The sequence below is a fragment of the Mesoplodon bidens genome, assembly GCF_964165515.1.
Source record: "Mesoplodon bidens genome assembly, chromosome: 3".
NCBI lineage: Eukaryota > Metazoa > Chordata > Mammalia > Artiodactyla > Ziphiidae > Mesoplodon > Mesoplodon bidens.
This window is the reverse complement of record NC_138178.1, coordinates 90,899,667-90,971,755: the sequence shown is the minus strand read 5'-3', so window position 1 is coordinate 90,971,755 and position 72,089 is coordinate 90,899,667. Positions and strand designations below refer to the sequence as shown.

Below are 72,089 nucleotides of genomic sequence, written 5' to 3'. Positions count from 1 at the left end.
GGCTTTTAGCATATTCGCAGTTGTACAACCATCACCACTATCTAACTTTAGAACATTTCATCACTCCAAAAGAAATTCCATATCATTAACAATCACTCCTCATTTTCCCCTTGCCCCAGGCCTAGCAACCACTTATCTACTTTTTAAAAAAATTTTTAATTTTATTGGCGTATAGTTGATTTACAATGTTGTGTTAGTTTCAGGTGTACAGCAAAGTGATTCAGTTATACATAAACATATGTTCATTCTTTTTTGGATTCTTTTCTCTTATACTTATCACAGAATATTGAGTAGAGTTCCCTGTGCTATACAGCATGTCCTTGTTGCTTGTCAATCTTATACATAGTAGTGTGTGTACATTCATCCCAAGCTCCTGATTTATCCCTCCCCCCACATTTCCCCTTTGGGAACCAAAAGTTTGTTTTCACCATCTGTAAGACTGTTTCTGTTTTGTAAATAAGTTCATTTGTATCCTTTTTAAAAAAATTAGATTCCACATATGAGTGATATAATATGATATTTGTCTTTGTCTGATTTACTTCACTTAGTATGATAATCTCTAGGTCCATCCATGTTGCTGCAAATGGCATTATTTCATCCTTTTTTATGGCTGAGTAACATTCCATTGTATATATGTACCACATCTTCTTTATCCAGTCCTCTGTTGATGGACATTTAGGTTGCTTCCATGTCTTGGCTATTGTAAATAGTGCTGCAATGAACATTGGGGTGCATGTATCTTTTTGGATTATGGTTTTCTCCAGATATATACCCAGGAGTGGGGTTGCTGGATCATGTGGTAGTTCTATTTTTAGTTTTTTAAGGAACCTCCATTCTGTTCTCCATAGTGGTTATACCAATTTATATTCCCACCAACAGTGTAGGAGGGTTCCCTTTTCTCCACACCCTCTCCAGCACTTATTGTTTGTGTTTATAAAACATATGAAATAAAATTCCTAAATGGCATCCACTTCCAAAAGATACTGCATTCACAAGGATTAAAAACCAGTTCTAGTAGGCAAGACTTTCTCTTAAGTCACCTTCAATTGGCCAGGTTCTTCTACAAGTTTTACCTTATACAGAGTGTATCTAATTTTAAAGTTTTCAAGATAGTCTGAGTGGCTTAAAATGCAATGTTTTTTGCCCTTTCATATTCTCTGATGGGCATAATTTTCTGAGTTTGATCTTTTGAGCACATACTGAGAGAGGGTGGAGAATAAACATATTTTTTCCTCTTTACTTCCACAGAATTTCCCATTCAGCCTAGTAAAAAAAAAAAAAGAATAATCTTTTAGAAAATCATTTGTTGGGCTTCCCTGGTGGCGCAGTGGTTGACAGTCCGCCTGCTGATGCAGGGGACATGGGTTCGTGCCCTGGTCCGGGAAGATCCCACATGCCGCGGAGAGGCTAGGCCCATGAGCCATGGCCGCTGAGCCTGAGCATCTGGAGCCTGTGCTCCGCAACCGGAGAGGCCACAACAGTGAGAGGCCCGCGTACCGCAAAAAAAAAAAAAAAAAAAAAAAATCATTTGTTATCTTTGGTTAATGGAATTAAATGAATCAATATGTAAAGGGATGGTAAATTTAAAATTCTCACTGTACAACAGAACCATAGGAAATAAGGCTAGAAATATGAGTTTGCAACATGTAGAGAATTCTGAACTCTGGGGCCCTTTTAAAAAAACTTATTTTGGTAGGTTATGGAGAACAACAGAAGATTTTTGAGGCAGAGGAGGGTTAGCAATTATTATTTCTATTAGCATTATTAACTAGACTCTGCAACTGATTAGACGATGGAGAATGAAGAAGAAAACAGCCAAAGATAATTCAGATTTCAAAACTGAGATACTGGTAGTGCGATAGAAACAGGGAAGTCAAGAGAAGGAACTGATTTACAAAGAAAGACACGTTCTGTTGAAGTCGTGTTGAGTTTCAAGGACCCAGCTGTGCGCTCGGAGATGTGGGCTCTCAGAGATTCACGTTTGGGAGTCACCTCTATAGCAGCTATACATGAAGTTACGGGCATGAATAGCTCACTTGGTAAGAAGAGAGTATAGAACTAGAAGAGAGCTGAAGACAGTCCTTGGTGATTATTTACTCAGGAAGAGAAGAAAAGGAAGAGAAACCAGCTGAGGCAGGGGAGTGGTCAGAGGCAAGAGAACTAGGACAGTACTGCACCACAAGAGCCAAAGGAGAGACTCAATAAATCGAGGAGAATGAAGAATAAGTCATTAAATGAGTGTTTAGCAAACTCCACGGCAAGCTTTAAGAAGACAGTTTCTATAGAGTGCTGGGGTAGAGGGTCTGTAACAAGAGCAGAGATTCAGACAGGTTACCTTAAGCAAAGAGGTAACCTCACTTATCCTGAGGATAAACATCCATCCCTCTAATGCATTTGTTGAGGCCCTACTATGGCAAGGTGTTGTGTTAGGTACAGGAATCCAGGAAAAGCCAAAGGACAGTGCTGTGGTTAACATAACAGAGCCACTCTCCACATTTCTTTCTATGTGTAATTCTTGTCTCTACCGACTAATTGACTCTTTCCACCCTACATCTCTGCATTTTTTTGCCTCCTGTTTAAAATTCATCCTTAGATTCTGTTTCCTTATGATTCTCCATGCCATGCTCTTTCTGTCCCAAACTCTACCTCATAGAAATCTTTAAGCTTTTGCTTTGACTGTCAATTTCCTGATTCTCTCTTTTGTTTCCAGAGCTAAATTTGCAAGAGGTTCTGGTTTGCCCAGATCAGCTTTTTTCACTGAGTTGTTGAACAGCCCATGGAATCAATCAGAAGCCCACCTGTATTTTAATCACCTGTGGCCTGGGAGAAGGACTGGAGGCCACAAGCTATGTGCAGGCTTGACCTTTAGCATGGACTATGGGAACGATAGAAACTGTGATTAATATATTGAGTAGGTATTGGGGGTGAATCTCAGTTGTGCGAAGAATAGTGCATAGCCTTTTCTATAACACTGTTTATATTGACTTTGAGTCCCCATACCTGTGGCTGGAAGGAAATTCAACTTGCAATCTTTGAAGAGAGGCATCCATATTGATTATTGCTGAAAGTTCATTTACTCAATCTGGTTAAGATGGTGTATGGAGGACATATTGAAATATCCTCCCCCTTCCCTCTCCCCAACCCTTCTCTAAATACATAAAAAGGTTGGATAAATTGTGAAAAACAGTTGAAGCTTTGGTTTTCAAGTGGCAGAATAAAAACAGTGATTTTTTTCCTCTTCTCAGAAATTCATCCTTCTTTAACTCAAAACTACAAGGAGAATGAAAAATAGACAAACTTTATTTGTGATGTAACTAGAAACACCTGTAAGCCTGGACTACAACCTATGAGTAAGAGCTGCCCAATATAGTGAAAGTCAAACAGGAATGTGATAATGGATGCCTAAGGATGCAGATTTTATACGAAGTGAGAGTGACATAGCTCTCCAAAGAAAGTGACCCAAGACCCACAAGTCCTTGTACTGAACAATAAGAACAGGCAAGCAGACTGAAGTAGGGGCTTTTTTTACACCCATTTGACACAAAGACTTGAGATATAGGGAAGGTGAAGTTGAAAAGGGACAAAGAGCTATATTTGTAGAAAGCAGCCTGTTGGTGAGAAATAGTGAAGGACATAGACTCTGCACTGTAAGCAACCCTGAAATGCTAATCATGGGAAAAAGCAAGGGCTATAAGAACTCATGCAAATACTATTTCCTAAAGAAAATGGCTTTAAATATGGTACTGCCTCCACCCTCTTGCAAGTCTCTTGCAAACAGCTGATTCAGGAAGAACTCACCTCATTCAATGTTTAAAGAAACAAAAATATAAGTAGCATCCATTAAACAAGAGTGGGGAGAAATGTCCACAGCAAAGCACAGAGAACTATGGAGTTAGAGAATATGAGAAGGAAATTAAGAGGAATGTGGGCTAGAGTGAGAGACTCTGACATTTGTCTGATAGGAGTTCCAGAAAGACTGCAGAGAATACACGAGAGGTAATATTCCAAGAGAAAATGGCTATATTCAGTTCAGGCAGGCGAGACCCCAGTTTGGGAAGATCAGGTATCAGGGGTAAGGAACACAGGCAGTGTGGGAAACTAGGGAGTAAAGGTCTAGGGACTCAAGCTAAAGAATTTGGATAGAAAGAGGTGAAGATATAGGTGTGGAAAGAGAGCAAAAGAGTCATCAATGAGTATGGAATTTGATGGATGGTGAGGCAAAGGATTTTTAGCCATGTTCCCTTGGCTAGAACAGATCTATGAGTGAAACTAAGCTCACAAACAGAGGCAAACACAAAGTTATGACTGGGAATGGAGGGTTAGAAATGAAGAATAAAGAGTTCTGGATACTCAGATTCTCAAGGGGATGTACAGAAGATGGAGACAGCTCTGGTCTTAGGGTTAGAATTCTTTGGATTCCCTCGATTCTACCACTGACTTGAGTGTCAAAGCAAGTTCTGAGTTCTAGTTTTCCTTTCAAGAGCATGAGACTAACCCACGGACCAATCCTCAGGGATTCTGCCTCAGAATAAATCTTGTCTATATTTAAGTTTTTCATCCTTCAGAGGCCACAATATGCAAATTGAAAAATAGTGTATGTACATTTAACATTTCTTTTCCCCCCATAATAATCTTCCTCACTTTTGTCTGCCCAAGATTTGATCTTCTAAGTCCCATCTTAGATATCCTATATATTTCCCTTGACCACACCCCCTAGTCATGCATCAGGGACCCATCTATTATGCTCTCCTAAAACGTACTTATCTCCATTATATTGATACAAAAGATCCTCCTACTTTGAGGAGGTTTCACCTCAGTCCCCATTTTTATACTCCTGGATCATAGCTTTTTTTTTTTTTTTTTCTGGTAAGCGGGCCTCTCACTGTTGTAGCCTCTCCCGCTGCGGAGCACAGGCTCCGGACGCCCAGGCTCAGCGGCCATGGCTCACGGGCCTAGCTGCTCCGTGGCATGTGGGATCTTCCCGGACCGGGACACGAACCCGTGTCCCCTGCATCGGCAGGCAGACTCTCAACCACTGCGCCACCAGTGAAGCCCAGGATCATAGCTTTTCATCTTTAGCATTTAGAAAAAGGTAAGAATACAGAGCTGGTAATGGAATATGCTGGGAGCAGTGGATCCTGGCATTGGAAAGTCTAAGGTGGGCAAGGTCACTTCAGGAATTCTGGCAGAAAACTCTGCAGGAAGTAGAGTCCAAAATCCTGGAATCTGGGAAGTCAATGGTGACAGCAAGGTTCCACCCAGCTAAGTCAGACAAACCCCACAGGGTCCCTGAGGCTCCAGAAATTCAGTTCTGGTAAAGGTGTGATCTGTGAGATGAAACACCAGACTTTCAGGCCAGCCTCTCCTTGCTGATTCCAGAGCAGAGACAGGCTCTATCCATGGCTGGTGCTCAGATGAGACAGAAAAGGGTGAGTGGAGTGGGTAGGGAAGTACCACCCCTAGACCTGGGCAATGAAGGGCTTTTCCTTTGGCTTATGCTTTAAGGCTCCCACTGTGACCCTCCTTCAGCTATGTTCCTCTTTACAAGATAAGGAGTCCATGAGACCACAGAGCCCATGCTCTCTCCTACTTTAAATTACATGACATGTATCCAAGACTCTAAAATTCTCTGTCCAAAAGATTCTGAGTCCACTGTTAGGACTTCCATAGCTCCCACAGGCAACTGTGTGCCTAAAGGGCAGCTGTGTGTAGGGGTGTGTGTGTACATGTATGGAGCTTGGTTGTGTGGGCTGTTTTCCACACACATGCTTATGAGGTATGGGACAGAGTGAGGGGGTAGGGAGGGGAAGAAGAATGGGCCAGGGACTTCTAGTTGTACTTTGCCTTGACCCACAAGTGCTAGTGGAAAGCCAGATATGAGCAGTTCATGGCAGAGCCTCTATCTTACCCACTTCTATGCCCCAGCAAGTATGGTCATTAGAACAGAGCTGGAATTACTGAATGTTTACTTCATCAGACTCTTAGGTATTGAGCTCAAAGCCACTTCTGGTGGCTACTTTTTGATAATAGTAGCTATAATACAGCATTCTTCAATGCAGGATACTGTCAATATAAAAATTCTTGCTCTGGAGTCATATATAGCTTCAATCTTTTAAAAGTGGGGTAAAACTTACATAACATAAAATTAACCATTTTATTATTCTTTAACCATTTTAAAGTATACAATTCAGTGACATTTAGGTCATTCACAATACTGTGCAACCACCACCTCTACCTAGTTCCAAAATATTTTCATCGCCCTCCCAAAGAAACCCCATACCATTAAGAAGTCACTTCCCACTTCTCCGTCCCCCAGCTTCTGGCCACAACTAATATGCTTTCTGTCTCTATGGATTTACCTATTCTGGATATTTCATATAAATGGAATCATATAATATGTGACTTTTTATGTCTGGCTTCTTTCATTTAGCATAATGTTGTAGCAGATATCAGTGCTTCATTCCTTTCTATGGCTGAATAACCTTGCATTTTATGGATATGCCACATTTTGTTTATCCATTCGTTAACTGATGGAATTTGGGTTGTTTCCGTCTGTGGCTACTGCAAATAGTGCTGCTATTAATATTTGCATACAAGTTTTTGTTTGAATATCTGTTTTCAACTCTTTTGGGTATATACCTAGGAGTAGAATTGTTGGATTATATGGTAATTCTCTGGTTAACTTTTAGAGGAACTGACAAGCTATTTTCCACAGCAGCTGCACCATCTTACACTTTCAACAGCAATATATGAGGGTTCCAATTTCTCCACATCCTCACCAATATTTGTTATTTTCCATGAAAAAATATAACAATCTTAGTGGGTATGAAGTGGGATATCACTGTAGTTCTTATTTGCATTTCCCTAATGATGTTGAGCATCTTTTCATGTGCTTGTTGGCCATCTGTCTATCTTCTTTGAGAAATGTCTGTTCAAGTCCTTTGCTAATCTGTAAATTGAGCATCTTTTTGTTGTTGATTTGTAAGAGTTCTTTATATATTCTGGATTCTAAACCCTTAGGTATATATATTTGCAAATATTACTCCCCACTCCCACTATTCTGTGAATTGCCTTTTCATTATCTTGTGAAAAGAAAACTAAAATTAGTTTCTTTTCTTGTGATGTCTTTATCTGGTGTTAATATCAGGATAATGCTACCCTCATAGAAAGTTAGGAAATGTTCCCTTCTATTCTATTTTCTGGAAGAATTTGGAAAGGAGTGATGTTAATTCTTCTTTAAATGTTTGGTAGAATTCACCAGTGAAGTTATCTGGTCCTGGGCTTTTCTTTGTTGGGAGGTTTTAAATGATTGATTCAATCTCTTGTTATAGGTCTGTTCAGATTTTCAATTTTTCCTTGGGTCAGTTTTGGTAATTTCTGTGTTTTTCTATTTCATCTAGGTTATCCAATTTATTGGCATACAGCTTTTCACAGTATTCTCTTATAATTCTTTTCTATTTCTGTACAGTCTGTGGTAATGTCCCTACTTTCATTTCTTTTTTATTTTATTTATTTTATTTTTGGCTATGTTGGGTCTTCGTTGTTGTGCATGGGCTTTCTCTAGTTGTGGCGAGCGGGGGCTACTCTTCATTGCAGTGCGTGGGCTTCCCATTGAGGTTGCTTCTCTTGTTGCGGAGCACAGGCTCTAGGCGCGTAGGCTTCAGTAGTTGTGGCTCACGGGCTCTAGAGCACAGGCTCAGTAGTTGTGGCACACAGGCTTAGTTGCTCCATGCCATGTGGGATCTTCCTGGACCAGGGCTTGAACCCGTGTCCCCTGCACTGGCAGGTGGATTCTTAACCACTGCACCAACATGGAAGTCCCCCTACTTTCATTTCTGATTTAGGTAATTTCAGTCTGTCCTCTCCTCTCCTCTCTCTCCTCTCCCCTCCTCCGCCCCCTTCCATCTCTCTCTCTCCACCTCCCCCCCTCCTCTATCCCTCCCTCTCTCTCTCTGTCTCTGTCATCAGTCCTGTTAAAGGTTTATCAATTTTGTGGATGTTTTTCAAAGACTGAACTTTTGGTTTCATTACTTTTCTCTATTGTTTTTCTATTCTTTTTCATTTATCTCCTCTCTAATCTTTATGTCTGTCCTCTTTTGCTACCTTTGTGTTTAGTTTGCTTTTCTAAATTCTTTAAGGAGGAAAGTTAGGTTGATTTGTGATTTATGATCTTCCTTCTTTTTTTAATGTAGATGTTTATCAGTAAGAAATTCTCTGTTAACACTGCTTTCACCACATTCCATGATTTTGTATTTTGTGTTTTTGTTTTCATTCATCTCTAAATATTTTCTAATTTCACTTGTAACTTCTTTGACTCATTGTTTAAGAGTTGTTCCTTATTTCCACATTTATTAAGTTCCAGGTTTCCTTCTCTTATTAATTTATAATATTTCATTGTAGTCAGAGAAGATAGTTTGTATGATTTTAATCTTCTAAGACTTATTTTGTGTCCTAACATATGGTCTATCCTGGAGAATGTTCTCTGTGCACTTGGTAAAAATATGTGTTCTGCTATTATTGGGTAGAATGTTCTATATGTGTCTGTTGGGTCTAGTTGGTTTATAGTGCTGCTCAAGTCCTCTATTTCCTTACTGATAGATACTCTGTCTAGTTGTTCTATTCATTATTGAAAGCTTAGTATTGGAGCCTACAACTATGAATGTAGAACTATCTATTTCTAACTTCAATTCTGTCAGTTTTTGCTTCACATATTTTGGTGCTCTATTGCTAAAGTGTATGTATGTTTATAATTGTTATCTCTTCCTGATAGATTGACCCTTTTATCAATGTATAATGTCCTTATTTTCTCGTGTAACAAATTTTGTCTTAAGTCAATTTTTGTTTAATATTGGTGTAGCCACTCCATCTCTTTTGGTAATTATCTGTATGAAATATCTTTCCCATCCTTTCACTTTTAACCTATTTATTCTGGGCTTCCTTGGTGGAGCAGTGGTTAAGAATCCTCCTGCCAATGCAGGGGACATGGGTTCGAGCCCTGGTCTGGGAAGATCCCACATGCCACAGATCAACAAAGCCCGTGCGCCACAACTACTGAGCCCGCACTCTAGAGCCTGTGAGCTACAACTACTGAAGCCCATGCGCCTAGAGCCTGTGCTCCACAACAAGAGAAGCCACCGCAATGAGAAACCCACGTACCGCAACAAAGAGTAGCCCTTGCTCGCCGCAACTAGAGAAAGGCACACACAGCAACAAAGAACCAAAAGCAGCCAAAAATAAACAAACAAACAAACAAATAAACTATTTAAAAAAAGTGAATGTCCTGTAGACAGCATATAGTTAGATCATGTTCTTTTTATCCATTCTCTCAATCTCTGCCTTTGAATCACAGGTTAATCCATTTTCATGTAAAGTAATTACTGATAAGGAAAGACTCACTTATGCAATTTTTCTTTTTTTTTTTTGCTTTATAACAAATTTAATCAGTTATACATATACATATGTTCCCATATCCCCTCCCTTTTGCGTCTCCCTCCCACCCTCCCTATCCCACCCTCCCTATCCCACCCCTCCAGGCAGTCACAAAGCACCGAGCTGATCTCCCTGTGCTATGCGGCTGCTTCCCACTAGCTATCTACCTTACGTTTGGTAGTGTATATATGTCCATGCCGCTCTTTCACTTTGTCACAGCTTACCCTTCCCCCTCCCCATATCCTCAAGTCCATTCTCTAGTAGGTCTGTGTCTTTATTCCTGTCTTACCCCTATGTTCTTCATGACATTTTTTTTTCTTAAATTCCATATATATGTGTCAGCATACAGTATTTGTCTTTCTCTTTCTGACTTACTTCACTCTGTATGACAGACTCTAGGTCCATCCACCTCATTACAAATAGCTCAATTTCATTTCTTTTTATGGCTGAGTAATATTCCATTGTATATATGTGCCACATCTTCTTTACCCATTCATCCGATGATGCAATTTTTCTATTTATTTTCTACATGTAATCTTTTTTGTTTCTAAATTCTGTTACTGCATTCAAATAAATTTGTTTTTAGTGTGCCATTTTGATTCTCTTTCCTTTTCTTTTTCTATATATTGTTTTTATATATTGTCTAGTATTTTTCTTTTTTGGTTACCCAGGGGATTAAAATTAGTATTTGAATTTTCTAACAAGCAAGCTAGAAATTCAATTCACATTAATCAAGTGTGAATTAATACCAACTTAGTTTCAATAGTACGCAAAAACTCTGTTACCTCCCAGCTCCACTTCCCACTTTATGTTGTCATTCTCACCAATTACATCTTTATACACTGTATGCCCATTAATGTATGCTTATAATTATTGTTTTATGAATTTAAAAAATGATAAAGGAGTTAAAAACCAGAAACTGCAACAATTTTGTCTTTTATATTTACCTATGTTTTTACCTTTACCATTGTTCTTTATTTCTTCATGTCTTCAAGTTACTACCTAGTGTCCCTTCATTTTAGCCTGAAGGACTTCCTTTAACATTTCTTGTAGAGCAGGTCTACTAGTGATTACCTCCATCAGTTTTTGTTTATCTCCTCTTTCATTTTTGAAGGTTAGTCTTGATGAATATAGAATTCTTAGTTAACATTTTTTTCCTGCATTTTAAATATACCATCCCACTGTCTTCTGGCTTCCACGTTTTTGAAGGAGAAATCAGCTGCATATCTTATTGAGGCTCTCTTGTACATGATGAACTGCTGCTTTTTTTTTTCTGCTTTCATGATTCTCTTTGTCTTTGTCATTTGACAGTTTGACTATACTGTGTCTTGGCATGATCTCTTTGAATATATCCTGCTTGGAGTTTGTTGAGTTTCTTGGATGTTTAGAGATTCATGTCTTTCATCATATTTGGGAACTTTTCAGCCATTATTTCTTCAAATATGGTTTCTGCACATTTCTCTCTCTCATCTCTTTCTGGGACTTCCATTATGCATATGTTGGTATGCCTGATAGTGTCCCAGAGGTCTCTTAGGCTCTGTTCATTTTGGTCATTCTTTTCTCTTTCTGCTCTTCAGTGAATTTTTAATTTCAGTTATTGTACTTTTCATTTCCAAATTTTCTATTTGGTTCCTTTTCATTATTTCTCTCTCTTTATTGATAGTCTCTATGTGATGAGACATTGTTTTCCTGGCTTCCTGTAGTTCTTTGTCCATGGTTCCTTTAGCTGTTTAACCATATTTAAGATAGTTGATTTAAAGTCTTTGTCTAGTAAGTCCAAATCCTGGGTTTCCTTAGGGAAATTTTCTATCAATTTTTCTTCCCCTGTGAATGGGTCATACTTTCTTGTTTTTTTGCATGGATTTTTTGTTTAAAACTGGATATTTTGAATATTATAATGTGGCAACTCTGGAAATGAAATTCTCCCTGTTTTTTTTTTCCCTGCTTATTGTGGGTTGCTGTTTTTCACTGTGACTTTTCTAAACTATTTTTTTTTACAGTTTGCTGTCTCTGTCATGTGTGGCCACTGAAACCTATGTTCCATTAACTTAGTGGTCAGCTAGTGTTCTGACAAAATTTGGCTCAAATGCTTGGAGCCAAGAAGAGAGAAAAATAAAAATAAAATGTAATCATCCAGTCTTTTCCAATTGGCTCTGTGTTGGGCACTCCTTCAACATTTAGCCAGGCCACTTACAACTCTGCCTTAGCCTTTACTTCTCACTCATGTGGAGCCTGACGGTCAGCCAGAGGTGAAAGCTTAGTGTCTTCTCAGGCATTTTCTGTACACATATCCAGACCTGGGCATGCACTTGGGCTTCTTGACCCCCCAGTATACACTGGAGCTTTTAAAAGCTCTTATGCCCCACATATCTTACTTTCTAACTTCCTTCCAAGGATTTTTGGGCTTGTCCTATTATCCCTTCCCACAGGCTGCTGTATCCAATCCTTTTACCTTTAAGTACATTCAGCAAAAGCCTCCCAGGAGCTGCCCCAGCCCTGGGAACTCTCTGGGTTGGACAAAACAATGGCAAGCCCTTGTTCTGAACCTTGAGGGAGCCACCAGACAAAGTGGAAAATACTACCACAGTTCTTTGAGAATAAGGTATGTATTTCCTCTGGCACTAGCAAACTGCACCGAGTGCAACTGCCATCTTCATGGCTGCCACCAATTTGGAGAGTGAGGGATGGTAAGTGAATGAAAACACTACAGTACATTCTTACTACAATGTGGCAGCTTCTTTCTTCCTTTAGTTTTCCCCTAGTTGTTATAATTTTTTTTTACTAGGTCCTGGAGTTCTGCAAAGGTTGATTCTGACAGTTTTTGCAAGTTTATTAGTTGTTTTTGTGGAGTTCTCCCTTGACTTCCTCCTCTGCCATATTTAGTGATGTCAGTACTGAACTGAAAATTTTAATCTACTGTATTTTGTACTTAAATTTAAAACTCAGAGCTTAAGCATATTTAGTACAAGTGAGGAAATAAAATGAATCAGGCAGCTGCTAAAGGCCCAATTCAATGTTCTTCTATAGAAAAGTGTGCAATGGTTACTATTAATCAATAGGAAGGGCTGGGATCCTTTTTCAGTTTAATGCTTTGCTTGACCTATCAAAGCTATTCTTGCTTTATTGACTCATGTTCTTAAAGTCTATCTGAAGCCTCTGCTGGCTCTGCAAATTGAAATCCCCAAAGTGTTCAGAACTACAGAGAAAGGAGGTATTTTCTTCCTGAGTTCTCTTCTCAAAATGAGGGGTGGGAAGTACTAGGTAATTATAGTGCCTGCTTGGTCCACTGAGTTTGGACTTGGACACTTGAGTCTAGGTAGGGTGAGGGCATATTTGTTGGCTCCAGAGATCAGCTTGAGAGTAAAAAAGACTGGCTTATTTAAATCACTCAGAATCTGGGTCCTAATTGGCCAGAAAAGAATCTTTCCTGCCCTTCTCTCTTCTTCCCCTTTTACTTTTTCTGTGTGTTTTTTCCCCCACAACTTGCCCTTGATTTGTGGCCCTTTGCCTTATACAAAGACAGAGAGGTGGTCATGTAAGTGGTATAGTTAGAGTATAGCCAGGAATGCAGCATCTAAAAGAGTACTAAAGTGGGATTTCCCTGGCGGTCCAGTGGTTAAGACTCCATGCTGCCACTGCAGGGGGAGTGGGTTCAATCCCTGGTCGGGGAACTGAGATTCTACATGCCATGTGGCATGGCCAAAAATTTTTTTTAAATAAAAATAAAAGAGTACTGAAGCTTGAAATTCTGTGATTTAAAATGTATTACTTTGAACTACCAGTTCAAGATAGCAGGCTGCACATACTGTCCACCTTCTCAAAAATCCCATACAAATTTCATAAAGTATATATATAACAAAGAATAAATCCACAACTGTGCTAGAACATAGTGAATTGCTAGGAGTGGACCAAGACACTGGGGAATGTTTGCATGATATAAAGAAAATGGGATTTAGTGGTATAGAAACCAAACTGATAAAAAATCTGCAGCACAACTCTAGAGAAGGAGAGACTGTTGAAGTGTTAGATCCTGACAAAACACTTTAATAACTTTAAGCTCAAAGTCAGCTGTGCTTACAGTAGAATAAGGCTAAAGAAAGTTCAATTGAGTATTAACCGAGAGGTTGGCAGAGATGGACCAGTTCTTGGCTCTGTGTAAACTGGCTTTGTGTTAGCACCAGGTACAGCTGGCAAGAGCCTCTCCCTAAACAATGCAGGCATATGCTCTCAGTGTAGGAGTGAAAGCTGGAGAGAGAACAGGACAGTGTTCCTGGTAACTTCAAATTCTTACAACAGACGTGGGACCTTCACACACTGAAGGGATGTTTATCTGTTGGCACATTCCATCTGATTCATTTAAATCTGCCATTGCACTAACTTCTTATATGCCAAAGAGACCCACAGAACTGCAATGTTAATAGATCTAGGCTTTCATTTATAAAATGGATATTTAAGAATCATCAGAAATTTTGAGTAATACCCACAATATGAAAGAGAAATCTCAAGCTCACCAGCAGAATAACCAGAACAAAGAAACAAGAGTTGGGCTTCACTGGTGGTGCAGTGGTTGAGAGTCTGTCTGCCGATGCAGGGGACACAGGTTCGTGCCCCAGTGCGGGAAGATCCCACATGCCGCGGAGCGGCTGGTCCTGTGAGCCATGGCCGCTGAGCCTGTGCGTCCGGAGCCTGTGCTCCGCAACGGGAGAGGCCACAACAGTGAGAGGCCCGCTTACCGCAAAAAAAAAAAAAAAAAAAAAAGAAACAAGAGTTACTACCAGAAACAAAAGAGAACTAAAAAAAATTTTAATCTACATCTCAATAGAGATTAAAGAGAACAACTTCATCCTGGAATATTTGAGAAAGGAATAACTAAACAACAAGAAAGCAGTCTTGGAAGTTAAAAACATGATTGCCTTCTAGCCAAAAATAGCTCTGAGAAAGGATTGAATATCAGAATGAATGCAGCCAAAACTGAATTAGTGGATTAGAATATCAAATTTAAGAATGCTCCTAGAATGTAAAGGGGCGGGGGAGGGAGAGAGAGCGAGAAGCTTTAAAGAAAAATTATGAGACAAAGATGTTAGATGTAGTAGAGTTAATGTCCATCTAATATGAAGTCTAAAGGAAGAAAACAGAAGATAAAAAGGAAGAAATAACCAATAAAGTTAAATAAAAATTATCTGAGCTAAATAATGTTTTGATTGTTTAGGCTAAAAAGGTCACTTAATACTGAGAAATATTGAAAAGAGAAATAAACTTAGAGCCATCCTGCTAAAAATTTGTGAATTTCCAAATAAAGAGAAAATCCTACAAGTTTCTAGAGGGAAATAAACTCATTCCTAAAGGAAGTGAGAATCAAACTGGCACTGGATTTCTCATCTGTAACACTAAATGCAAATAATGGAAAATGTCTATAAAGTACTGAGAGGGAAAGGTTTGGAACTGAAAGTTCTAAACCTACACAAGCTATCATTCAAATGCTAGGACAAAATAGGGCTACTACTACTGGAAGTGAAATTATTCCAATGGAATATACTCCCTATTCAGACTTTCTTTAAAAATTACTTGAAGATACACATTTTAAGTTCCATTTCTGGCAAAACTGTGAACCATTTATCCTGGAAAACCTACCACTATAGAACATCTAGAAATACCAGTTAAGCTGTAACAAACATCCTTTGTAATGCATACTTGAGTGTAAAAGAAAGTAAAGAGAAATTCCAAAGAATACAGATTGGAAAGCAGTGAGATGGGCTGGAGTTACTGAGAGCTGTATCTGCACTGAGACCTTTTGTGTATCTCAGGAAAACCCAGATTTAACAATCTTTAGACCCACATCAAGTATGTAGTTGGACCTGAGAACCTTGAATAAAGGTAAAACATTTGAAGAGCTACATCCTCAGTGAAGGAGTAGCAAAGAGAAAAAAAAAACAAAAACGTAACTATCTTGATCTGGGGTCTGAGTGATAAACAAGAGTGTCCCTAGAGAATTTTTAACCGCAAGCTTGCCCTCATACAGGGTTAGGCTTAAAATTTACAATCCCTTTATGATCTAGAGACTTGAAACCAATAATACTAACATAAAATAGTGGAGGTTGGTAGTAATCTGGATCTCCAAGCAGAAATAAACACAGATATTCTCTGTAGGGACTCACCTTTAATCTAGGCAAAGTATAAAATAGAAGAGTTTATAAACCAAATTACACTAAAATTAAGAACTTCTGTTCATGGGAAGACACTATAATAGGGGTGAAAAGACAAGCCATATACTGAGAGGTGGGAGAAGATATTTACAACACAACCAAAATAGAACTAGTATCTGGAATATATAGAGAACTACTCTGAATCAATAAGAGGACAAACAACTCATTAGAAAAAAATGATCAAAAGACTTAAATGGACACTTCTTCTCTTAACAAAAGAGGATCCACAAATACGTGAAAAAATGTTCAACTGCATTAGTAATCACAAAAATGCAAATTAAAGTTATATTGAGGTACCATTACATACCTGCTGGTTTGGCAAAAAATAGAAAATTTGACAATAATATGTGTTAGTGAGGATATGGAACAACCAAACTTTTCATCCTCTGCTAGTAGAGTGTAAATTGCTACATTTATTTTGGCAAACAGTTTGGTATATCTAGTAAAGGTAAAGAGTTACATATCCCATGATCTAGCAATGCTATTTCTAGGTGAGCAATGCTTACACATGTTCACAAAGAGACACAAACAAGAATGTTATTAATAGCATTGAGCATTTTTTACAGATTGAAGGTCTGTGTCAACCCTGTGTTGTGCAAGTCTATCAGTGCCATTTTTCCAAAAGCATTTGTTCACTTTGTGTCTCTGTCACATTTTGATAATTCTTATATTTCAAACTTTCAAATTATATTAATTATCTGAGGTATTATATATATTTATTATATAAATATATAATTATATATTACTCTATTTATTATCACAGATAATATGTTATCTGTGATTAGGGATCTTTTTTTTTTTTTTTTTTTTTTTTGTGGTACGCGGGCCTCTCACTGTTGTGGCCTCTCCCGTTGCGGAGCACAGGCTCCGGACACGCAGGCTCAGCGGCCATGGCTCACGGGCCTAGCTGCTCCGCGGCATGTGGGATCTTCCCGGACCGGGGCACGAACCTGTGTCCCCTGCATCGGCAGGCGGACTCTCAACCACTGCGCCACCAGGGAAGCCCTGTGATTAGGGATCTTTGATGTTACTATTGTAATTGTTCTGAGGCCCCACAGATCACACTCACATAAAACAGGGAACTTAATCGATAAAGGTTGTTTGAGTTCTGATTGCTACACAGATGGGTCATTCCTTTGTCCCTTCTCCCTTTCCCTGGGCCTCCCTATTCCCTGAGACATAACATTTGGCTGACTAATAACCCTACAATGACCTCTAAGCGTTCAAGTGAAAGGAAAAGTCACATGTCTCTCACCTCAAATCAAAAGCTAGAAATGATTAAGCTTGGTGAGGAAGGCATGTCAAAAGCCAAGATAGGCCAAAAGCTAGGCCTCTTGTGCCAGTTAGCCAAGTTGTGAATGCAAAGAAAATGTTCTTGAAGGAAATTAAAAGTGCTACTCCAATAAGCATGTGAATAGTAAGAAAGTGAAACAGCCTTATTGCTGATAATGGAGAAAGCTTTAGTGCTCTGGATAGAAGATCAAACCAGCCACAATGTTCCCTTAAGTCAAAGCCTAATCTAGAGCAAGGCCCTAATTCTCTTCCTATGAAGGCTTAGAGAGGTGAGGAAGCTGCAGAAGAAAAGTTTGAATCTAGCTGAAGCTGATTCATGAGGTTTAAGGAACCATCTCCATAACATAAAATTCAAGGTGAAGTAGCAAGTGCTGATGCAGAAGATGCAGCAAGTTATCCATAAGATCTAGCTAAGATCATTGGTGAAGGTGACTACACTAAACAACAGATTCTCAATGTAGATAAAACACATCTGTTGACAACATGGTTTACTGAGTATTTTAAGTCCACTGTTGAGACCTACTGCTCAGAAAGATTCCTTTCAAAATATCATTGACAATTCATCTGATCACTCAACTCTGACCGAGATGTACAATGAGATTCATGCTGTTTTCATGCCTGCTAACATGACATCCATTCTGCAGCCCGTGGATCAAGGAGTAATTTCGACTTTCAAGTCTTACCATATAAGAAATACATTTTGTAAGGCTATAGCTGCCTTAGATGGTGATTCCTCTGATGGATCTGGGCAAAGTAGATTGAAAGCCTTCTGGAAAGGATTCACCATTCTAGATGCCACTAAAAACATTCATGATTCGTGGGAAGAGGTCAAAATATTAACATACACAGGAGTTCGGAAGAAGTTGATTCCAACCTGCATGGATGACTTTGAGGGTTTCAAAACTTCAGTGGAGCAAGTACCTGCAGATGTGGTGGAAACAGCAAGAGAACTAGAATCGGAAGTGGAGCCTGAAGATGTGACTGAATTGCTGCAATCTCATGATTAAACTTTAATAGATGAAGAGTTGCTTGTTATGGATGAGGAAAAAAGTGGTTTCCTGAGATAAAACCTACTCCTGGTGAAGATGCTGTAAAGAGTGTTGATATGACAACAAAGGGTTTAGAATATTACATAAAATTAGTTGACAAAGTAGTAGCAAGGTTTGAGAGGATTGATTCTAATTTTTTAATTTTATTTATTTATTTATTTTTCCGGTACGCGGGCCTCTCACTGTTGTGGCCTCTCCCGTTGCGGAGCACACAGTCCGGACGCGCAGGCTCAGCGGCTACGGCTCACGGGCCCAGCCGCTCCCCAGCATGTGGGATCTTCCCGGACCGGGGCACGAACCCGTGTCCCCTGCATCGGCAGGCAGACTCTCAACCACTGTGCCACCAGGGAAGCCCTGATTCTAATTTTGAAAGAAGTTCTACTGTGGGTAAAATGTTATCAAACAGCATTGCATGCTAAAGAGAAATCATTAATGAAAGGGTCAATCGATGCAGAAAACTTCATTGTTGTCTTATTCTAAGAAACTGCCATAGCCACCCCAGCCTTCAGCAACCACCACCCTGATCAGCTGTCAACATCAAGGCAAGACTCTCCACTAGCAAAAAGATTATCACTCACTGAAGGCTCAGATGATGGTTAGCGTATTTTAGCCATATAGTATTTTTAATTAAGGTATGTACATTTTTTAGACATCATGTTATTGCACATGTAAAAGACTACAGTAATAACTTTTATATGCACTGGAAAACCAAAAATTTTGTGTTACTCACTTTACTGTGATATTCACTTTATTGTGGTGGTATGGAACCCAACCTGCAACATCTCCAAGGTATGTCTGTATATAACATTTTTTCACCAAAGAACATGAGCAGGAATGTTCTTAGCAACACTATTTATAATAGCTCGACACTGGTAATTACCTAAAAGTCTATCAACAGTAGAATGGAGAAATAAATTATGGTATATTTACACAATGGATACTATACAGCAATGAGGATGAATGGACCACAATTATATAGAACAATATGAATAAATCTCACAAATATAATGTTGACCAAAGAAGCCAACAACAAAAGAGTATATATTGCATGGCTGCATTTATATAAAATTCAAAAACAGGCAAAACTAATGTATAGTGTTGGAAGTCAGGATGGGGGTCAACCTTGATGAGGGATAGTGACTTGAAGCAGGCATATGGGGAGCTTCTGGGATGCTGAAAATGTTTCTTGATTGGGGTGATGATCACATAGATGTGTTCATTTTGTGAAAAGTTATTGAGCTGTACACTTATGATTCTGCATTTTTCTGTATAAATGTTATTTCTGTAATGTGTTTTTTAAAAAGGATGGGTGGAGGGCCTGGATGATATTATGGTTGGTGATATTATGCCACTGACTGAGGAATCTGACTGATCTTCCAATTCTTTGCATATGACTTCCAGAAAACAAAACAAAACAAAAAGGGAATAACTAGTAGAACAGAAGTTGGAAGTAAAACTTTCAGCTGATACATAGAGAAAGTGGGTGGAAGAAGCGATGTACAACAAAATACATTTCTTTGACTGAGTACTCTTTCTTCTTCTGCCTTGGTTCTCTATTAAAGTTTAATAATGTTGGGAGTAGTAATAAACTATGATGTTAGATAACAATGAATTTATTGATCACTTTCAAAGAAAAGATTATGGTGCTTTTACTCTGACTGCACCAATTCTCAGCTCCTTTAGGAACAGAGCCCACTATCCTGGAATGCTGAAATGGGCAATAAGAAAGAGAAACTCATTTTAGCTGTTCTTTTCCAAAGGTATCTTTCAACTCCTCCGTCAACACTGACCCAGACAACTACGTTGAAGTGAATGATTTCATCACCCAGATACCCTCTAAAGTGCAGATACAAGATATTACTATGGAGTTACACTGTCCACTGTGTAATGATTGGTTTCGTGATCCACTGATGCTAAGCTGTGGCCACAACTTCTGTCAGTCTTGTATCCAAAACTTTTGGAAGCAGCAAGCAAAAGAAACATTCTGTCCTGAGTGTAAGATGCTATGTCAATACAGCAACTGTACATTTAACCTTGTACTGGAGAAGCTGGTAGAGAAGATGAAGAAGCTACCCCTACTCAAGGGCCATCCACAGTGCCCAGAGCATGGAGAGAACCTGAAACTGTTCAGTAAGCCAGACAGGAAACTGATATGCTTTCAATGCAAAGATGTTCGATTGTCTGTGGGGCAGTCTAAAGAATTCCTGCAGATCTCTGATGCTGTCCGTTTCTTCACGGTGGGTGAGCCCTGGGTTTTGAGCAATCTTGAGCAATTCCTTAGGAAGGCTGGGAAAAATCTTTTGTTGGACTTCTTCTCTCTTCCAATACCACCCCTTTATTCAGATGATTACTAGAAAGCTCAGAGTGCCCAGAAAATACAACATATCTTGCAAAGTTCTTTTTCTATAGTTGCCAATTATAGGAAAGCAGTGAAGGAGCTCTCGTCTACTCCCTCAGTCAATCAAATATTTACCCAAACCCTGCCACGACAGCATTCTACTAGACACTGTACAGAATAAGGACATATAAGATACTGCTTTTGTTATAAAAGTCTTGAAATTTAGTCAAGTTTAAAATGAATAAAACAACCAAAGCAATATAAGATAGTCTACTGTTGTGAGCTAAATTTTTGTCACATTTGTAATTCACAAATGTTTAGAATTTCAGAGGAGATTAGAGAAAACTGAAATAGTCAGGGGAGGCATGGTGAAAGAAAGCTTGAACTGGAAAATTATTTGAATTTGGATGGGCAGAAGGTAGAAATGAGTGTTTTAAGTGAGAACAATGCAAGTAAAAGTATAGATAGTGAGAACAGTGTAACTAGAGTAGAAAATATATAGAGCTCTGTTATCTTCTTCAAACCCCTGAAGTTAGCTAATAAGAAGATAAAACTAAGTTTTTCTGCTGCTTGTAATTTTCTTCACAATTTTTGGAAGAGACAGGAATTACGATACAGGGTAAAGGAGACTTTTGTAACAAGAGCTTGCTTTTTTTTCCCCTGACACCCTGGGGCTTTGGGGGAGATGTCCCTTATGGCCCTTTATCTCTCAATTACCTTGTGTTAATTCAACATGGTATTCCCAGAAGGAGCTTACCATCCATCAGGGTCAACTGGAGGCAACCCTGAAGGAACTTCAGTCCCTGAGGAACATGCAGAAAGATGCTATTGCTGCTCACAAGGTGAGGAACAGGGTAGAGGGGTTATGAGATACAACCAGAATATACCCTCCTTGTAACTTCAGCTATGTGGGTGGAAAGGTACCTTTACATACCACGCACCTTTGAACCAAGGTCTCTCAGATTTCTGTCTTTTCTCATCTGATTTGATCTTTCCTAGCTTCCCTAAAACTAAATAAAACTATTGCTTATACTTTCAACTTCACAGGAGCTTAATGGTTAGAGACTTGGCAAATCAGTTCCTAGGTTGGGGGAATAAACTGGGAGTTCTGTTTCTTCATTAATTATTCTGTAGAGGGGTGTCTTCTCTGGCATTTGGCATCTGGAAGAAGAAATATGTACAATGAGGGAAAGAAGAAGGATAGATGGAAATGATGTCTCAAGAGAATCTTGTTCTTGTTTTAAGAGTTCCTAGTTCAGCTGTTACAGTCAACATTCATTCATTCAACAAATATTTATTGAGTGGGTCAGGTATTATACTAGATACTATATTCCTACCATGGTGGGAGACAGATGTTAAACAATCCCACCAATAACAATAAAACAACAACTGTGGTAACTACTATAAATGAAAATATAGGATATATTAGAGCATATAAATGGAGAACCTAATCTAGACTGGGTGTTCTTTGAAGAAGCCACTTATTAAAAATTGAGAATTGAAAGGATAAGTGTTATCCTTAGTCAAGTGAACTGGGTGAGGTGAATATGAAGGAAATTGCCTGGAAAATGTCCTGTGAAGAGGAAAGAGCGTATGGAAAAGTTCTGAGACAGGAAGTTAGCTGCTATGTTAAACAGAGAGAAGGCCAATTAAGCTGGATCATGGTAAGCAAGATGAGACTGAAAAGGCAGATGTGGGGCCAATCATGTAGGCCCTTGTAGATAATGTTAGGAATTTTGAACTTCATCCTGTGAATAATGAGAAGTCATGAAAGGGTTTAAATAGGACATGGCTTCATCTCATTTTGAAAGCATCATTCTGGTGGCTGTGTGGAGTATGGATTGGAGAAAGACAATGACAAGGATAATGGTTAGCAGAGGGCTGCGGCAGTGATCCCAGAGAATGATGATGGCTTGGACTAGAACAAGGCAGTAGAGATCAAAAGAAATAAATAGCTTCAGCATATGCTTTGGAAATAAAAATTACCTGCATGTGGGGATTGATTAGATGTGAGAGGCGAGTGATGGTATCAAATAGACAGTTGGGTATAGGAATCTGGAGCGCAGAAGTTGCTCTAGGATGAAAATAAGAAGTCAGCATATAGACTGTATTTAAAGTTGTGAAAGGAGAGGCTATTACCTAGAAAGAGAGTGTAGAATGAGAGGGGGAAAGAGCCCAGGGAAGAATACCAAGTAATCTAATATTTAGAGCTTGGTCAGAGGAGACAGAACCAACAAATAAGACTGAGAGATAGTGGTGAACTAGGTAAAAGGAAAAATGGAAAAGTCTGACCTAGAGGACAGTGAGAGTTAAGACTATTTTAAGAGTGCAATTATAATGACTGACCATAGAATGTAAGCTGGATAATAGGGGACATGAAGAGAGAGAAGTTGATGAATGGAAATGAAGGGGTCAATGAACAGGAAGTTTCAATGAGACCCAATAATTGTTGCAATAGGGGTACCTGAGTAACTGAGCATAAAAAGTAATTTTAGAGATGGTACAATTGCTGGGGATGATAAAATCCTCAATGTGACTAAAAGAACCAGTAGATAAAGGTAAAAATCACTAGAAATGATGATGAGGAACTGAGAAACCAGGATGTCAGATGGCATACTCATGAGGATGTTGAGGTCACCTAAGAAAAGAGATGCCAGTGTAGCAGTTATCAATTTCAGTGCTTCAGACATTGCCCATCTCTTGCTTCTTCTATATTGTCCTGGCAGCTGGAATGGCATCTCCCCTAGTTCTGATTTCTTAAAAAAGGACAGTTCTTCCAGCCTCATATGGACCCAGTCTAACAGCATCACTTGGTAGATATTGGTTTGTACTTCTGGATAAAAGGGAATTATCATTCATTTAAAAATGTTTGATTAACCCCACGGTCTTATTTAATATGGCATTGGTTACCACCTCAGTACTGCAATAGGAACCTAGGATGACTTTTGACTATTTCGTGCTGAACTATTAAATGAGCTGGGAAAGACAGAGTAAGTCTCCCAAAGGGCTCCTTTTAGTACAGTTGAATGTTGATACTCAGCCATTTGCATGCATTTTCCTGTTATAGTATTTCCCAAGTTGTGTGAGTGTTAGTGGTGTGGGCCCCCATCCCCAGGTGTTAATCTCAGTAATTACCATGGTGATGATCATGGAGTTTTCCAGGAAAACAAGCTACATCTGCAGCAACACATCTCCTTGGAGTTTCTAAAGCTGCATCAGTTCCTGCACAGCAAAGAAAAGGACGCTTTAAATGAGCTCCGAGTAGAGGGGAAAGCCTTGAATGAGGAGATGGAGCTGAATCTGAGCCACATTCAAGAACAGTGCCTCCTAGCCAGGGAGATGCTGGTGAGCATCCAGGCACGGATGGAACAGCAGAACTCCTTCGACTTTCTCAAAGTGAGACTCCATACCAACATGACTATGGGTACAACAGAGGGTGAAAGAGGGTTGGAAAGGATGTAGAAGCAGATTTTCCCCTCCAGGAGGGTAAAAAAACTGCTATAGTTCTTTTAAGGTTCCTTGGGAGAAAAGCAGGAGGCTGCTTTTACCCTATACTCAGTTGAAAGCTTTACTTTCACACTCCTAGACAAGAAGATAATAAAATGCCATTAAAACCAGCATGTTTTAATATTTCTCCATAAAGAAATTTGAAGCTTTATTTCTTTCTCAAAAGTAAGAATGTTGCCAAAAAGTTGTATCTTTTACTGGCTCTCAGCAATCATAAATTGACCTGTTTGAAAAGCTGTTGGTCAATTTTTGCTTCCTCACACTTCACCTCTAAAGTGGCATTGGTTACTACCTCAGTGCTCAGAAGCTTAATTAGTCAGAGTAAGGAAAAGTGGCCTTGGGGTTGGAATACCTTCTGTGTTTTTCTCCTGAGACTATGTGGCAGTGTAGGTAAAAACAGCTTAACCTTAATTTCTTTCTTGTTCCCTGTAAAAGGGAACTCTAGAAAATCAGAGCAAAGTAAGCCAGTTTATCCTGGGATAGATGAAGGATGAAGATCAGAAAAGGCATATGGAGGATGAGAGGAGTTGGTGGCAATGGGATGGGGACCATCTGCATAGGATCGCAGTTTTGACCATCAAATTCTGGTGGTGGCCAGTATGACCAAAGAAATTTCTGGAGCTGATGAACAGGCATCTAACCTTTCTATTTCTCCTTTCCTCTCCTAGGACATCACACCTCTCTTGGATAGGTAAGTGTTTCCCTGTGGTATTAATACCCTTCCTTCAGTCCCTGGAGGATGTCTAAGAATAAATGATTTATGTCCCCTGCAGCTTGGAGCAAGGAATGAGGGTGCTGGCACCCAGAGAGCTTATCTCCAGAAAGCTGAACCCAGGCCTGTTCAAAGGTCCCATCCAGTATATGATGTGGAGGGAAATGCAGTCCACTCTCTCTCCAGGTATCAGTGGGTAGTAGTTATTTGTTCCTGGGGCTCCCACTTTATGTTTCATCTGTGGGATGTCTTCTGTGGCCCTAAATAGTATGTTAGAGTCTGGACAGAGGGAGGGGTGAAGTTTAGCCAAAAGAAGGCTATTTGGTATGACTGAATTTCTTCTCTTACCGTCATCTAAGAATTTATGACTTTGTACTGGTAAACAGAGACTGATGTCCGAATTACTTCTCAGCCGACGATTTTGTTTGATTGTTCTATCAAATGTGACAACCAATATTTTAATGTTTTTCTAAAACAGTTATGTAAGTCCCTGAGGCATCTCTGCCCTGGAGGAGGAGGTTACTGTACATACTCATTGTGTGTATGAATACAGTCCCTCTTGTGCTTGATGTTTATAACATGGAGTTATCTCATCTTAGGAGAATGTTTAGAGATCTATAAAAATCATTACAGAAATAAAGCTCTAAATAAAGTTTTTTATAGACTTCATATAGACTCATTATTATTTGTAGTTACTGATTTAATGAAAATCACAAATCTATCCCTGTTAGTTTTTCCAGGTGACTGACACTGAAAAAAAACAGTACTGAGGTATAATTAACACAGAATAAAATTCACCAATTGTAAAGTACAATTTGATGAGTTTGACAAATATATACACTTATGTAAACATCTCCAAAATCAAGATATAGAAAATTTCTGTCATCCCAGAAAGTTCCCGCATACCCCTTTGCAGTCAACCCTTTTCTTCTAGCCTCAGCCACTGACACTCACTGATTTACTTTATTTCACTTTAGTTTTCTTTTCTAAAATCTCATATAAGTGGAACCATACATTATGTAGTCTTTTCTGTCTGGCTTTTTTCACTTAGCAAAATGCTTTTTGAGATTCACCTATGTTGTTGCATGTATCAATCACTGTATTTTATGGATACATCACAATTTGCTTATTCATTCACCAACTGATGGACATTTGGGTAGTTTCTAGTTTATGGCTAGTATGAATAAACTTGCCTGAACATTTGTTTACAAATCTTTGTGTTTTAATTTCTTTAGGGTAAATATCTAGTGATGGGATTGCTAGGTTGTATGTTAGGTATATGCTTAACTATAAGAAACTATCACATTTTTTTTCTTAAGTGGTGGTACCATCTTAATTCCCACCTCCAGTGGATGAGAGTCGCGGTTTCTCCAAATCCTTGCTAAAACTTGATAATGTCGATCTTTTTGATTTTTTTAACTCCATCAAAAAAGATATTTTATTAAAGTTCCCAAAACAAATTTGAGAAGTTATGCTGCATTTAAATAGAAAAAGGCCAAGTTAAAATATGGAAATAAAGTTTTCATTTGGTGGAAGCTGAAACTAATATATACATTCTAATCAAAGATCTATCCCATGTGACATTTTTCATTTTTAAGAGTCTACCAGGCCAAACCCTTTCACTGCCTTTACTGCTTTTGCTTTGCTTTCCCCCTTTTCTTTCTTTCGCTTTGCCTTCAGCTTTTCTTTTTCCCCCCCTTCGGCTTCTGGTTCATCCATATGGAGTACTGTTCACGCTGATCTAGAAGACTCTTTTTGTTTCTCTTAATATCAATCTCCATTTTTATGTCACTTTGTTCATCTTTCACTACATATTGGGTTTTCTCTTGACAATGTTTGGATACCACCACAGTTTTATTTTACCTTATTTTTTTGAAAGATATATCCCCTCATATAGAATTCTGGGTTAATGGACTTCTTTTCACTAATATAAAAAGTCACTCCATTGTTTTCTCACTTGTATAGTTTCTGATGAGATGTCTATTATCATTTTTATATTCATTTCTCTGTATGTACTATCTCTTTTCTCCTTGTAAGAGTTACTTTTTTTGTCACTTGTTTCCACCAGTTTGATTATGCTGGGTCTTGGTGTGTTTTCTTTTTATTTATTTAGTGTGTGGTTCATTGAGTTTCTTGGATCAATGGGTTTATTGTTTTCACCAAGTCTGGGAAAATGTCAGCTATTATTTCTTCAAGAGTTTTTTTTACCTATCCACCTTTTCTTCTCTCCTTCTGGAACTCTAATTTTACATATGTTAGACCACCTAAAATTGTCTCACTTGTCATTGATGTTGAGCATTTTTTAGCCTTTTTTCTTTCTGTGCTTCATTTTGAATAGCTTCTCTTGCTATTCAAGTTCTCTCATCTTTTTTTTTTTTTTTTTTTTTTTGGCAGTACACGGGCCTCTCACTGCTGTGGCCTTTCCCGCCGCAAAGCACAGGCTCCGGACTCGCAGGCTCAGCGGCCATGGCTCACGGGCCCAGCCGTTCCGCAGCATGTGGGATCTTCCTGGACGGGGGCACGAACCCGTGTCCCCTGCATCGGCAGGTGGACTCTCAACCACTGTGCCACCAGGGAAGCCCAGTTCTCTCATCTTTTCACCTGCACTGTCTAATCTTCTGTTAATCCTGTTCATGATGTTTTTCATTTCAGATACCTTTCATTTCTTCAAAAAGTTGGGTCTTTTTATATCTTCAGTTTCTCTCCATACCCTGTTATTGTTTTGTCTACGTTCTCATGCAAATGGAAGATATATATAATAGCTGTTTTAATGTCTTTGCTAATTCCACCACTATTGTAATTTCTAACATGTTGTTATTGCGTGAGCTTCTTGAGACTGTAGGTCATATTTTCCTGCTGCTTTGCATGGCTGGTATTTTTAAAAATTTTTAATTGACTTAATTTTTTTAGAATACTTTTAGATTTACAGAAAAATTGAAAAGATAGTACAGAGAGTTCTTGTATACCTCATTCCTAGTTTATATTATTATTATCTTATATTTAGTGTGATACATGATTTATAATTAATGAATCAATACTAATACATTACTATTAACTAAAGTCAATAGTTTCTTCAGATTTCCTTATTTTTTTACCTAATGTCATTTTTCTATTCCAGGATCCCATCTAAGGTTCCACATTACATTTAGTTGTCATGTTTCTTTAAGCTCTTCTTGGCTGTGACAGTTTCTCAGACTTTCCATGTTTTTGATGACTTTGACAGTTTTGAGGAATACTGGTCATGTATTTTGTAGGATGCCACATTACTGCAATCTGTCTGATGATTTTCTCATGATAAGACCAGGGTTATGAGTTATTGAGAGGAAGACCACAGAGTTAAAGTGCCATTTTCATCACATCATATCAAGCATACATACTGTCAACAAATTTACGACTGTTGATGTTGGCTTTAATCACCTAGCTGAGGTAGTGTTTGTCAAGTTTCTCCACTGTAAAGTTTTTCCCTCCTCCCTTTTCCATACTGTATACTTTGGAAGCAAGTTACTATGTGTAGCCCACACTTAAGGAGTAGGTAGTTATGCTCCCTCCTCCTTGAGGGTGGAGTATCTACATAAATTACTTGGAATTCTGCATGGGAGATTTGTCTCTTCTGGCTGTCAAACATGATCAGTTTTACACTGCTATTTGCTGAATTTTGTTGTAATCCTTTAAGCTCTATGGATTTAACTTTGGCATTTAGTTAAGTTATTTGAAATAACTTTGTTCCTTTTGACACTTTAAGCTTTGATGAGCCTTTAAGCTTTGTTAGAGTGGTTCAAGAGCAGCCTTTAATCTAGGGTTAATTTTGCCAATTTTCTAAGGTATTAACCTTCTGAGTACTCTGTCTGATGTTCTACATACTATAACATTTTTCCATTCTGGCTGACAGGATTGAAAACTATTCCCAGTCTTGTGTGAGCTCTAGAAATTATTAGGCCTACTGCTTTCTGGAGATTTTCTCCCTGGACTTAATGAGTTTCACTGCACGCATGTGGCAATATTCAGCCACAGCCTTGAGGGAATCCCTTTGTAGATGTTTGAAACTCTATGTACAGCTCCCTCCTCTGTGTTACTCTACCCTGCAAATTCTAGCTGTCTCAGGATCACAGTGTTTTTCTTCTTGTATTCATTGCCTGTAAAATCTAATTTCACTTTTAGCAATCATTTAAAGCACAAACTGATTTTTTTCTTTTTGGTATAATTTTACATTTAAGAAAATCAAATGGGATTTATTTAATAGACGGCTATTTTAATAATAATGTACCATGGTCAAACGCTGGTAAAATATACTTTATACTTCTTATTTCTAGGCCTTTGCTTATTCTGCAGATTCATATTTTCTTCTTTCCTGCCTTATAAATGAGGCTGTTGCTTTAGGATAGGGGCTGATACTTCTGTAAAGGGTCAGACAGTAAATACTTTAGGCTTTGTGGGCTGTTTGGTCTTTGTTGAAAGTACTTAACTATGCCACTGCAGTGAAAAAGCAACCATGACAATATGGCTTTTCATGTATTCCAGGGTAGGGAATTGTTTAACTTAAAATATTTTAATATATTTCCTTTAGTTTTGTGTGTATTAGTAAAATATCACCAAAGTTCACTCATTCATTCAACACACTCTTCTAGAGGGCCTACTACATGCTAAGCATTAAGTTGGGCTCCAAGGATATGGAAATAAAAGACATAGTTTCTGCTCCTCAGGAAAGGCTAGAAGACCAAGTTAGAGCCTGTAGCAACCCTCTAGGTGAAACATTATTAAGATGTAAGCCAGAGGCATGGGAATGGGAATGGAAAAATAAAGAACAGATTCTGGAGACAGAATTCCTGGAGCTGAAATATACAGGACAGTAACTGGTGGTAAGGGATAGAGAAAGGTGATGTCAAGGATGGAAATACAGGAGATGCAGATTTTGGAGGGTGCTGATAAGTTCAGTTTGGGCCATGTTGTGTTAACCTACAGGACAACTAAGTGAATATATTCAAGTGGGTAATTATTCTAACTGGAGCTTAGGAGAGAAGCCAGGGCTGGAATAATCAATATAGAGTGTGGGTAGCTGAAGCTATTCATGTAAGTGAGATTTCCTAAGGAAACTGAGAACATGCAGTCAAAGAGAAAGCATGTTATAGAGAATAACAACAGATGAAGGTCAATGAAGCCTCAGAAGAGACTGAGGAATTCTGGCAACAGAAATAAAAGAAAAAACAGGAAATGAAGTCCACATGGAATCTAAAACAAAGACTGTCAAAGAGAAGGGAATGGTCATTCACGCCAAATGCGAAGATCAATTTAGAAAATGACTGGAAAAGAGATATTTTAAACAACAACTGGTGACTTTGGCAAGGCCAATTTCAAAAGAGTGGAATGAGTAGAAGTTATTGTGTAGGGTTCAGGAGTAATTTGGAATGAGGCAGTAATGAAGTGAATAGATCACTCATTTGAGAAGTTTCACTAAGAAGGAAGATGTATGAATGGAAAACATGCTGAAGGGAAGTAGCCTGCAGAAAGGCAGAAATCAACAGTATAAGAAAGGGAATAATTGGTGGAAGTAGGGAAGAGTGAGAGCTACAGCAAAGAGAGGTATTGACTTTCCACAGTTTCCTCTGAAACTGGAGAGATAAAGATGGTAGAAGTGAACAATTCTGTGGGGTGGGGTTTGCAGTATGAGTGGGAAGAATTGAGGGATTCCTATAAGATGTACTGTAGCTTCTCTGTGAAACAGGAGATGAAGTGTTCTGCCTGGGAGTGAGGAGGGAAGTGGTGGAATAAGGGTTTGAGGTGGGAGTTGAAGGTTTGAAATTGCTGTTGTGAGGAATTGGAGAGGATTTGATTTGGGAAATATAAGAGTTCTGGGCAGTGCTGATGGCCAAGCATAGAGTGGAAATAATGAATTTGTAGTGGTACCTGTATGCACAATTTTGTGATTTTCCTCCTGCAATGGTCAGGAATTGGAGTGTTAATTTGAATAGCTGAATAAATCCAAGGTTGGAGAGTTGCATGGCAGATGCTGCAGAAATAGCATAAGAGGATAAGTGTTGAGGCTATTGGCAACAAAGCTATCACTGCTAACTGTTTAGGGAAGGATTTTAAGCCAGGAAGCAAAGAGATAATAAAGAGAGATAGGGGACTAGAGATGTTAATGAAGTCAAGTAATGGTTGTAGGGAGAGATGAGAGTGAGAAAGCTCAAAAAATAAAGAGTATGGGGCTTCCCTGGTGGTGCAGTGGTTGGGAGTCCACCTGCCGATGAGGGGACGCGGGTTCATGCCCCGGTCTGGGAGGATCCCACATGCCATGGAGCGGCTGGGCTCGTGGGCCATGGCCACTGGGCCTGCGTGTCCGGTCCGCGGCGGGAGAGGCCACAGCAGTGAGAGGCCCGCGTACAGCAAAAAAAAAAAAAAAAAGAGTATGGCATACCTGAATTGAAGATTTTAGAGAATGAATAGTTCCTGATGACTACAAGATCCAGAATATAGTCATTGATATGGACAGCTTAGATGTAATGGAGTCAAAAGTCACCAGCAGTAAAGTCAAGGACATTCAAGAATAGAAGAGTAGCTATATCTAAAAGATAGTAAAATCACTTGAGATGATGGGCTGGATTTGGGGTAGAGAAGTAAGGTTAACCCAAAGTGCAGGGGGTATAACCAGGAACTTTGTACATAATAGCATCAAATAGAGATAGAAGGAAATATGAAATGGAATGACAAGAGTCTCAAATGAAGAGTGAAGTTTTTACATGAGGATGAGGAGTAGAGTAGGGGTCTGGAAGTAGCAGTGGTGGCAACCTGATCTCTGGCATCTGAATTTAGAAAATGAATAGTCTCATGAACTTCTGGGAGCTGGTTTTTAGTTAGTTTGCTTTTTGGAAGAACCAGCCAGATTTATGTTAAATTAAGGAGGTGATGAGAGAATTCTGTAAACTGAGGATGCAAGAGAGATAATTAGGGAGGTAGTTCTAAAGGGCAGAGTGGAAAGGGTTGGGTGGGAACAGTGGAAGGATGGGTGAAGGCAGAGGAGGTAAAGAACAGAAGAGTGGGGATAAAAGTACAGTAGAGAATAAATCATCAGAGGAGTCTACATTCTGGGCGTTTATACCAAGGATAACAGGAGTATGAAGCATGGTGAAATTAATTAGTGTCAAGGTTTCAAATGGAACTCTAATTGAAGTTCGTTTATTTGTTTAACAAATAGTTACTTGAATACCTAGGAACAGTTCCAAATTTTGAAGATATATGAGGAAACAAAACAGATATGGTCCCTGCCCTTCTAGAGACTACACTCCAGTGGAAGAGACAATGAACAAGTAAATAATTTCACATAGTGATAACTACTGTGAAGAAAACAAAGTATGGTATACTCAGTAAATAATTATTCATGAGAGAAAATAAAGCAGGATAAGAGTACAAACAGTGATAGACAGATGAACATGCTATTTTAGATAGAATGGCCAGAGAAAACCTCTCTGAGCAAACAGTCCCCTCTCCCTATGTTTTACTGTGGACATTTCTAAACATACTGAAAAGTTTAAAGACTTTTACAATGAACACTCCTACACCTACCTAGATTCTATCATTAACATTTTATTGAACTTGCATGAATAAAGGCCTGAATGATGTGAAGGAGTGAACATATGGGGAAAGAGTGTTCAGGGACAAGGAAAGAAAGTGTAAAGTCTCTGAAGTAGGAATGAGCTTAGTATGTTCAAGGAACAGCCAAAAGGCAAAGGTGGTTGGATCAAACTAAATGGGGCGAGGGGGTGGTAAGTGGTGGGAAATGAGGTCAGAGAAGTGGGTAAATCATGTATGTCTTGTTTGCTCTGTGAGGACTCTGGATTTTACCTTGGGTGATGGGAAGCATAAGAGCATTTTGAGTAGAACTGGATGATCTCATTCGTGTTATGGGCAGAATAGGCTGCAGACAGGCAAGAGTGGAAACAGAACAGTTAAAAAGCTATTGCAGTAGTTTGAAGCCAGTGGTATTTGTGGAAGTTATCTGTCTATATATTCTGAGTAGGCTCAAAATATATTTTAAATGTGGAGCTGACAGAACTTACTGTTGGATTGAACATGGCATAAGAAGAAAAGCGGGGATGCAAAGCTGACTCCTAGGAATCCTCAAAGCCAAGGCCGGCTGAGCTAGCTGGAGGTGTCAGAGGTTTGGTGATGAGAGCAGACTGTGGTTCTTAAAAGGCTGGCAGGAATTCTTTATGATACCTCCAAAGAAATCCTAGTTCTCACACTGGAAAAAGTAACAACCCAAAGTGGATGAGGATCTGTGTGAGAGAGAAGATTCAGCCTATATGGGAAATTTTCAGGATTCTTCAAACCTCTTGTTAGAAAGAAAAAATCCTTGGGATGATGGAAAAGATTCAGGCTTTTCTGAGAAGAGAGAGACAGACTGGATTGATCTTCCTTCCAAGTATAAGTAAATCCATTAACAACAAATGTATGCATATTTGTATCTGTGTCCATGATGTGAACATACAATAGTTTTTGTGTTTCCTGTATCAAATTTTGTGCCAAGGTTCAATTATCTCACATCTAGAATTTGTGTCACCTTCTTGCTGATATGCTTCCAATCTCTCTTTATTTAGAAATTCTTTTTTATACTGCTGCCCATTGATTTGTCTAAACCAATACTTGTCAAATTACCTGTGATAAAGGACCAGTTTTTAAAACTGATATGTTTGTAGAATACGATATAAATTAATTACTTGAAAAAGTGGAATTAAAATAACAAAGATTACAAAGTGCAAGCCCAGTTTTTTAACAAAATCAACTGACAAAATTACTGTCAGAATTCTATGAAAGTTTCTAAGAGCTTACTCTCAATTCTGTACTATCCTGTCACAGACTGGCAATTACAGTTTGTGAACCACATTCTGATTATCAATGGCATCAACCATTCCAGACCTCAAAAGTTCCAGTGTCTATTAAACCAAATGTAAACTTATCACCATTGTCCTCTAAATTCTGTGCCAGTTAGCTCAGTCTCACCTGCTTCTAACGGGCAAGCCCTTATCTTCTCTCTCATGCAAGCTACTGTTTTTAACTCATTCCTATTTTGCCTTTTTTTACCCAAAGCATCCTGATACATCTCATAGATGTTACATCAAAACTAAAATGCTTATTGCCCTTAGAAAGCTTTCCTAGGACCCACTTACCTAATCTTTACCCTTTCAGCATTTGTATTTTCTTATATTTATTAGTACAGATTTATCTTATTTGCATTTTTTATTAAGTATAATAATTGCTTCAGAGTAATGTCTGATTTTTACCACAAATATAAAAATGTCTAGAATATAGCCACATGGATATCAAAACAATATAAAGTATATAAGTAATTACCTGCCTGTCTAAGAGTATATGGCATGGGGAGATAAAGCACTGGTGTCTATGTAAATACTATCTATGGGAACCTGCATTCATCCCTTTTCCCCCATGCCCTGCTTTCTTTTATTTTCTTACTAGGCCTATCTCCATTAACTCTGGACCCTAAAACTGCTCACCCAAATCTAGTGCTCTCCAAAAACCGAACCAGTGTGTGGCATGGTGACATTAAGCAGGTAATGCCTGATGATCCAGAGAGGTTTGACTCAAGTGTGGCTGTGCTGGGCTCAAAAGGCTTCACATCTGGAAGGTGGTACTGGGAAGTAGAAGTAGCAAAGAAGACAAAATGGACAGTTGGAGTCGTCAGAGAATCCATCCTTCGGAAGGGCAGCTGTCCTCTAACTCCTGAGCAAGGATTCTGGCTTTTAAGACTAAGGAACCAAACTGATCTAAAGGCTCTGGATTTGCCTTCCTGTAGTATGAAACTGACTAACAACCTCAACAAGGTGGGCATATACCTGGATTATGAGGGAGGGCAGGTATCCTTCTACAATGCTAAAACTATGACCCACATTTACACCTTCAGTAGCACCTTCACGGAGAAAGTTTATCCCTACTTCTGCCCTTGCCTTAATGATGGTGGAGAGAATAAAGAACCATTGCATATCTTACATCCACAGTAATCTGTCATACTATTGTATAAATTCAGAGCATTATTAAAGAGGTATTGAAATAGTTTACCAGTCTCACTGGTTTCTCTTCCCAATTTATGGGGAACTCTGGAATAATGAAAAGAGGATTCACAAATTGAATTCTGTTCTCACTGTTCTAAGTGGATTTCACTGGAGCTTTTCAAGCTGTCGTTCTAACTCTCTGGGGTCTACTGTGACACAGGAGCCATTCTCATGAGCATGATCATCATCCTATTATAACTGGAGCAAAATGCAACTTGAGTTTGTGATGTTCAGGAACCCTTTTCAAACGTTCTCAGAAATTCTATCATACTGTCCTTATTCTCCAACAATAATGACTCAATAGATTAATTTTTAGATGTGTGCTCTTCTTCCTATTTAATCATCTTTTAATATACATTTTGCAACACATTTATTTTCTGGAACTTGTTACTGTAATTTTAAAAAAAACTGTTCCAGAGGTTTAAAGAATAAAATGTTCTGGGCTAGTATATAATCTTGTCTTGAATTCTCTCAAGATACTTTTTAGTCCAGCGAATCTCTGACTCTTTCTCAGTCCCTTTTTCTTGCTTTACCTACCTATGGAGCACTTGTTTTTCTGTATTCAAATACATTTAAGTACTTCCATTTACTTTTGACTATATCCTTTTAGTCATTCCTGCCTATAATTTAAATACCCATATATTTCATCTTGTCCTCTCCAATATACTCATCCTCTAGCTTGTTCCTTCTTTCTAAGCCTAAACTTCTTAGGCTTATTGATCTCAGCAGTACCCTTGATGAACCACCTCTATTTCCTTTCCTCTGGAAGTCCCATCTAACTGGGCTTCATGCTCTATATCTGACAGGTTTTTTGGGAGAGATGGGGGGTAGGGGTGCAGTACTTAGGACCTGCAGTATGGCCCTCTAAAATTACAATTAGCACAGCTCTTTGGGCAGGATAAAAGCCCTCTATCCTATCTGTCATAGTGGGAAGGATACATACAACTACAGGTAATATTCGTGTAGTGTTGGTATATACAATATACATACATTTATAGCTGCTGATTTGGGCAAACAGCCATGACATGTTATGGCTACATTTAAGAAATTACCTTTTTTAAAAAAAAATGAATTCATTTTAACTGGAATGTAATAAGGACCTATTTTGTGCCTGGAGCCTTGCTAGATGTTTCGAAGGATATAAAAGAAGCATAAAAAGAAAAAAAAAAGGTTCATCTAGGGGGATATAAAAGAAATTCAGGCGCCTGGACCCCACCTAAGACCAATTAAATAAAAATCTCTAGCAGATGGGGCCTAGGCATTCGTAGTTTGTAAAAGCTTACTAATGTGTGGCTAGGGCAGGGAACCACCGAACTAAAGGAACATGATTTCTCTCCTTTTTTAATCTTTAAAAAAAATTCAAACGTAGAGGAAAAATTACATATTTATATGATAACTCCCATATACTCTCCACCTACATTACCAGTTATTAACATTTTGCTACATTTTCTTAGTCTCTCTCCCCCACATCCACCCCATATGATTTTGTGTGTGAGTATAATTATTACTGTTATTTTTGCTGAACTACTTTAGATTAAGTTGCAGGCATTATAATTCTTATTCCTAAATACATCGGCAAGTATCTTCTAAGAACCAAGGTATTCTCTTACATAATCACAGTACTAAATTATCAAATTCAGAAAATTTTACACCAACACAATACTACTTACTAGCTAATATACAGTCCTTATAAATAAGTAACTAATTCTAATGGTGGGATTTTAGGCACTGTAAAATTTCAAGTAATGTGACAAAGAATTTGGGAGAAAGAAGAGGGTCTAGTTAAGTCATAGACAGAATTCTAGATAATTGATATCTAAAGTCTGTCCTTGGGACAGACAAGTGCTACAGAGTTCAAAGAAAGGGGAGGTCAGTATTCACCAGAATAGAAGAAAATTCTAAGGAAAAGATTGATTAAGTTGGACATAATGAAAGATGAGTAGGAATGAATATAAATTCTAATCTAGATTTGGAAAATATACTTTTTAAAAATGAATGTTTTGTATTGATGGTTGCATAGCTATATAAATATACTAGAAATAAATGAACTGTAAACTTATAATGGGCAACTTTTTGAGATGTAAATTATACCACAATAAAGCTGTGTTTAAAAAAAGGGAAAGAAAAAATGAATGTTTTATTCAGATCACCAGGGGAATTAGAACAGGCCACAGGTGTATACATATTTTCCACTATCTGTAGGAGTCAATCTTAATACTTTTTCTGATATACTACCTCAGCTCTCCAGTAGTTGTCTTAACACAGATGACACAAAATTTCCCCCAGTTTTCCCAGATAATTGGTTATTTTTATAATTGGTTATTCTATACTGAATAATTTGAATAATCCCTCTACTTAGAACTCAGACTATAATTAAAGGCAGGAATTCAGGACTTCCCTGGTGGCGTGGTGGTTAAGAATCCACCTGCCAGTGCAGGGCACATGGGTTCGATCCCCGGTCCGGGAAGATCCCACATGACGCGGAGCAACTGAGCCTATGCGCCACAACTACTGAGCCTGCGCTGTAGAGCCCGTGAACCACAAGCCCCCACTTGCCGCAACTAGAGAAAGCCCACGCGCAGCAGCGAAGACCCAACGCAGCCATAAATAAATAAATAAATAAATAACATTTTAAAAAAAGGCAGGAATTCTTCTAACGAGTATGAATTATGAAACACCAATATGGGATTTCCCTGCTAGAAATAGACTCTGAATAGTATTCACTAAGAAGCATCACTGGGGCTATCTTATATACTGTTTTCTCTCAGGCCACAGGAGATGAGGCTGATAGTAACCAAAATATGAAGTAGAGTATAAAGAGGCCCCAGTCAGCGTGTTGGGATTCACTGAGGTGAGAACCTCAAAAGGAAAATGCCTAGTAAAACACATTCAGAAGCATGTATGCAATGTATATGTACAGTTTGGAGAATAATATGAAGAAACAAACACTCATTAATTCACCATCTAGCTTTGGAAATAGAACAGTATCAAAACCTTTGAAGGCCCCTGTGTATCTCTCCCAGCCCTGAGGTAATCACTATTCTACATTTTGTGTCTGGATTTTTCTTTTTTGCAAATAATTCATAGGTATGTTTTTCCAACAAACGTATTGTTTAGTTTTTTCTATTCTACATATGTATGTATTCCTAGAAAGTATAGTTTCATTATGTCTGTTCTTTGAACTTTAAATGAATGGAATCATGTTGTACACCTTCCTTAGCTTTTTAAAATTCAAACTTATGTTGTATTCCAGTGTATGAAAATTCAACCATTTAAACATCCAAACTACTGTTAATAGGTAAGTAGTTGTTTCTAGTTGTTTTATTTTTTTAATTGTTGCTGTTGCTATTGCCATTAGCAACAATGTTGCTATTAACATTATTGGATATGTGACCTGGTAAATGGGAGCAAGAATTCTCTAGGTTTACACCTGATAAGCACTGGTGCATAGGGTATGCACATCTTCAAGTAGGTAATGCTGAACAGTTGGTCAACTCTATTGTGCCAATTTACACTGCCAACAGCAGTGAGAGTTCCCATTAATCTATGTCTTTGCCAATTCGGTTTTTATCAGTAAGGTGGATACACATAATGGTATCTCCAGGTTTTAGTTTGCATTTCCCTAATTACCACTGTGGTTGAGCATCTTTTCATAATTTTATTAACCATTTAAGTTTCCTCTTCTGTGAAATGCCTATACAGATGTTTGCCCATTTTTGCATCAGACTGTCTCTTATTGATTCATAGTGTTACTTATATACTCTGGATACCAATCCTTTGTTGGTTATTTGCACTGCAAATATCTTCTCCTATGGCTTAATACTTGTGTCTCATTTACAAAAAAATCCTTCTCAGAGGTCAGAGAGATATTCTCCTATGTTTTATTCTACATGTTTTAAAGTTCTGTGTTTTATATTTCAATGCTTAATTGTTCAATCAACTAAAAGTAACAAGTATAAATTTGCATGCACCTAACAACATAATTTCAGTATAGATAAAGCAGTAATTAACAATAAATTAATAAATCTACAAACAACTTAGGAGATTTTTAACATGCCTCTCTCGGTAACTGATAGAAGAATCAGACAATATGATTAACAAACTTGACTCAATGAACATATGTTAGAACACTGTACCAAACACCTGAGAACATCCAACAGCTGCAGGGCATTCTTTGTAAACGCACACAGAACACTGACCATATACTTCAGTCAGAAGGAAAATTTCAACAAATTTAAAAGGATTATAATCACACAAGCTATATTCTTTGACCTTAATTCATTTAAACCAGACATCGATAACAAAATAACTAATCACATGTATTTGGAAATTTTTAAATACTTTAAATAACCCATGGATCAAAAAAACTCCTATTGGAAATCTGAAAATATTGTGAATTGAATGATAATGAAAAATGACATCTGAGGGCTTCCCTGGTGGCGCAGTGGTTGGGAGTCCGCCTGCCGATGCAGGGGACACGGGTTCGTGCCCCGGTCCGGGAAGATCCCACATGCCGCGGAGCGGCTGGGCCCCGTGAGCCATGGCCGCTGAGCCTGCGCGTCCGGAGCCTGTGCTCCGCAACGGGAGAGGCCACGACAGTGAGAAGCCCGCGTACCGCAAAAAAAAAAAAAAAAAAAAAAATGACATCTGAAAAACTGGCACACAGTTTAAAGGGAATCGATAAGTCTTATATACACATATTAGAAAAACAAAGGATGAAAATCAGTCATCTCTTTCAAGAAATTAGAAAAAGAACAGCAATTTAAAGCCAAAAAAAAAGTAGAAGGAAATTATAAGGGCAGAAATTAAGGATATACAAAAGAAATATATGGGAGTATCAAAAATGTCATAAGTTTGTTCTTTGAAAAGTCTAATAAAAATGAGAAACTTCAGGCTTCCCTGGTGGCGCAGTGGTTGAGAGTCTGCCTGGCGATGCAGGCGATACGGGTTCGTGCCCCGGTCCGGTAAGATCCCACATGCCGCGGAGCCGCTGGGCCCGTGATCCATGGCCACTGAGCCTGCGCGTCCGGAGCCTGTGCTCCGCAACGGGAGAGGCCACAGCAGTGAGAGGCCCGCGTACCGCAAAAAAAAAAAAAAAAAAAAAGACAAACTTTTGGTGATACTAAGAAATGAAAAGAAGGCACTAACATCAGTAACTAATATCAGAAATGGAAAAGGAACCATTGCCACAGAGCCTGCAGACATTACAAAATATTATAGAAGGTTTTATGGTCAACTTTATATCAATATTTTTGAAATTTTAGATTAAATGGACCCAACGCCAGAAAAATATAGCTTATCAAAACTGATGTAAGGCGGGGGGTGGGGAAACTATAAAGAAAACATAATTTGAACACTGGTGATATATGACTATATTGAAGAATTGTTATTTTTTATTATTATTATTATTTTTGCCTGCACCATGCGGCATGTGGGATGCACCATGTGGGATCTTAGTTCCCTGAACAGGGACAGAAGCCCTGTCCCCTGCAGTTGAAGTGCGGAGTGTTAACCACTGGACCGCCAGGGAAGTCCAATGATATTGTTTTTTAAGAAGCCTTCATCTTTTAGAGATTCCAGCTGAAACATTTATAGATGAAGTGATAAAATGAGTTTTGCTTCAAAATAATAACACAGCAGGGCTTCCCTGGTGGCGCAGTGGTTGAGAGTCCGCCTGCCGGTGCAGGGGACACGGCTTCGTGCCCCGGTCTCGGAAGGTCCCACATGCCACGGAGCGGCTGGGCCCGTGAGCCATGGCCGCTGAGCCTGCGCGTCCGGAGCCTGTGCTCCGCAACGGGAGAGGCCACAACAGTGAGAGGCCCGCGTACCGCAAAAAAAAAAAAATAATAATAATAATAATAATAACACAGCACAACAACTTTGTTAATACTTAGGGTTTAAATCTCACAAGCACGACTGACCTGCGTCCTCCACCGAGTCAGGGGAAGCTGAGGGGCCTCCCCACAATACCACGAGCTGGTCCACACAGGCTGGCAGCGACGGGAACCTTCTTCCTTGCGCCTCAGGCTTTCCCCGCCCATTACTCCATGACAACCAATCATGGAGCTGGCTTCGGACATCCGACCAATCAGTGATCTCGGCTCCTGGCCCCCCTCCCCCCACGTCCTCGCTTGTGAGGCGTGTGAGGCGGCGCCATGTTTCAAGGGCAGCGGGGTTGGTTCTGCCGCAGCGTCAGCGGCGACCTGAGGCAGTTCTGGGGTAGGAAGCTGGGCAGAAGCGGGTGGGTGAGGTGGGGAGGGGAGCACCCCCTCCTCCCTCTGGTACCTTGGCGGCAGGACACTTGATGGGCTTACCCTGTGCTCTTGCCTCCACAGTGGCCGAAGGGGGGACCATCAGTGACCCGAGGGCCGCCGACTTCTTGTTCAGCTGCGATGCCTCACACCCAGACACGCTGAGGTACCTGAAGCCCACCTGGCAGTACCTTTTGGGTCATGAGGAGCCAGGAGTTGGAGATAGAAGTTACAGTCCACTAATAAATATTGATAATCGGAAGATACTGGAAGCAAGTTTTCAGTCCAGTCCTAGATGTGCGGGGAGGAAGTAGGGGCGGAAATAGCTAACCTTTCTCCTCTCTTTTCTGCCGCAATGGCATGGCCTCCTACCTGGTCCTCAGATCTTTTCCCGAGTTCCAGTGGTGTGTTTCCATTTGACTCTCCCACATCCCCGTGGCGCCTTGAAGGACCCTCATATTCAACATGTTTAAACCAAATCTCCTGATTGCCTCTCATACCTGTACCAGCTGCTGTGTTCTTAAACTTAAAACCTTGGTAGTTTCTTTTGAATAATAACCCCTATCCCCATTAATCCATTAATTAATCCAATTAATCCATGACCAAACACCATGGATTGTGCCCCTGTAAATGTTCTTTGTTCTTCCTGCCACGATCTTAGTATACACCGTAAATTACCTCTTACCCCCAAATCACAGTAGTCTATCTGAGAAGTTGCTCTGCCTCCAATCTGTCCACCTGTGATCCCCCTTCACATTGCCGTCCGATTATGTTTACAAAACAGACGTCTGATCACCGTCCTGGCTGATCCCCTTCTCACCCCTTCACTCCCCCGCCCCCAGTCTCCTGGTTACCTACCGATAATTCTCTTTCCGTTCATTTATTCTGTTTTAAAATGTTGAATACATTCTTGTTCATTTCATAATTTCAAATATTTCCTTTCTTTCTCCTAGAATATATCAGAGTCTTGATTACATAGAAGACAATGCTACAGTTTTTCACGCCTGCTATCTCTCTGCAGTAGCTAATGCTGAAATAAAAAACTCGGTGGCTTTAGGTCATTTCATTCTTCCTCCTGAATGCCTGCAAAAAGGTTAGCAAAGGTCTTTCATCTAATCTCTGTTAGACTGCCAAATCCAGCTATGTCACCCAACTTTACTGGTCTTTGTTCTCAGAGACTTTTGTGTTTTGTATCATTTAATATAAATAGAAAAGCATGTACTTTGGATCAGATTGCCTTGGGTGTGCATCCTTGCTTTGTTTATCATTCATTCACACGTTCACTGAGCTCTTACTGTGTGCCATGTTTCAACCAGGGTGCTGGGGATTCACTGGTGAGTAAGATACAGATCTTGTCCTCACAGTGTTCACTGGCTAGGATCCAACACTTACTAATTTTGTCACCTCCCGAGTTGTTTTGATGATAAAATGAGATAATATATTAAGTCTGACCTGTGAGTATATAATAAATGTTCATTGCTAGTTTTGAATCTCACCATTATTTTTCTGGATTTTTTTCCTGATATTTCAAGATTCAGTGTGATAATAAACCCATATATTTATATTGTTCTTTATATTATTGAAAGTACTTTCACATTAATTATTTCAGCAACCCTATCAAGTAAAGGGCAAGTGAATAAATTGCTTCTGAGATTGGTTCTTTTAGTTTTCCCTGCTTGGAACACCCTTTCTTATCCTGTTCTGTCCAAATCCTACCTATCTTTTATGGACTAATTTTAAATATCCCATTTTTGTAGGTCTTATTATCCAACTCTTGATGTGTTTGTGTCCATCCCTAAAAAGACAGACTGAAAGTAGTAAAAATTCCCAGTGAGCAGAGTATTTAAAAAAAAAAAAAACTTGAAAAATGTTTCTATAGAAGAACTTTGGAAACCCTAAAGATTGGGTTCCTTCTATAGTTGATGTCCTGGTGAGACCTAGTTATAATTTATAAAAATAAATTGTTCTAAGTGGTTATGCAAATAAATTAATGACTAGATAGGAGAATTGATTTACTCAAAAACTGCATATCAGAGAATACCCACCTTCAGGGAACTTATATTGCGGAATGACTATCTGATCTAATTTTAAATTATCACTCCTATTAAGTCTTTGTGTTTAGCATCTTACATTAAAATGCATTCAATTAAATCTGTTTTAAATGAAAACATGATCCTTTTTAAAAATGAAAAGTATGCATTATTATTCACCTAGACCAGCATTGTCTAGTAGAAGTGTGAGAGGCAAACAAATGTAAGCCACATACTAATTTAAAATTTTCTACTACCCACATTAAAAGTAATAAAAAGAGATGAAGTTAATTTTAAGAAATGTTTTATTTAACCTAATGTATCTAAAATATTATCATTTCAATATATAATCAGTATAAAAATTATTGATAAATTTTACATTCTTTTTTGATACTGGATTTGAAATCCAGTGTTTATTTTAAACTTACAGCACATCTCATTTTGGACTAGCCACACATTTCAATATGTATCTAGTCTAGTGGCTGCTATATTGGACAGCTTAGGTCTAGAGGAATGTTAACTTTTTGTCCTTGAGTGGGCTACTGTGGAAACTTTTTTTTTTTTACAACTTTATTGGAGTATAATTGCTTCAAAATGGTGTATTAGTTTCTGCTTTATAACAAAGTGAATCAATTATACATATACATCTGTTTTGAGATCATTGATTTAAGATAATTTCACAGTCCTTTGACATGCTGAGCATTGTAGAATTCCTGTACTACCACGCCCACTAGACATGTTGCTCATCCAACCTTTCTTTTTAACAAAGTAAACTCTTGAATTCTTGAAACACTCTACAGATTCAGGAATTTTATTTATTTATTTATTTATTTATTTATCTGTGGTACGCGGGCCTCTCACTGTTGTGGCCTCTCCCGTTGTGGAGCACAGGCTTCAGATGTGCAGGCTCAGCGGCCATGGCTCACGGGCCCAGCCGCTCTGCGGCTTGTGGGATCTTCCCAGACCGGGGCATGAACCCGTGCCTCCTGCATCGGCAGGCGGACTCTCAACCACTGCGCCACCAGGGAAGCCCTGTGCCTTTTATTTTGACTAGACAGTTGTCTTCTTTATTAATGCTTGGCCTAAAGACACTGACATTGGATGAAGATATGTATTACAGCCAAAAAAGTTTACAACAATGATTCTCATAATGCACTGGAGTCATCTGGAGAGTTTGTTAGAAATGCAATTCCCCAGCTTCTCCTCAATGATCTGGTTCAATAAGAATCTGCATTTTAAACAAGTATCTTAGGTACTTTTGATGCAAGTGGAATAATACTGACTTAGAAATTTGAAACCTAAACAAAATTCAGAAAGTTCTACAAAGTTACTTTTTAAAAAACAGTATTGGATTTGTTTTTCTTACTACAGAAATAAGAAGAAAAATTGGTAGTTTTATTTGGGAACAAGACCAACACTTTCTGATAGAAAAGGTAAGAGTAAATTAAGGTGCTCGATTAGAATCTACAGTTTCAAAAAAATTTGAAAGCAATGTAATCTTAAAAATGCTTACTTGTGACATGTTAGCACCAATGACCCAGAGTAAGGAACTTAAAGGACATGCTTTTATTAAACATATCTAGTTTGACATTATTTTTACACGAGTACCTTAGTAAACTTGAGATTTTTTGTATGAATAAAATTATTCACATAAAAAACTTAAAAATTTGAAAAAACTTGAAAATCTCAGTAATATTAAGGGAGTAATAGGTACACAGTATTTACCAGTTCTTTACTGCCAGTGTAGATGCTATTTGATTAATTCCTGTGTTGTACCGTTTGTTAAATGTTATGAATAATACCCCTTAATAAATGTGTGCAATACTGAAAGTTTTTTAGCTTTTGCCATCCTGCCTCAAATTTGCCTACGCTTGTGACTTACTTCAGAATCTTTATGCAAAGCCAAATTTGGGATAATTTGAACATCAAAAAGAATAATGGATTATAATACATTAAATTTTTTTAAATATAAATTTATTTATTTTTGGCTGCATCGGGTCTTTGTTGATGCTCATAGGCTTTCTATAGTTGCAGCGAGCGGGGACTACTCTTCATTGTGGTAGGTGGGCTTCTCATTGCGGTGGCTTCTCTTGTTGCAGAGCACGGGCTCTAGGCGCGTGGGCTTCAATAGTTGTGGCACACAGGCTCAGTAGTCGTGGCTCCCGGGCTCTAGAGCGCAGGCTCAGTAGTTGCGGCACATAGGCTTAGTTGCTCCACGGCATGTGGGATATTCCCAGACCAGGGCTCGAACCCGTGTCCCCTGCATTGGCAGGTGGATTCTTAACCACTGCACCACCAGGGAAGCCCATACATTAAATTTTTTTAAAAATCTGTGATTCCATAGTGATACTCCAAAAGCATAAAGAAAGAAAAAAGGAAGAACAGAGGAAGGAAAGGAGGAAGAAAGGTGGAAAGGGAAGAAGGAAGGAAGGAAGGAAGGAAGGAAGGAAGGAAGGAAGGAAGGAAGGAAGGAAAGGGTGGGATAGGGAAAATTTCCTTTCAGAATAAAAGGTAATAAATGAAGAAAAGATGATAGAATAGAAAATTCGCACTGTACCACCCCCAGTAAAATAATTGATTTAGGCAAGTGTCATTAATGGGTGTTAAAATCATGATCTAAAATGATCACTTCATTGATGATTACTTATTAATTACAAAAGCAAGCAATGCTTGTACCTTTACAATGGAGGGACCTGGCAGATGCCACCATAACCAACTGGTAAAATTTAGCATCACCAATATTGAATATTGGAACAACCTCTTGTTATTTTCAGCTCGATATGATGTAATAAAAAGTACACAATATAGGGAATTCCCTGGGGATCCAGTGGTTAAGACTCGGCACTTTCACTGCCATTGCCCCGGTTCGAATCCTGGTCAGGGAAATAAGATCTCGCCCACCTCATGGTGCCAAAAAAAGAAAAGTACACAATATTATCTTGTAGTGTTCTTGTTCAAAATTCTGAATCTAATCGTGAGTAAATACTCAGATAATTCCAGATTATGGAACATGTCACAAAGCAACTAACTGGCTTAGACTCTTTAAAACAATGTCATAAAAAACAAAAAAAACAGGGAAGACTGTTCTAGATTGAGACATAACAACCAAATGTGATGTATGAATCTTGAATGGATTCTGGATTTTTTAATTTAAAAAAAGGTAAAAAAGAAATTTTGAGAACAGTTGGAAAAATTTAAATATGCAATGTATATATTAGGTGATATTGAGTTAATGTTAATTTTCTTAATTATAGTGGTATTAAAATGATAAAGGAATGTTGTTTTTTTTTTAGAAAATGCATGCTAAAGATTAAGGAGTGAAATGTCATAATATCTGCAAATATTTTCAAATGGTCCAGCAAAAATAAAAAATGAGAGAGAGAGGGCATGCAGGGTGGCAAAAATGTTAACACTTTGTGAATCTGGGCAAAAGGTATATAGTACTTATTGTATTATTCTTTAACTTTTCAGTAAGCTTGAACTTTTTCAAAATAAAAAGAGAGAAAATCTCTATGTCTAAAGCCCAGCAGTTAATTTATGCATTTTGTATTCCTTTCATTAACTTGTTATTTCTTCCCAAAGTGTCATAATCTGAAAATAATAGCTCTTTTAGTATCTTTGGCTATGTTGTACTAAGGATCAAATATCTAATCCTTGACTTGTCAGAGTGTTTCCAGGGACATGAGTGGTGGTAGAATGGTTATTATTTGATAATAATTATTGAGTGTACCAAAAGGCCCTTAAAGATCGTTAATTTAATCATTCTGTTTTAGAAATGAGAAAACTGAGGTAAGAAGGTAAAGACCTGACTTAGTTCACATAACCAGATATTAGCAAAGTGGAACCAGATTTTCTCAGCTCCAACCCAATCCAATGTTTTTTTCTACTAAAAAATTAATAGCAAATGCCTGTACTGACTGTTGACTCTAGAAATTGTATGATTATACAATAAAGGATTTTGTTCTTTCAAATATTGATTGGTGTTGAATATTATCCAATTATAATAATGTAACCATGGAATATGTAAGTAGAAGGTACTTCATCCAATGGCAATAATAAGGGTAAATCTGGGGACTTCCCTTGTGGTCCAGTGGTTAAGAATCCGCCTTCCAATACAGGGTATGTGGGTTCAATCCCTGGTCAGGTAACTACGATCCCACACGCCATGGGCAACTTAGCTCTAGAGCCCACGTGCCACAGCTAGAGAGAAGCCACAGACAAGCCTTCACGCTGCAACCAAGACCTGATGCAGCCAAATAAAGAAATAAATATTTTTTAAAAAGGGTAAACCTGGAAGGTAATTTGGGGAACATTATTGTTGTTTGGAGTGGATTTGTGACCCAAATATAGAATTTCCTAATGGCATATTAAGCAAATATATTATGTGATAGGTACCAGTATCTGAGGTCAGTCACTTTCACATAATCTTTTGGAAAAGCTTAATATACATTTAGTTCTTTTGTAACTTCATAGCTAAATACTCCACTTTAATTTTGAAGGGGAAACTTAATTTGTTCAGCTTACTTCATATTTTTGATTTGTAGCTCACAGGAAGCCTAGGAGTTTTCAAGTCAAGGATTTTAAGAAAGTTTAAATTAATAATACTTTTTTTGGCTTCCTTATTTTTTAAACTAAAAAGTAATATGACCACATTAGGGAAAATTTCAAAAAATTAAAAAGAGAATAAAATCAGTCAGTTTTACTATCTAATACAAGCACAGCTGATATTTTAAAAATCCTGGTCTTCTTTCTTTACGTATCTCTAAAAATATATAATATAATTCTGTGTGTGTATGTGTGTGTGTACAAAATTTTGTGAGTTTTTCCCACCGAACTAGATGGGATGGACCTGAGTGTATAAATATTTTTGTGACTCTTGATATATATTGCCAATTTTTTTTCTTTACTTTTAAAAAAAAAACATTATTGATTGCATCATTGGTGTGCTGATTTTTTTTAATGTGCTTTCTTTTTTTTTTTTTTTTTTGGCGGTACGCGGGCCTCTCACTGTTGTGGCTCTCCCGTTGCGGAGCACAGGCTCCAGACGCGCAGGCTCAGTGGCCATGGCTCACGGGCCCAGCGGCTCCGCGGCATGTGGGATCTTCCCGGACCAGGGCACGAACCCGTGTCCCCTGCATCGGCAGGCGGACTCTCAACCACTGTGCCACCAAGGAAGCCCTAAAATGTGATTTCTTTTGCTCTCCACAGCATGATGAAGTAACAGCAAACGAAATAAAGTCCCTTAGGGAAAGCAGTGAACTAGCAACAGATCACAAAAAAGAATTATCTAAAAGGTACTGAATTTGTATACTTCACTAATATTCAATTAAGTATAGACACCTTTGAACGCTGTGTGTTTATCTCATTTAATTTTCACAGTCGTCTTATGAGATTGATATCATTATCACCATTGCCATTTTACAGAAAAAGAGATCAACTATATATAGATTAAGTAATTTGCCCAAAGTCATACAAACTTTTATTAAATGGGGAGAAGCAGGATTTGAGCTGGGTCGGTCTAATTCCAGAATGCATGCACTTAACTATTATGCTGACTATCCTTGCAGAAAATAAAATTTTTATGTATATTTTGATCACTGTTACATTATTTTTAAACTATGTATTATAATAAGAAAGAAAGAAATATTAGCAGTAATTTTATTAGGATTGGAAGTTCTGGGTGATTTCCCCCTTTCCTTCCCAAATTGTTCGTAATGTGGCTACTTGGTTTAAGAAATTAAAATTATATCTTAAAAGACAAACAGACATGGATTTGCCATTGTGTTAGGGCCAGTCTCTGAGAGGCCCCCTTGTTTCAGACTTACTCATTATCTAGTCCTAATTCCGTATTTTCCAGTTCAGTGGTTTTCAGATGTTCATAGGGAGCATTAACTATATGAAAGTCTGGTATTTAGCTGCTGAAATAAAAATGATCTTTCTTCAATATAAGAATTAATGAGTTTAATTTATACAGTTTTTTAATTTTAAGTTTTTCTCCCATAATTTTTTATACCTTTTGTACCTCCTGTTTTTCTTTAATTTGAAATAAGTTATCTGATTTAACACAAAGTTTTATATTTAATTATTTTAAGTTTAGTAAACTATTTCTTCATGGTCCTATGACTTCTAGATAATCCACCACTTGGATTTGAGTATCCATATTCTAGGTCTTTGGGATCTCTATGTATATCACTCCTTTGAACTTGTTATGGTTTCTGAGATAAGAAACTGGTAAGGAGAGGAAGAAAAATGAAATAGAAGTAGGAGAAAATGGTTATCCTAAGTGACCTTGTAAGAGAAGAATGGGAAATAGAAATTAAAAAGTAACTCCCAGTGATTCACTTGACTTGGAAAGACATCAGATATATATATATATTTTTTTTTTCAAGAAATGGTTGTCCTGGGACTTCCCTGGAGGTCCAGTGGTTAAGACTCCACTCCCAATGCATGGGGCCCAGGTTCGATCCCTGGTCAGGGAACTAGATCCTGCATGCTGCAACTAAGAGCCTGCATGCTGCAACTAAAATATCCCACATGCCATAACTAAAGATCCCGAGTGCTGCAACTAAGACCTGGCACAAGCAAATAAATTTTTTTTAAAAATTTAAAAAAAAGAAAAAAGAAATGGTTGTCCTGCAAAATGCAGAAGCATAAGGAAAAGATTGATAATATGACTACCAAAAATATTTTAAACTTGCACATGGAAATAAAAATACCATAAACCAAGACAAAAGAAAAATATACACTTGAAAAAGTATTTGACAAAGGCTATTTTCCTTAATATACAAAGAGGGCTTACAAATCTGGGGAAAATATGTCCAGTATTTTCCAATAACAACAACAAAAATAGACAAAGTAGGTGTCTACTTAGAGCCTTTTTCTTTGTGGAACCACCAGAGGGTGCAGTGCAAACATAGATAAAATACACTTTGTCCCTACTCGAAGTTTATTTTTTTGGCATGCTACTAGTGATAGTGAACACTAGGTGGTGAGCTAGTTTTTGAACACTTGCCAAATACAAGACATTTGTTAGCTAAGCAGTTCACAGTATTTCATTTGATTCTCACAACCTTATAAGATAGTTAAATAACATTAGCCTCGTTTTACAATTGAGGAAACAGTTTCAGAGAGCTAAATAATTCACCCAATATTATTTAAGTAGTGAACATAATTTGACACCGACTCTAGCTGATCCAGAGTCCAGACTCTTAATTACTATGCTGTTTTCCTTTACCAGTAAGTTCCCAGATCTTCTGAAAATGGCATGAATTTTTGCTTATTTTTCTTGTTCTTAATTATTTTATTATAAATATAATGCATGTAATTTGTCAAAATGGAAAATACTAAAAAAAGAAAAACTACTAAAAAAGAAAAGAAAATTTAAATTATAAGCAAACCCACCACTCAGATAACCACCATCAACATTAGTACCTTTCTTGCTAGCTTTATACAGACATACACATTAAGTAGAGTTGAGGTTGGACTGCAGATATAGTCTGTCTCTTGATTTTCCATTTAGTATTCTATGGGCAGTTCCCCATTCTGAAAAACCTTATTTGATATTATGATATGTAATGGCTGTATATGGCATTTAATCTTATTGTCTGTTTAACCACCTTCCTTTAATTTTTTTTAAAAAATTTACAATTTGTTACTCTTGCGGCACCTTCATGAACATCTTTTTAAAAATAAATCTTTCTCTACTTTTTAGATTTTTTTTTTCTTTTGGCCGTGGCATGTAGCTTGTGGGATCTTAGTTCCCCAACCAGGGATAGAACCCGGGCCCTTGGCAGTGAAAGCATAGCGTCCTAACCACTGGACCACCAGGGAATTCCCTTGATAATTTTCTTAATGTAAATTCTCAGATGTGGAATTTACAGTATTAATGAGGTATGAGTGTTTTTAAAGGCCATGATGCCTATTGTCAGTTGCTTCCCTCAAAAGTACAAATTTAAAACTGCCACCAGTGTTGGTCTCACCACATCCTCATCAGTATATTGAGTATTAATACGAAGGCTTGTGCTAATTTAATAGATGAAAAATAGCATCTTGGGTTTTTGTTTTTTGTTTTTTGTTGTTTTTTTTGAGGTACACGGGCCTCTCACTGTTGTGGCCTCTCCCATTGCGGAGCACAGGCTCCGGACGCGCAGACTCAGCGGCCACGGCTCATGGGCCTAGCTGCTCTGTGGCATGTGGGATCTTCCCGGACCGGGGCACAAACCCGTGTCCCCTGCATCGGCAGGCGGACTCTCAACCACTGCGCCACCAGGGAAGCCCAGCATCTTGTTTTAATTTGCATTTTTCTTTGATTACTGGTAGGTTTGAATCTTTTTGAATTTATTAGCATTTTACATTTTCTTTTCTGTGACTTGTTTTTATCCTTTCTCCATTTTCTATTGGGAATCTTATTGCTTTTCTTATCAACTTGTCTGACATTTTTAGCTATATTATCCTTTTGCCAGTTTGTCACATTGTTTCCTCAGTTTGTTCTCAGGCTTATATTTTTTAGAGATACAAGCTTTGAGTTTTTACACTGTTAAACTAATCACTTTTCCTTTATTATTTCTTCTATTGCTTTTATGTTCAGAAAAGTCCTTTCCCATTCAGGTATCAAATTGTTTTTTAATTCTGCAGATATTTATTTTGATGTATGGTAATAGGTGAAGATCGAAGTTTATTTTTGTCTTACAAATAAGAATTTTCCACCAGTTTTTTAAGAATAAATCTATCTCTAACTGATGTGATTTCCATTCTCATATGTTGTGTTTAATGTGTCTGGAGATCCGTTTTTACACTATTTGTTTTATTCCATTAATCTATGGATCTATTTTGATATCAATACAATATTCTTTTAAGTTATATAACTTATGTATTTTAATACCTGACAAGCCAAGTAAATACCAAACTCATTACTCTCCTTTTATTTTTATTTATTTATTTATTTCAAATGATACTGTTTATATGTGGAATCTAAAAAAATGATACAAATGAACTTATATGCAAAACATAAACAGACCCACAGACATAGAAAGCAAATTTATGGTTACCAAAGGAGAAAGGTGGTGGGAGGGATAAATTAGGAGCATGGGATTAACATACACACTCTACTCTATATAAAACAGATCATCAACAAGGACCTCCCCTAGCACAGGGAATTTTTTTTAACATCTTTATTGGAGTATGATTGCTTTACAATGGTGTGTTAGTTTCTGCTTTATAACAAAGTGAATCAGTTATACATATACATATATCCCCATATCTCTTCCCTCTTGCGTCTCCCTACCTCCCACCCTCCCTATCCCACCGCTCTAGGTAGTCACAAAGCACTGAGCTGATCTCCCTGTGCTATGCGGCTGCTTCTCACTAGCTAGCTATTTTACATTTGGTAGTGTATATATGTCCATGCCACTCTCTCACTTCGTCCCAGCTTACCCTTTCCCCTCCCCATGTCCTCAAGTCCATTCTCTAGTAGGTCTGTGTCTTTATTCCCGTCTTGCCCCTAGGTTCTTCAGAACCATTTTTTTTTTTAGATTCCATATATATGTGTTAGCACATGGTATTTGTTTTTCTCTTTCTGACTTCACTCTGTATGACAGACTCTAGGTCCATCCACCTCACTACAGATAACTCAACTTCGTTTCTTTTTATGGCTAAGTAATGTTCCATTGTATATATGTGCCGCATCTTCTTTATCCATTCATCTGTTGATGGACACTTAGGTTGCTTCCACGTCCTGGCTATTGTAAATAGAGCTGCAATGAACATTGTGGTACGTGACTCTTTTTGAATTATGGTTTTCTCAGGGTATATGCCCAATAGTGGGATTGCTGGGTCGTATGGTAGTTTTATTTTTAGTTTTTTAAGGAAGCTCCATACTGTTCTCCATAGTGGCTGTATCAAGTTACGTTCCCACCAACAGTGCAAGAGGGTCCCCTTTTCTCCACACTCTCTCCAGCATTTATTGTTTGTAGATTTTTTGATGATGGCCATTCTGACCGGTGTGATACTCTCCTTTTAAAAATCTCTTCCTTAGTTCTTCATGCCTACTTATTATTTTTCTATTTTCAAATTTTAATTATTTTTAATAGGAAATATATTCATATGGTTCAAAATCCAAGATACACAAAAGGGGAAACTACGAAATATACTGACTCCTAGATAGCCAATTTCCCTCTCAGAGCCAGCCAATGTTATCATTTTCTTATATATGCATATACTAGCTAATTCAAACAAATATTCTTTCATTTTTTCTTTTCTTCACAAATAGTAATATTCTATAAACATTGTTCAGCACCTTGCCTTTTTTCTCTTAATAATTTACCTTGGAGATCATTCCATATTACTACATAAAGAGCTTTTTCATTTTTGTGCTGTGTAGAATTTTATTGTATGGATTTACCATAATTTATTTAACTAGTCTCCTATTTTACTTTCAGGTAATTTCTAAGTTGCTGTTAAAAACAGTGCTTCAGTGATTGATCATATAATGTCATTTCGCATGTGTGCGAGTGTCTTTAGGGTAATTCTTAGAAGGGGAATTGCTAGGTCAAAAGGCATATACATTTTGTATCCTTGATACAATCATTGTGAAATTGCCCTCCATAGAGGTTAAACCAGTTTACATTCCTATTGTTTGTGTATTTAAGTACCTTTTCCAGGCTAGGGTAACCAGCCATCCAGGTTTGCTTGGGACTGTCCTGGTTTTAGCACTGCAAAGCCCATGTCCTGAGAAACCCCTCAATCTCTGGTAAACTGGGATGGTTAGTCACCATTCTTTCTTCTATACTTCCTCCAACACAGTGTGCTAACATATGTTTTGGTCTTTCCTAATCTGATAGATATAAAGTGGTATCTCACTCTAGTTTTTTGTCTGAATTGCCATTATTATGAGTGAGGTTAAATGTCTTTTCATATGTTTAAGAACCATTTATAGTTCCTATTCTGTGAACTGTTTGTTCATATCCTTTGCACGTTTTTCTATTGACTTTTATTTTTTTGCAAGAACCCTTTACATTTAGGAGAATGAATTTTTTGTGAAATAAATTACAGTTATTAGCTTATGTTTGTCTTTTGACTTTAAAAATGTTGGGTTTTACATGCAGAAATTTTTTTTTTTTTTTTTTTTTTTTTTTTTTTTTGCGGTATGTGGGCCTCTCATTGTTGTGGTCTCTCCCGTTGCGAAGCACAGGCTCCGGACGCGCAGGCTCAGCAGCCATGGCTCACGGGCCCAGCCGCTCCGCGGCATGTGGGATCTTCCCGGACTGGGGCACGAACCCGTGTCCCCTGCATCGGCAGGCGGACTCTCAACCACTGCGCCACCAGGGAAGCCCAGAAATTTTTTACTATATGTATTCATTCTTATTAATATTTTCTTTAATGGCTTTTTGAGTTTTATGTCATAATTAGGAAAGTCTTCTCTAAGATTACTATTATTTTGCTATGGTTTCTTCTTAGTGATTTCTTCATTTTTAAATTCAAATCTTTGATACGTTTGGAATATATCTTGGTGTAAGATATGAGGTGGTGATACACCTTTTTTTTTTTCAGATAGTTACCTACTCTTGGCTATTGATTGAATAATTCATCTTTTCCCCCACTGTACTGAAATGCCACCTTTATCCTAGGTTAAATCCACATAAGTATCTGGGTCTATTTTTGGACTTTATATTCTATTCCATTCTATTCCATAACAGTGCCACTCTGTTTCAGTTGTTTATAATATGATTTAATATCTAGAGCTAGTTCCTCCTCCTTATTCTTTTCCAAATTTTCTTAGTTAACTATTCTTTCTGGTTTACTTTTCCATCTGAGTTTTGGAACCAGCTTGTTCATATTAAAACAAAAACTTCTGTTGTTATTTTTAGTGACATTACAAAAAAATATAGCTTAATTTAGGGAGACTTTGATGCTGAATGTTCCTATCTGAGAAAATGGTATTTTTTTCCTTACTTGTTCAAGTTTTCTTTTATGGCCCTTAAAAAACACTTTCATATTTCCTTCATATAAATCTTATACTTCTTTTAAGATTATTCCTAGGTATTTTTTTCATTCTATTGTAAATTTGTTCTTGCCTCCTATTAGATCTTCTAACATGTGATTGTTCATGTGAATTTTAGAATTATTTTTTTTAAAACACTAAAATCCCTTTGGGGTTTTATTGAGAATTGTATTAAAGGTTGAGAAGAATTGATGTCTTTATAATTTTCAGTATTCCTATCCAAGACAGTGGTTTTTTTGTTTTTCTTTATTTTTCTTTTCTATATGTTAGTAAAGTTTCCTGATTTTTCTACAGATAGAATCAGAAACTGCTTATTATGTTATTCCTAGATTTTTATGAATTTTATTACTATTGTGGATTGGATCATTTTTTCCTTCATTAGTTATTGCTGACATAGAAAAGTCATTTATTTGGGGGCATTTGTCTTATATTTACCCACTTGGAATCTTTAAGATTCTAAAAATATTTCAGTTGATTCTCTTGGCTTTTCAGGGTACACATTTATATCATTTGTTAATAATGAAACTATTTCTTCTTCCGTTTCACTATATAACTCTTCCATTTCACTAGATATCTCTTCCATTTCTTTCTCTCCCCTCCCTCATCTCTTTTTGCTTGGCCAGAAATTTTAGAGCCATGATAAATAATAACAATGATAATGGGTATCCTTGTTTAGTCCCTGAGTTTTCTGGGAACATTGTTTTGCTTTATTTGTAGGATCTCATCCTAACTGAGCTACGGTTTCTTTTAGAAGAGTTTAGATGAACTCTAACTTTTAAACAAATTGAAAATAAAACCTTTGTTATCACTCAGTGTAATTTTAGATTTTTTAGGAAAATAAATGTAAGGATGACTCCAATTTTTTATTAAGGTTTTTATTTTCATACAATTGTATTATCTATGGATTATATGTAGTCTAAATATAGTAAATTGTTATTTGGCAGTTAGAAATAGGATATTTTAGTTGAAAACTGCTTAGCTCTTTAAAAATTAGAATATAATTAATTATATACTATACAACCATGCTCAGAATAATTTAACTTTTTTCCTTTTTAACTCAGAAGTCACTTAGTATACCTCATGATTTTCCCAGACATCATTTTTTATTTATTTTAAAGTGTGGAAGTACGAATTAATAGAGTTCCAATTATTTAAACACTGAATAATAATGAATGCTGTGATTATTTAAAATGGAGCCTTTTCTTTTAACATATTTGAGATTACATATGTATATCTGTTTTTTATCTAATTATAAAGTATTATTGCATTATTATACTTTCAAGAATATTGAGAAAAAGACTCACGTCTGTATTTACTTGGTAAATATTTGTTTTATGAAGCAGCCGAGAAAACCAAAAATATCTTTATGGGCCCTGTATTACTTAGAAGCACAAAGAAGTTCGTAGTTAACGTTTTCACCGAGTAAGACTGAAGTCTGATCACAGAGCAATTAGATTGCTATATATATTGCCTGGAATCATTTCTCATTTGTAAAACAAGTCCAAAAAAATATAAACATGACTTTCTATATGTTTCTATATTTTATAGCACAGAAAAGCATTTTATAAGGACTCCAGTTGTAGAAAAGCAGATGTACTTCCCTCTTCAGAATTATCCAGTGAACAACATGGTAACAGGTAATTTAAAATAAAATTTAGAGTCAACCCAAGTAGGGAAGAAACAAGGGAATATTTTGTACAAAGTAGAGCCCCCTCTATTATACATGCTAATAGAAGACATCATTCACATGTTAAATAAATTAATCTGCAGAACGAATCCAAAGGTAGACCCAATATTTTCTGTGTTAAAATGCTGGTCTGTCCTGCCCCTAGACATAGAGAATAGACTTGAGGACACGGGGAGGGGGAAGGGTAAGATGAGACGAAGTGAGAGAGTGGCATGGACATATATACACTACCAAATATAAAATAGATAGCTAGGGGGAAGCAGCCACATAGCATAGGGAGATCAGCTCGGTGCTTTGTGGCCACCTAGAGGGGTGGGATAGGGAAGGTGGGAGGGAGACGCAAGAGGGAGGAGATATGGGGATATATGTATATGCATAGCTGATTCACTTTGTCATAAAGCAGAAACTAACACACCATTGTAAAGCAATTATACTCCAATAAAGATGTTAGAAAAAAAATCCTGGTCTATGGGTAAGGTGAAAACACACCCCTGTTTACATAAGACAGTCCCAATTTATGTGTGTTGTCCTGGCATTAGCGTTTGCTCTTTTTTATTTTTTTAGCATCTTTATTGGAGTATAATTGCTTTACAATGGTGTGTTAGTTTTTGCTTTACTCTTAAGTGTCCCAATTTGGAAGATTAATTGTATGGACAATTCTAATTATAGTTTCCTTTGAGAATCTGATGAAACATAGGTCCCTTTCCCTAAGCATACACACACACAAACATAACACACAAACTTTACATGCAATTTAAAGAGGCTCACATATGCCCAGAAGCCCTTTCATGAATCACCCAGGTGTCAATGGACTCCATATTTGGGTTTCCTAGTGCCCAACATAAAGAGAAGACAGCTAACTGAGGCTGACATTGAGAGGGTGCAAAGAAGGGAACTAGTTGAAAAGTGACCATTGGGATTTGGATAGTGCTATGTGAGGTGAGATAAGGAAATAATATTTGGATAATTTGATCTGGGTAGTATTCAGCAGGGTCATCGATAATTTTAAAAATAGAGGTTTTAAAAAATTGTTTTTAAAACACTGCAATTAAAAAGTATAGGCTTTTTGACATTTCATTATAAAATCATTTGTACATTTATCATTTTCTCTTTATTTAGCAGTGTCAAAACTACCTCTTGTAACTAGTTCACAAATTCCTAAATGTCTTCTCTCATATTACTGTTCCTTCTAACCAATTTGTCTAGCCATTTGTTTTATTATTTTTTTCTTCTGTTCATTTGAGTGATATAAAATAGCTTTCAGAAAAGCACTTCAAAAAGAATGTTTAATGTGTAGTTTGGGGCTGAGTGTTGGAGACATCAAAGAAAACTTCTATCCAACTGTGATAGTAGACAAGTCAGTTTTGGAACTCTTAGGAGCAATTGTTGACTCCAAAGGACAATGAACTAAGTAGAAGTACAGTTGACCTTTGGACAATATGGGTTTGAACTATGAGGGTCCGCTTATAAGAGGATTTTTTTCAATAATAAATGCTACAGTTCTACATAATCCTCAGTTGGTTGAGTTTGTGGATGTAGAACCACAGATAAGAGGAACCTTGAATCCCCAGGGCTAGCTATATAGTGGATTTTCGACTACAGGGAGGGTTGGCACCCTTAACCCCAACCTTACTGGTGAGTCAACTGTACTTAAGTACTAAGACTAGGAGTAGCTGATTGCTGCCTAGATTTATCCTTACACCTACATATTCAGATAAAGTGTAGGTACCTTAAACCATGGTTGTGGTATAGTACTGGTATTGATTTTGCTTCAGGCAACTCCATCACCAGGTACTAAATATCTTTTGTTCATTTGGACTTACCAAGTGTTTGATAACATATTATAAAGATCAATGATAAATATTAAAATCAGCCACACAATAAAGACAAATGCTTAGATTTGGACAAGTAACAATGTTGCTCTATGTTTCATTGCCATCTGACTGTTCAAAAAGACATGACAGTGTTATATAAAAACAAACTGAAAAGGAACTGTAGGGCTTCCCTGGTGGCGCAGTGGTTGAGAGTCCGCCTGCCGATGCAGGGGACACGGGTTCGTGCCCTGGTCCGGGAAGATCCCACATGCCGTGGAGTGGCTGGGCCCGTGAGCCATGGCCTCTGAGCCTGCGCATCCGGAGCCTGTGCTCCACAACGGGAGAGGCCACAACAGTGAGAGGCCCGCGTACCGCAAAAAAAAAAAAAAAAAAAGAACTGTAAAAATAATCATTAGTCAGAATCTTTAAAGTATAAATTTTAACCTGTGGTAAGCTGGTATTGATTTTATCAGTAGAAGTAACATTTTTGATTTTTTAATTTGTGCAATTGAATAATGATCTTCCTTCTTTATATTTCTACATTAAATTTTAAAATAACACTTTCTTGGAAGAAAGCTTCATTTTTTAAAAGATAATTCAGGGACTTCTCTGGTGGTCCAGTGGTTAAGACTCCATGCCCCTTAAGACTGCATGCTTCCATTTCAGGGGGCACGGGTTTGATCCCTGGTTGGGGAACTAAGATCCTGCACGGTATGGCCGAAAAAAAAAAAAAGATAATTCATTTGTCTTTAATTTTGATGTGAAGTGACAGTCCTTCCTTTTTTATCATGCCCAAAAAGAACCAACTTCTTGTTGGGAAAATCATCTTGTGTTAATTGAAAATGTAGTGAGTGAGAGTTCTAATTTAGGCAGTGGTATCAATTTTTGTGACTATACCTTGACTGTCTCTTCCTCAAAATGGGTTGAGTTCAACTCAGTGAATGTTAAATCTCTTAAAATAAAACTAATTAGATGTTTGGTTTTAGAAAGTACAAGTTGGAGCTATACTGTAGAACAGGGTTTCTCAGTCCTGGAACTGCCGGCATTTTAGGACAGGTATTCTTTGTTGGAGAGGGCAACCCTGGCCAGTGCCCACTAGATGCCAGTAGTATCCCATCCAGAAACCTGCCCCCACCCCCGTGACCCCCAAGTTGTGACAACCAAAAATATATACAGGCATTACCAATGTCCCATAAAACATCAACGGATTTTTTTTGGGGTCTGTTTTTTGTTTTTGACTGGAATTAAATCCTCTAGGTCTGATATCACTGGTTATTACCCATGATAAAAAGTTCTGATTAACAGCTACATGTGTGATTAATAAAAGGAAAAAAATTACTAATAATGATAAATATCTTGCAGGCAAAAATTTTTAAACAAAAATTCTGATAATTAAAAGTTTGGGAACTTATAGTAGATACTGTATTAATTATCTGTTGCTGTGTAACAAATTGCTCCAAAACTTAGCAGCTTAAAACAATGGACACTTACTATTACATAGTTTCTGATGGCCAGGAATCCTGGAGCATCTTAGTTGGATACCTCTGTCTCATAATCTCTAATAAGGTTGCAGTCACATTGTTTGCCAGGCTGCAGTTATTTCAAGGGACAGCTGGGACTGGAAAATCCATTTCAAAGCTCATGGATGTGGTTGTTGGCAGGCCTTGGATTTTTGCTGGGTTTTGGCAAAAGGCTTAGACTCCTCACCAAGTGGACTTTTCCATAGGGCTGTTCACAACATGGTAGCTTTCTTTCCTCAGAGTGCAAAATGCAAGTGGGAGAAAGAGTGTGCCCAAGACAGACAGAAGCCATATCTTTTTTATATCCTATTCTCAGAAGTGACATATCATTACTTCCGCCAAGTGCTGCTGGTCATATAGACCAACCCAAGTACAAAGTAGGAGGAGACTACACAAATTCATGAATACCAGGAGATAGGGATCATTCAGGGCCATCTGGGGGGGCTGGCTACCACAGACTCATATGGAACTGTCCACCAAGGATGCCTTTCCTAAGAACTCTCTTTTCTTCTTCCCAATTCATGTGGCTTACATTTTCTAAAACATGAGCTTGCTCCTACCCGCAACAGTTGGTTTGGGAGTGAATACCTGATCTGAGCTGGGCCAATCACCGTTCTTTGTCTGGATTTCTAGACATGGAATGCACCTGGTGATAATGGTGGTGGTCTAAATTCAATCATCCCTGAGCTGTACCAGAATTTTTTTCATACAGTATCTACTTTTTTTTTTTTTTTTTTTTTTTGCGGTACGCGGACCTCTCACTGTTGTGGCCTCTCCCGTTGCGGAGCACAGGCTCCGGACACGCAGGCTCAGCAGCCATGGCTCACAGGCCCAGCCGCTCCGCGGCATGTGGGATCTTCCTGGACCAGGGCACGAACCCGTGTCCCCTGCATCGGCAGGCGGACTCTCAACCACTGAGCCACCAGGGAAGCCCATACAGTATCTACTTTTAAACCAAGTTTCAACTTTAGTATAAACCACAAACACATATTACACATGAGACATTATCACTCAGATGAGCAACTGCTATCAAGGAAATATTGGTTAAAGTCATTGAGTCCTTAAGCTCTCCCCATTCTAGGTTTTCTTTTTGATTCTCATATCTATTTCAGATTATTAATGACATCAGAATTACTCACACCTATAATCTTTGTTGACCAAGCAGTGATAACAATTTTCCTATTAATTTTTTACTGAAGACTGTTATCTCAGTGTTAGTAGTGCAGGAAAGTGTCACTTGCTCTACTAGGGAAGATGAGCTAGCTGTCTGTGCTGTTAGTAGCTAGTTGGCTAGGTAGTTCTAAGTGAGTACATTCTAAGCCAGACCCATGTCCCAGTTATTTTGGTCTAGGTACTTTTATGTTCCATCCCCAACCTGTACATCACACTCTATGTAGTCAAAGTGGCAAATCAAGAATCTGTGTTTTAAAAGGAGGTAGAAGCCTGGGGGGATAGTGGTGAAGCGGGGAGGAGGGTATTCCCTGATAATTATCAAGTTTCACGGAGAATCTTCTCACTGGTATTTCTTCTTTTTACTTCTTTTCTAAAAACATTCTTTGGGAATCTTAACTCTAATAAATCAAAGACATTGAAAAGCAGATACTATGATAGAATTCCCTATATATATATTTTATTCTGTAGGTTATATATCAATTGATGCCATGAAGAAATTTCTTGGGGAGCTACATGACTTCATTCCTGGAAGTTCAGGTTATTTGGCATACCATGTTCAAAATGAAATTAACATGTCTGCTATAAAAAACGAATTGAAGAGGAAATACTAAGTTAAATATTGTCCTTCTATCTCAGCATTTATTTTCTGTAAAATATTACCAAAGATGTACATAATTTTAAATTCTCCTCTTTGGGACAGAGGGATGGGGAAATGGAGAAGAAAGAATTCTTTCTTCCTCAAAATGTATCTTTAGGAAATTCAGATTCATTTGGCTCTGTGTTTTGACATTTGGGCTGGACTTTTCCCCTGCTTGTAAGGTTATGTCCACAAATTCTGAGTGCACAGTTGTTATGGAGTAATTGTCAATGAAACATACTTCATAAGAAGGCTTAATTTCTCTCTCTCTCTGTCAGATATTCTTTTGGCTTTAATGTTCTATTAATTATGCATATTTTTTCTAGGTTTAATGTTGTAAATGCTAAGTTTTATGATTCTGGTCATCTTATTTTGACTAAAAAATTAGAACACGATAGTTGAGTTTTGAATTACTGTTTCTGACTTGAAAAATATGTAAGAAAGTAAAAGTAAAACATTTTAATAATTCAGACTTCATGTATGGACAGTTTCTGATAATAAATGTATCAGAAGTGATTTAATGTAAACAAGTGTTATGTCTTCTGAAATGAACCCACAAGGCGCCATAGAATCACAGCGCTGGAAAGGACCTTAGAGAATACTGAGTCCAGCCTGTTTGTTTTTAATGAGAAAATGAAGGCCTTGAGAAGGTGTCTTGCTTAGAGTGACTAACTGGGAGCTAAACCAGGACTGGAACACAACCCTCTTGATTTTCCAGGCCAGTGCTTCCCCACTCTCCCACATGGTGTATGTTGTAGTCTATGTCAGATATAATAGCAGATCTGCAAAAGGGACTCAGAAACAAGCCAGCATGCTTGGCTTGTCTTTTAAATAAGCTGAAATAGTGTTGAGATTTAGTGATTTCAAGAGGCAGCTTCTTATCTTTATTCATATGATCATGCTATGTAGAATCTGGTGGGTTTATTACATTTTGGAGACTTGTAAATGACATACCTGTGAAGCTACGATCTTATTAAAACTGTACTTTCTTCTAGGAAGTGCATACCAGTTGTAGAATTATCTAAAGAAAATGAACTTTTTTTAGTGTTTGAATCATTTGTGTATATGTGGGCCCTGGACTTTCTCTCATGACTCAAATTCATAATACAAAATTTTAACACTAATCTCAGCATCAGCTGAGAAAGTTCCTTTTTTCCCATATGGTAACTTTTCCTTATATATCTTCATATTTGTGGTTAAATTCTTCTGAACACCTAAGTATCAATTACCTTTTTCCTGAAATGTATTAAATATTATCTCTCCTGAACATTATCTTAGTCACATCCAGTTGATTATGTTTCTTATGTAAAAACCAAGCCTGTCTGTGTATCTTTTTTTTTTTTTTTTGCGGTACACGGGCCTCTCACTGCTGTGGCCTCTCCCGTTGCGGAGCACAGGCTCCGGACGTGCAGGCTCAGCGGCCATGGCTCACGGGCCCAGCCACTCCGTGGCATGTGGGATCTTCCCGGACCGGGGCACGAACCCGTGTCCCCTGCATCGGCAGGCGGACTCTCAACCACTGTGCCACTAGGGAAGCCCCTGTCTGTGTATCTTGAATTGATTAAAATGATTAAGTAAATTTACACCAAGTTATGGACTTGGGATTTCTTGGGAGTGTTCAAGTATTTTTCTGACATAGGTAGTATGCATGTATTAACAAAGTAAATAAAAAATTACAGGGCCTCCCTGGTGGCGCAGTGGTTGAGAGTCCGCCTGCCGATGCAGGGGATACGGGTTCGTGCCCCGGTCTGGGAGGATCCCATATGCCGCGGAGCGGCTGGGCCCGTGAGCCATGGCCGCTGGGCCTGCGCATCCGGAGCCTGTGCTCCGCAACGGGAGAGGCCACAACAGTGAGAGGCCCGCATACCGCAAAAAGAAAAAAAAAAAAAAAAAAAAAAAAAAAAAATTACAACAAAAGTGATTCCCAAACAAAAGTGATTATATCTTTAAGTGTATATAGAAAAGGGCAGATGCAATATATATGCTTGAAATAGAACCAGAAGCAATAAAATCAGTTGATAATATAAGCCTTTCAGGAATTAGAAGCATGTGAACAAATAAAATAGGCAAAGATAAACTGTTTTTTTAAAAATCTATTGTCTCCTTTATCCATTCATCTGTCGATGGACACTTAGGTTGCTTCCATGTCCTGACTATTGTAAATAGTGCTGCAGTGAACACTGGTACATGACACTTTTTGAATTATGGTTTTCTCAGGGTATATGCCCAGCAGTGGGATTGCTGGGCTGTATGGTAGTTCTATTTTTAGTTTTTTAAGGAACCTAAATGGGAAGTGAAAAGCAGTATGATTTTTTCATTGATCATTTAAACTGTTTCTTTTTATTCACCTTTCTGTATCTGATAGATTGCCTCTGGCTCCCATTTTATTTAAAATGCTGCCCCACATTAGAACTTTTGGTTACTTCTCTACCCTTCTGCAATCATGTCTCCTATGATGCTTTTCACTATTAGGCATAGTCATTCCTCATACTGTTTATTTAGTGTGTAGTTCTTAGTTCATCTTATTTATTTCATCCTTCATGATCAGATTATTTTTCTTTCTAGCTTTTGGTAGGGTTTTGTGTCATTAGATAAGCTATGAGTCATTGGCAGAGTCTGCTACTAACGTCTGAATGTCTGTTTGTTTCCCTTTCTTCCATGATGACAGAACCCCTAATTTCTATCTGGGCACATGCTACCTAGAATAAAGATGATATTCTCAGTTTCACTTGAAATTAAGTATGCTGTGTAACAATGTTTTGGTCAATGGATGCACAGTAGAAATGGCATCTGGGCACTTTCTTTTTTTTGTCCACACTGCGTGGCTTGTAGGATCTTAGTTTCCTGACCAGGGCTCAAACCCAGGCCCTCGGCAGTGAAAGCGCCAAGTCCTAACCACTGGACCACCAGGGAATTGCCTGGGAATTTTTCTTAATGACATCTGGCACGTCCCCTTCGTTGCCCTTTTCCTTCCACTCATTTTTCCTGCTTCTTTCATCCTGTTGCTTGGAATGGGGATGTGATAGCTACTATTTGAACTGTAAAAGCATATACTCTACGATTCACAAAGCAGTAAACTAAAAGGAGCCTAGGGTCCTGAGGACATTGTGGAGATACCTGCCACCCCAGCCCTGGGTTGCCTACCTCTAGACTTTTTTTTTTTAATAAATTTATTTATTTATTTATTTATTTTTGGCTGCGTTAGGTCTTTGTTGCTGTGTGCGGGCTTTCTCTAGTTGCCGTGAGTGGGGGCTCCTCTTTGTTGTGGTGTGCGGGCTTCTCATTGCGGTGGTGTCTCTTGTTGTGGAGCACGGACTCTAGGCACGCGGGCTCAGTAGTTGTGGCACACAGGCTTAGTTGCTCTGCAGTATGTGGGATCTTCCCAGACCAGGGCTCAAACCCGTGTCCCCTGCATTGGCAGGCAGATTCTTAAACACTGCGCCACCAGGGAAGCCTTAGAATTTTATGTGACAGAGAAATAAACTTCTCCTTTGTTTAAGGCACTATATTTTTGTGTCTCTTACTGCCAAACTAACCATAAATGAGGCTTAAGAACAAGCTACTGACCTTGTTTTATGGAAGATAATTGTGTGGAAGATAACTAGTTCTTTACATCTGTAAAGTATTAATCTTGAAGTTATAAAGGTGACCTTAGTGACATTACATGTCTATTAGATTTATAGCAGCTTTAGTAGAAAATAGTTCTTTCAAATGGAATGTTTGGTTACACTGTTACTCAGCAGTGTGGAAAAACTGAAAATGACCTCAGTGTTTAATAATGAATTAATAGAATGGCACCTTAAATCATATTGTATCAATTTAATAGAATAGTAATTTTTTTCTTTTTAACAGCTTTATTAAGATATAATCACATACCACACAATTCACCCATTTAATGGGTACAACTTAATGGTTTTTAGTATAGTGACAGAGTTGTGCAACCATCACCGCAATCTGATTTAGAAGTTTTTCATCACCCCAGAAAGGAACCTCTTGCCCACTAGAAGTCAATACTCATGCCCCTCTCCCACACCCATACTGCTAGCCCTAGACAACCACTAATCTACTTTCTGTCTCTGTAGATTTGCCCATTCTGGACATTTTATATGAATGGAATCATATAACACATGCTCTTTTGTGACAAACTTCTTTCACTTAGCATAATGTCGAGTTTATTCATGTTATAGCATGAGGTATCAATACTTTATTCCTTTTTATCGCCAAGTAGTATTCTATTGTATGGACATACCACATTTTATTTATCTATTCATCAATTGATGGATACTTGAGTTTCCACTTTTTGGCTATTGCGAATAATGCTGCTATGAACATTTCATGCACAAGTTTTTGTGTGGATGTGTGTTTTCGGTTCTCTTGGGTATATATCTAAGAATGAAATTGCTGGATCACATGGAAACTATGTTTAACATTTTAATGAACTGCCAACTATTTTCCAAAGTAGCTGTATCATTTTACATAGCCACCAGCAACGTGTGAGGGTTCCAGTTTCTCCACATCCTCACCAACGCTTGTTATTATCTATCTTTTTGAATATAGTCATCCTTGTGGGTGTGAAGTGGTATCTCATTGATGTATATTGTTGGGGATATAGTTGGTCATCAAGAGGATGTGACCACTGGTTGACCTGTGAGCTGGACCTGGGGTCAGTGGCTTACCACCCCATCCCCTATCTTTGGAATGTTTGTTCTGCCCACTGTTCCCACAGTGGGAGCCACTTTCAAAGACACAGCCTTGGAACTTCCCTGGCGGTCCAGTGGTTAAGACTCTGTGCTTCCAATGCAGGGGGCTTGGGTTCAATCCCTGGTTAGGAACTAAGATCCCACATGCCGTGCAGTGCGGCCAAAAAATAAAATTAAAAAAAAAAAAAGGACACATCCTTGAGAGAGTAATGTGTTGTTGAGACCATCTGGACAATATACGTGACTGAACCCAGTTAAGAACTCTTTATAAACTTCTAAGATTCCAGTGGATGGGTGTGGAGATCTACTCGTATTGTGGCCACACAAGACAAGCCTCATATGTCACTTCCCTTGCTTATTGAAACTGCCATCTTCTAATCTGCAATGGTCTGCCTTTTCCTTTGGTCTCTCCTTACCCTCCACGTAGGGGGACCAGTTACAGATTTTACCCGGGAAGCTCCCAAGTTTGCCAACCAATAGCTTTTTGAGTCCTTTGCCCATTTTATTTGTTTTGTTGTTTTTGTTTGTTTGTTTATGTTTTTCTTCCTTTGCCCATTTTAAATTTGGGTTGTCTTTTTATTATTAAGTTATAAGAGATCTTTATATACTCTAGATACAAGTCACTTACATATATAATTTGTAAATATTTCCCCCCACTATGTCAGTTGTTTTTCACTTTCCTTTTTCTTTTTATGTATAAATTTATTTTTTAATTAAGCTTTTATGAAATTGCCATTCTATATTTGGACTCTTTTTTAATTTCTTTTTTTTCATCTTTATTGGAGTATAATTGCTTTACATTGTTGTGTTAGTTGCTGCTGTATAACAAAGTGAATGAGCTATATGTATACATATATCCCCATATCCCCTCCCTCTTGCGTCTCCCTCCCACCATCCCTATCCTACCCCTCTAGGTCATCACAAAGCACCGAGCTGATCTCCCTGTGCTATGCTGCTGCTTCCCACTAGCTATCGATTTTACATTTGGTAGTGTATATATGTCCATGCCACTCTCTCACTTCGTCCCAGCTTACCCTTCCCCCTCCCCGTGTCCTCAAGTCCATTCTCTACATCTGCGTCTTTATTCCTGTCCTGCCCCTAGGTTCTTCAGAACCATTTTTTTTTTTTTAGATTCCATATGTATGTGTTAGCATATGGTATTTCTTTTTCTCTTTTTGACTTACTTCACTCTGTAGGACAGACTCTAGGTCCATCCACCTCACTACAAATAACTCAATTTTGTTTCTTTTTATGGCTGAGTAGTATTCCATTGTATATATGTGCCACATCTTATTTATCCATTCATCTGTCGACGGACACTTAGGTTGCTTCCATGTCCTGGCTATTGTAAATAGAGCTGCAATGAACATTGTGGTACATGACTCTTTTTGAATTATGGTTTTCTCAGGGTATATGCCCAGAGTGGGATTGCTGGGTTATATGGTAGTTCTAGTTTTAGTTTTTTAAGGAACCTCCATACTGTTATCCATAGTGGCTGTATCAATTTACGTTCCCACCAACAGTGCAAGAGGGTTCGCTTTTCTCCACACCCTCTCCAGCATTTATTGTTTGTAGATTTTTTGATGATGGCCATTCTGACTGGTGTGAGGTGATACCTCATTGTAGTTTTGATTTGCATTTCTCTAGTGATTAGTGACGTTGAGCATCCTTTCATGTGTTTGTTGGCAATTTGTATATCTTCTTTGGAGAAATGTCTATTTAGGTCTTCTGCCCATTTTTGGATTGGGTTGTTTGCTTTTTTGATATTGAGCTGCATGAGCTGCTTGTAAATTTTGGAGATTAATCCTTTGTCAGTTGCTTCATTTGCAAATATTTTCTCCCATTCTGAGGGTTGTCTTTTCGTCTTGTTTATGGTTTCCTCTGCTGTGCAAAAGCTTTTAAGTTTTTTTAGGTCCCATTTGTTTATTTTTGTTTTTATTTCCATTTCTCTAGGAAGTGGGTCAAAAAGGATCTTGATGTGATTTATGTCATGGACTGTTCTGCCTATGTTTTCCTCTAAGAGTTTTATAGTGTCTGGCCTTGCCTTTAGGTCTTTAATCCATTTTGAGTTTATTTTTGTGTATGGTGTAGGGAGTGTTCTAATTTCATTCTTTTACATGTAGCTGTGCAGTTTTCCCAGCACCACTTATTGAAGAGGCTGTCTTTTCTCCATTATATTTTCTTGCCACCTTTATCAAAGATAAGGTGACCATATATGTGTGGGTTTATCTCTGGGCTTTCTATCCTGTTCCATTGATTTATATTTCTCTTTTTGTGCCAGTACCATGCTGTCTTTTTTTAAAATTTTTAATTCTAAAATTTTTATTTTTTTACTTTATTTTTTAAAATTTTGTTTATTTTTGGCTGCGTTGGGTCTTCATTGCTGCATGCAGGCTTTCTCTAGTTGTGGTGAGGAGGGGCTACTCTTTGTGATGCGTGAGCTTCTCACTGTGGTGGCGTCTCTTGTTGCGGAGCACAGGCTCTAGGCACGCAGGCTTCAGTGGTTGTGACGTGTGGGCTCAGTAGTTGTGGCTCGCAGGCTCTGGAATGCAGGTTCAGTATTTGTGGCACACGAGGTTAGTTGCTTAGTTGCACACAGCATGTGGGATCTTCCTGGACCAGGGCTCAAACCCATGTCTCCTGCATTGACAGGTGGATTCTTAACCACTGCACCACCAGGGAAGTCCCCCATACTTTCTTGATTAATGTAGCTTTGTAGTATAGTCTGAAGTCAGGGAGCCTGATTCCTACAGCTCCGTTTTTCTTTCTCAAGATTGCTTTGGCTATTCGGAGTCTTTTGTGTTTCCATACAAATTGTGCAATTTTTTGTTCTAGTTCTGTGAAAAATGCCATTGGTAGTTTGATAGGGATTGCATTGAATCTGTAGATTGCTTTGGGTAATATAGTCATTTTCACAATGTTGATTCTTCCAGTCCAAGAACATGGTATACCCCTCCATCTGTTTGTATCATCTTTAATTTCTTTCGTAAGTGTCTTATAGATTTCTCATACAGGTCTTTTGTCCCCTTAGGTAGGTTTATTCCTAGGTATTTTATTCTTTTTGTTGCAATGGTAAATGGGAGTGTTTCCTTAATTTCTCTTTCAGATTTTTCATCATTAGTGTATAGGAATGCAAGAGATATCTGTGCATTAATTTTGTATCCTGCTACTTTACCAAATTCATTGATTAGCTCTAGTACTTTTCTGGTAGCATCTTTAGGATTCTCTATGTATAGTATCATGTCATCTGCAAACAGTGACAGTTTTACTGCTTCTTTTCCGATTTGGATTCCTTTTATTTCTTTTTCTTCTCTGATTGTTGTGGCTAAAACTTCCAAAACTATGCTGAATAATAGTGGTGAGAGTGGGCAACCTTGTCTTCTTCCTGATCTTAGTGGAAATGGTTTCAGTTTTTCACCATTGAGAACAATGTTGGCTGTGGGTTTGTCATATATGGCCTTTATTATGTTGAGGTAAGTTCCCTCTATGCCTACTTTCTGGAGAGTTTTTATCATAAATGGGTGTTTAATTTTGTCGAAAGCTTTTTCTGTATCTATTGAGATTATCATATGGTTTTTATCCTTCAGTTTGTTAATATGGTGTATATCATTGATTGTTTTGTGTATATTGAAGAATCCTTGCATTCCTGGGATAAACCCCTCTTGATCGTGGTGTATGATTCATTTAATGTGCTACTGGGTTCTGTTTGCTAGTATTTTCTTGAGGATTTTTGCATCTATACTCATCAGTGATATTGGCCTGTAGTTTTCTTTTTTTGTAACATCTTTGTCTAGTTTTGGTATCAGGGTGATGGTGGCCTCTTAGAATGAGTTTGGGAGTATTCCTCCCTCTGCTATATTTTGGAAGAGTTTGAGAAAGATAGGTGTTAGCTCTTTTCTAAATGTTTGATAGAATTCACCGGTGAAGCCATCTGGTCCTGGGCTTTTGTTTGTTGGAAGATTTTTAATCACAGTTTCAATTTCAGTACTTGTGATTGATCTGTTTATATTTTCTATTTCTTCCTGGTTTAGTCTCAGAAGGTTGTGCTTTTCTAAGAATCTGTCCATTTCTTCCAGGTTGTCCATTTTATTGGCATATGGTTGCTTGTAGTAATCTCTCATGATCCTTTGTATTTCTGCAGTGTCAGTTGTTACTTCTCCTTTTTCATTTCTAATTCTGCTGACTTGAGTCTTCTCCCTTTTTTTCTTGATGAGTCTGGCTAATGGTTTATCAATTTTGTTTATCTTCTCAAAGAACCAGCTTTTAGTTTTATTGATCTTTGTTATCGTTTTCTTCATTTCTTTTTCATTTATTTCTGATCTGATCTTTATGATTTGTTTCCTTCTGCTAACTTTGGGGTTTTTTGTTCTTCTTTCTCTAATTGCTTTAGGTGTAAGGTGAGGTTGTTTATTTGAGATATTTCTTGTTTCTTGAGGTAGGATTGTATTGCTATAAACTTCCCTCTTAGAACTGCTTTTGCTGCATCCCATAGGCTTTGGGTCATCGTGTTTTCATTATCATTTGTTTCAAGGTATTTTTTGATTTCCTCTTTGATTTCTTCAGTGATCTCTTGGTTATTTAGTAATATTGTTTAGCCTCCATGTGTTTGTATTTTTTACAGGTTTTTTTCCTGTACTTGATATCTAGTCTCATAGCATTGTGGTCGGAAGAGTTACTTGATATAATTTCAGTTTTCTTAAATTTACCAAGGCTTGATTTGTGACCCAAGATATGATCTATCCTGGAGAATGTTCCATGAGCACTTGAGAAGAAAGCATATTCTATTGTTTTTGGATGGAATGTCATATAAATATCAATTAAGTCCATCTTGTTTAATGTGTCATTTAAAGTTTGTGTTTCCTTATTTATTTTCATTTTGGATGATCTGTCCATTGGTGAAAGTGGAGTGTTAAAGTCACCTACTATTACTGTGCTGCTGTCGATTTCCCCTCTTATGGCTGTTAGCATTTGCCTTATGTATTGAGGTGCTCCTATGTTGGGTGCATAAATAGTTACAATTGTTATATCTTCTTCTTGGATTGATCCCTTGATCATTAGGTACTGTCCTTCTTTGTCTCTTGTAATAATAGTCTTTATTTTAAAGTCTATTGTGTCTGGTATGACAATTGCTACTCCAGCTTTCTTTTCATTTCCATTTGCATGGAATATCTTTTTCCATCCCCTCACTTTCATTCTGTATGTGTCCCTAGGTCTGAAGTGGGTCTCTTGTAGACAGCATGTATACAGGTTTTGTTTTTGTATCCATTCAGCCAGTCTATTTCTTTTTGTTAGAGCATTTAATCCACTTACATTTAAGGTAGTTATCGATATGTATGTTCCTATTAACATTTTCTTAAATGTTTTGGGTTTGTTATTGTAGGTATTTTCCTTCTCTTGTGTTTCCTGCCTAGAGAAGTTCCTTTGGCATTTGTTGTAAAGCTGGTTTTGTGGTGCTGAATTCTCTTAGCTTTTGCTTGTCTGTAAAGGTTTTAGTTTCTCCATTGAATCTGAATGAGATCCTTGCTGAGTAGAGAAATCTTGGTTGTAGGTTTTTCCCTTTCATCACTTTAAATATGTCCTGCCACTCCCTTCTGGCTTGCAGAGCTTCTGCTGAAAGATCAGCTGTTAACCTTATGGGGATTACGTTGTATGTTATTTGGTGCTTTTCCCTTACTGCTTTCAATATT

At 37.9% G+C, this 72,089-nt stretch overlaps 2 protein-coding genes across 2 annotated transcripts in view; both read left to right on the top strand.

Annotated features, from left to right (window-relative positions):
• The window catches only part of TRIM69 (tripartite motif containing 69), a 53,084-nt gene extending 18,508 nt beyond the window's left edge, over nucleotides 1–34,576 (top strand). The window contains exons 2-7 of the mRNA XM_081229025.1: nucleotides 19,735–20,211; nucleotides 21,059–21,154; nucleotides 23,475–23,708; nucleotides 24,488–24,510; nucleotides 24,593–24,717; nucleotides 34,000–34,576. Of these exons, the coding sequence (XP_081085151.1) occupies nucleotides 19,837–20,211; nucleotides 21,059–21,154; nucleotides 23,475–23,708; nucleotides 24,488–24,510; nucleotides 24,593–24,717; nucleotides 34,000–34,541 (1,395 nt within the window). The 5' untranslated portion in view covers nucleotides 19,735–19,836 and the 3' untranslated portion in view covers nucleotides 34,542–34,576. The remainder of the gene's footprint in view (nucleotides 1–19,734; nucleotides 20,212–21,058; nucleotides 21,155–23,474; nucleotides 23,709–24,487; nucleotides 24,511–24,592; nucleotides 24,718–33,999) is intronic.
• A 6,171-nt stretch (nucleotides 34,577–40,747) lies between these two features.
• Nucleotides 40,748–61,676, top strand: TERB2 (telomere repeat binding bouquet formation protein 2; the record flags this gene model as incomplete). Its single annotated transcript, XM_081228416.1, has 7 exons — nucleotides 40,748–40,811; nucleotides 40,928–41,009; nucleotides 41,797–41,936; nucleotides 44,245–44,306; nucleotides 48,082–48,167; nucleotides 56,420–56,508; nucleotides 61,534–61,676. The coding sequence occupies 7 exons, from the start codon at nucleotides 40,748–40,750 to the stop codon at nucleotides 61,674–61,676; spliced, it is 666 nt and encodes a 221-aa protein (XP_081084542.1).
• Nucleotides 61,677–72,089: the final 10,413 nt, after the last annotated feature.